Source organism: Neoarius graeffei, chromosome 3 (genome assembly GCF_027579695.1).
Source record: "Neoarius graeffei isolate fNeoGra1 chromosome 3, fNeoGra1.pri, whole genome shotgun sequence".
Taxonomy (NCBI): Eukaryota; Metazoa; Chordata; class Actinopteri; order Siluriformes; family Ariidae; genus Neoarius; species Neoarius graeffei.
In genome coordinates, this window is record NC_083571.1 from 4,727,025 (window position 1) to 4,799,113 (window position 72,089).

Sequence of the window (72,089 nt, forward strand, 5' to 3'; positions counted from 1 at the left end):
AGTAAATTTCTTAAACCACCTCCCGAGCAGGGTTAGATTTGCACCGGTTTAAGCAGCTTTCAGGGGCTACACCGGTATAACTTTGTAGCGTGTGAACGCTCTACCGGGGCAGCCCCGGTGCTATACCGGAGTAAAAGTTGCCGTGTGAACACCCCTATAAAGACATCATAAGAAATCGTAAACTGGATCAAACTGGACACACTGGAGCTGTGAGGCTACAACGCTACCTGCGACCTACTGGATCAATCCTATAGGTCATATGACTTCAGAGAACTGGATAAATAGAAAACATTTATTTTGCAATGAGAGAAAAAAATCCTAAAAATACTCTTTTCAGCTAAAGTAATGAATGAGACGAGACTAGAAATTAAACTTCAGCTCAGATGACGCATTATCATCAGTGCATTCAAGATTTATTAAATGGTAATGTGTACAGTAGAATGGAAATACTTCAACATTTAAATATTGCTAATCAAATAATTACTTTATAATACAGTATTTGGCCACTGTACTGAAATCCACTTCACTACCAAGTAGTGTTTCACTCCACTGTTGAAACTAATCTCAAGGGTTCTTTAAACATCTGAAAAGGTCATGAAAGGCTACGTGATTTTTCGTCTTTCACGATGGTCACGATGTCAGATTATGCAATCGCAGTGACATGAATTCTGGCTGTGTCTTGGTCAGGAACATGGCAACGCTTCAAGTTTGAACCTGACCAATCATCAGCATCATCGGTCACATCCTTTTGCATGTCATCAGAGAGGAGGGTCAAGAAACGTGTCGTGCTGGTGATGGAAATACAAAAATGTCTTGCTAGGAATGCGAGCCTTTTCGTCGTGGTGTTCTGAGGCATCCCAGACTACACATCGCTGGTCTTCGATTATGTCCCTGGGAATTTGTCAGCCATGACAAAATCGTCTGAATTTGCATAGCCTGATCCCGGCATTATATTCATTTCGGAAACACTACAGCTCACGATCCTTTGCGATAGGTTATCGAGGCGTTTGTTGGCGATGTTTCCCCGAGCTTCGGGAAGTATTCCCAAACCCGTCTGCGAGTATTCACTGCTTAGTTTGCAGATGAAAACATCACCACCGAATTTCAATGCATACATTTTTGGCAACCAGAGGTGGACAGTAATGAAGTACATGTACTTGAGTACTGTACTTAAGTACACTTTTTGAGTATCAGTACTTTACTTGAGTATTATTGCTTTTGGAAACTTTTGACTTTAACTTCACTACATTTGAAAGGCAAATATCGTACTTTTCACTCCACTACAGTTCTATCAAGCTCCTCATTATTCATTACTATGAAGCAGCTTTGAAAGTGGATGTTTTTTTTCTTTTCTTTTCTAAAACGTGATTGGTTTATTTTTTTCGCAGGTGACACTGAGACAGCCGATCAGCATGGGCGCCGCCGGGGGGGAAAGGTTAGAACAATTCTAGGGGCCCAGCACTGCCATGGGGCCCTTTAAGGGGCTGATAATATGCTTTTAATGATTTTAATAAGACTTTTGAAATAACAGCAATGCAATATTCCATCTGGTAAAATGAGCTAATTGAACAAGGTTGTCCATTTCTTGAGTTCTTCAACATATTGTCATTTAACCCTCCCCCTTTTGCGAAATGGTACGGTCCAGTTCTGGTAGAAGCGCGATGCGTTAAATCTGTGTGCTGATCAGTGCAACGCTACTTGCTGCTGTGTCGCGGTGCAGCAGCCAGCCAGCCAGCAGTGGAGTGCGGACAGTCTATGATCGCTAAATATGAAGAGTGGCTGTCAAAAACGTAAAGAAAGGCAGCTGAAAGCTGAGAGGGACCGGAGAGGCAGGCAACTGGTCACTCAGTTTTTCCCAAAGAAAGGTAGCTATCGCTCACATGTGTGTTCAAAATATTAGCGAATGGTAAATGAACAGTATGAACGTGGTTGGATTAGCCTATCAAGAGAACACTTTTACAGTTTGTACAGTGACATTTTTTCCATTTTAATAACTGAACTGACTTGTGTGATAAACAAGATGAAATATTACGTTATGCTGGTGCTAATAACTAGTGCTAATAACCAGTTTCATAATTAATGGGGCGCCCTAAATATGCACAGATTCAGCCTCAGGGGGACCTCCGCCCTACCAAACCACTGAACCCCCCTTTGGAGAAGGAGGTAAGCAGCAATACAACCCATAAATGCTTTAGGATTGAAGTTTTTAATGAGCGAGCGCCATATACAGTTTGCTAGATTAAAGTGTTGCTAATAACGGACACCAGTCAAGTGTTTGACATGGTTACGCGTGTGGAATGTTCACACGTTCTAAACCATTGGTTTCAAATTGAGGAGCTGGAGAAAGCGCAGCACACATAAAAGAGGGATAGAGGTTACAACATATGAAGAAATACGTACGTAATTGATCAAATTGAAATGTCACTCCGTGTCACTTTGAAATAAATTTATAATAAGATGTTTCCTGTCTTTTATGGGTAACATTTGTAAGGCTACTGAGTATGGAGTTCATTTAAATGCATCAAACTTGAATGCATCAAACTTTTTCCATAGGTATTTTGATGCTGGGTAGAAAACTTTTTCTATGATTTATTAGCAGTCACATCACACATTTCACTACCAATTGTCCTAGCACAAGAAGGCATGTGGCAAAATCTTGAATTTTCATTTGTGATTGTAAATGCACCAGAATTAGTCACTGACCAGTTTTCATCTAGTCCCTGGTAGGTTAATACATAAAATGTAATAACAAAGTCACAAACTCAAGGTCCATGGGCTATCAAAAGTCAAATAATGACAATAGTGCAATTGTGACGAGGGTGGGCAAAGTTGGAGGGCCCAAAATTCTAACCTTTCATGGGGCCCAAAATTTCTGGCGGCGCCCCTGCCGATCAGTAATCACTCGGGTCACGTCACGTCCATAGACTGGATAAAATCAAGTTCAATGATTCCTCAGCAGCGTTATTTGAACACGATCAGTTGATGACAGAATGGAAGGAGGCGGTTCTTCTGGAAAATGCACGCACCCGTGGCTTTACCTAGAACCCATGGTTCAGTTTTCTGAAAGGAATAAAGATTTGTTTCGTTTTAAATGTTTGCCGAAAACGAACCACATCACGGCCAACAAAAACTCACCGTCCAACCTGCGGAAGCATATTGAGGGATGTAAACATATTATTCCAAGAGAAAGCTTGTAACGAAGTTGTCTGTGCTTTTAGAGCTAGCGATAACATTGCAATAGCTGTGCAGTCTGGTTAGTCAAATGACTTTCTATGGATTTGCGTGCCAAGTCACCATCGCCTTGTCCACGGCTAACGATAACACATAGCTAGTTAACTTGGACACTGTTAGTTAGCATGTAAAAACGGAGTTATGCTAACATGAGTAATGTTAACTTATCTGAAGTCCTTTCAGAAATGTGTTTTTGCATAATCTTGCCAAATAAACAGAATGTAGAAATCTTTCTTTTCCAGTAGCGTTAGCTACGCAATATGATTTTGAGTGTGAAAAAAGTTTGCTAGCATGTCAGGTGGAGCTTCACTGACTAGCTAGCTTAACGTTAAACCACCATGATGGCACAGCATGCGTTCATTTTGTGAATTCACATTTCTGTCTTTGGTAACGGCGTTAGGTTTTGTAAGCATTGTGGCAATAATACAACAATGCGTTGACAGAAAATGTACTTTTAATACTTAAGTATTTTTTAAAAGCAAGTACTTCAGTACTTTACCTTAAGTAAAAATTTGACTGTACAACTTTCACTTGTATCGGAGCAACATTTGACCAGCAGGATCTGTACTTTGACTTAAGTAATGAAATTGGGTACTTTGTCCACCTCTGTTGGCTACTCATGAGGCGGAGACACATCAAAAAACAACTTGCGAAGCTCGGAGAATGTTCGCCATGCATCACACGATTGGTAGCGATGATACCAATTTTTCATCGCCACGTATTCATGAGCAAAGCCAAAGAGAAACCTTGTGAAGAGAAAGAAACTAAAGAACCCTTAAGAGTGCAAGATCGCGCCATTTTTATTCTAAAACTTTATTAAAACTAGGGCAGAAATTAATGTCTCATTATCTACTGTACATTTAAATGCAATTCAGTCCAATATTGCATCATAACTCTCTCAAACTACAATTAATTTAAAATCAACACACACACACATTGTACAGATAAAATGGTTTGAAGAATATATACACACAATCCATCTACAGTATTGTACTGACAAGTGACAAATTAAAGAAAGCACAGGGGCTCTCTTATGTTGGGGGGGGTGTCATTTATTTTTGCATTTCAGTTTGTTTATTTGTTTTCTTTAATTTGTCACAAATCTGTCTGTCTGATTGAGACAAATGCATTTCTAAAGATATTTACAATACAATACGATACAGCAGGCACTGTGCAGAAGTCATAATTTATATATGATGATTACTAATAATATGCTGCAACGCCTCTCTAACAAACTTTTTTTTTTACTACAAACTTTCACATATAATGTACTAAGTTCGTGTCTCCCGCCTTTAGTGACAAAGAAAGGTTTGAGTCTTCAAAAAAATATCCACACAACACCATTAGGATTAATTACTGTACTGTACCATGCACCTGTTCCTGATTAGAGAGCAATCACAGCGTGTTCTTATAAACACTTTCTAAACACACAGACTTGAAGTATACACGCTGTACCGAGTGTCTAACATTACCAAGCCTTTGTATCTGTGTATTGCCTTTCTGGGTTTGACTTTGTTTTGTGTTTTTGGACTCTGCCTTTCATCTTTGCCTCCACCATTCTGTTTGTGCCACCCGTGACCATTGCCCATTTCACAACCCTGCCTTTCTTTGTCTTACGTTTTTGTCCTGTTTGCCTGACTGTTTGTAAATAAACACTCTTCCTGCAATTACATCCGTCATTCGCCTGCTTACACGACACACTGAGCCATGCGTTCGTCTTCCCCCAGAGACAAACAATAAGTAATCAAGTCCTCAGTCAAGTTGTGTGTTAATACGTGTTAACGCCATAAAACAAAAGCTTAATGAACCTCGCTCATGTGTCGATCACTAACAATTATCAAGAAAGGATGGATAAAAGGATGAAATGACTGCTGATTCTGCTAAAATTAACACCTAATTAAAGCGCACCGGTGATGTTTGTTTTTATACCCCCCGCCCTGCCTCACCCAGCCCCACAGCATGACATAAATGACATCATAAATGATTCGTAACACAAGAATGAACTGAAGGGTGAAGATTTAGAAAACAGAGCGAGCCAGTGTTTGGACATCAACAATGAACAATACACCGGTCACCGCCGTCATTTCCATAACTGATGAAGAAACCATCGCCTCCGTTCGTGATCCTTTAACTCAGTCAGTGACCTGCGATAGTGACTTGGACGGAGAACTTTGTGATAAGGAGAACGTCCTAAAGTTTCACATATAACGTGAGTGTTTGGTGCGACGTGTGGCTTTGTTTCGGTATTACAAACTTTTCAGTATTGAGGTTTTTCACCTGACGTCACAGGGTCACATGACGCCCCAGTGTCCGCCATTTTGAAGGTCAAGCTAGCTAATGTCAACAACATAGTAGCTAGTATGTTACTGTAGCAATGTTTACGTTCAGTCATTTGGATGACTGTTAAAACCTTTCAGTCTCAAGTTTTTCCTTTACTGTATTTACTAGTTTACTGTAATTATGATCCGGCAGCTATTTACACCGGATCCAGTGTAAATAGCTGCCGGAGTGCGCTCCGGCTTGCTCCCCCTCAAATTAAACAGCACGCTCCGGCTTGCTCCCGGAGTGCTCCGGCCGAGGTTCCGGAGCGCGCTCCGGCTTGCTCCCCCTCAAATTAAACAGCACGCTCCGGCTTGCTCCCGGAGTGCTCCGGCTGAGGTTCCGGAGCATGCTCCGGCTTGCTCCCCCTCAAATTAAGCAGCACGCTCCGGCAGCTATTTACACTGGATCCGGTGTAAATAGCTGCCGGATCATAATTACAGTAAACTAGTAAATCCAGTAAAGGAAAAACTTGAGACTGAAAGGTTTTAACAGTCATCCAAATGACTGAACGTAAACATTGCTACAGTAACATACTAGCTATGTTGTTGACATTAGCTAGTGCTAACAGCTAGCTGCTAGTACACTGCTACAACACAGACACCGACCCTAATAATACAGTTCTTGGTCATTGCCTGGTAACAGCAAATTTATAACAGGCCATGTCTCAACAGACTAAGAAGTTATTTCAATGACATTTAATAACATTTTGTTTATCCTGAGGACCGAAAGTAAATGAAAATGTGAACAAACCTTAGCTGTAATAAGATGGTGACCACCGGCTCCAGGGACGACCCGCTGATGTAGGCATGTTACCCAGCCTGACACAAAATATTTGTAGGCATCCAAACTCTTATACGCTTTCAGATCAATACCTGTGTATGGCGATGGGTTTTTAACGACATAGGTATACAGATCATGTGGGCCGAAGTCAGGTAAAGACGAGGGCTTCGTGTACTTCCGTACGTCAGTGAACAATCCTGGTGGAAGCAGGTAAACGTCGTTCTCTAAGCCTGCTAACCTCAATTTTTGCAAATACCTCTCCCTCTGCTCGCCCTGTAAATGCCCTACGTCGCTGGATAGTGAAGGTGTTTTCTGCATCTCGCTCCTTTTTCTTTTATGTTTTTCGTTTGTCGCCTTCCTCGCATTCAAACCGATTCGAGCCGTGCCGTCCAAAATGGCAGCCTAATGATGCATCACATGACTTGGTCACGTGGGTGAAAAACCTCAATAACAAACTATTTGGATGTCACCCAAGGACTTCGTTATAGTGAGGCTGCAGTGTAATAATTATAATAAAAATCGAATAATATACATTTAGAAATAAATGATAACTTGAGTCTGAGACATTTTGATTGTTTTCTGCATCGTAATTTTTTTTCTTCCAGAAATGAAGTAAATCTTCAACAGAGAAGCGTGTATGTTGTTCAAGAATGCAATATATTCAGTCGTAAAAATGTTTTCTTTTGGACAAACACACACACACACACACACACACACACACACACACCAGAAGCTGTTCTGGATTTAGGTGCCGAAACAGAAGAACTTTCGAGAGTGTTCAAGATGCAGAATAAAACATGCAGCTTATTTCCTTATAGAACGGTACAAATTGAGAGAAACAATGCAGCTTTAAATGCGACAGCTCACACTGATTATTGATTTGATCTGATTTTGGAGTCATTACGAATCTTTTTTTATCTCATTGTCATTTCAATCTTCTCTTTACAGAATTTCTTGAAATTGCCCTCGGGCTTCTGCGCAGTACCGTATCGTGTAAATGTGTCGTTCCTTCTTTTTTAAAAATTATTTTTCATCTTTCCCTTTATCTGTTTTCTCTCACATCAAACGAGGCTCATAAATCTCGTGTGCGCTCCTCATGATTCAGAAACTTGATCAGTCGTCCAGGAAGGGGCAACTTTTTGATTTTGTTCAGTCTGTGGATTCCGATCAGCTGCCAGATCTTCAGCCTGCAGAGCTGCATCAGCGGCCGCGGAGGCACTGAAATCAAAACCAAAAGAAATGAACAAGAGCCAGGACTGAAAAGATATAAATACAGTGACGAAAAGTTCTCACAAGGAAAGTTCCTCGTATTCAGAGTCACATTACGCAGCTGCTTAAGGACATTTTCCTTGATGCAGCATTCAGATTATTAAAACCACCTGCATGAATTTCGCATCTCCAAGATTCCCCCCATTTTTCTGAAGTAGAAACGTCAGAGAGAGAGAGAGTGAGCTTTTAAATTTCATCTAGACCACTGCCTTTAAACACAATCACCTGCCTTTAACACCCCCCCAAAAAAAAAAAAAAAACGGGCTAGAAAATGCGGACTGATGAAAATCACATAACATAAAAGAATATGTGTATGTGAACATGAAGATGGCAAGGGTTGAAATAAATCTAAGAGAAGTCTCGTGTATCATCAGTACAGTGTCTTGCAAAAGTATTCATCCCCCTGGGTATTTGTCCTGTTTTGCCGCATTACAAGATGGAATTAAAATGGATTTTTGGAGGGTTAGCAGCATTTTATTTTTTACACAACATGCCGACCACTTTAAAGGTGAAAACTGTTGTTTTATTGTGACACAAACAATAATTAAGATGAAAAAAAACAGAAATCTGGAGTGTGCATAGGTATTATATTAGGGGTATGTCTCTATTAGCTTAACACAGGGCTTTTCAAAGTGTGGGGCGCGCCTCCCCTGGGGGGCGCCAGAGTTCTTCAGGGGGGGTGCAACATGAGGAAAAATAAACCAGGATAAGTTACTATTGCGGACATTTAGCGAACTTCAGCTAGCCTTTGCCAGAGACAAAATGGATCGATTTTTAGTACCTAAAGCTACAGTGAGTGAGGAGACAGAGTCTGGGCCAAGCAAAAAAACAGACCCTCCAGGATTTCGCGATGTTGCGATTTGCAACTTCAACGCAAATTCAACCAATCCCTGCGAATTCAGGGCGGTGTTGCAATTATATCCAATCACCGCAACTTTCCCACAAATTTGACCAATCGTTGGCGTCGTCTTGAGGTGACGTCGACAAACTACCTTCCGCCTTACTTCTGTGTATATGTTCAAGAGAAGCAGCATGTGCGCAGTGTTGCCAGATTGGGCGGTTTTAAGTGCATTTGGCGGGTTTTGAACATATTTTGGGCTGGAAAACGTCAGCAGTATCTGGCAACACTGCATGATGTGCGAGTCAGTGTTTATGTCGGCTTAAATTCTGTTACTGAAAGTGTGTTATGTTTACAGTGAAGCATTATTTTTTACTTAATACAAGAAATTAATGGATGCCAACATTTTTGCCAAAATGGTATTTTATTTTCCATTGTTTAGGCAGCTTCAGCATACAGTGCATAATAACTGTTATACAGCATACAGCATACATCACAGTGTAGCTTTAGCAGTATGTTTAGGGTCATTGTCCTGCTGGAACGTGAACCTTCGTCCCAGTCTCAAACCTCTGGCCGACTCAAACAGGTTTTCCTCCAGAATTGCCCTGTATGTAGTGCCATCCATCTTTCCTTCAGTCCTGACCAGCTTTCCTGTCCCTGCAGATGAAAAACATCCCCACAGCATGATGCTGCCACCACCATGCTTCACTGTAGGAATGGTGTTCTCAGGGTGTTGGGTTTGTGCCACACATGGCGTTTCCCATGATGGCCAAAAAGTTCAATTTTAGTCTCATTTGACCAGAGAATCTTCTTCCATGTGTTTGGGGAGTCTGCCACATGCTGTTGGGCAAACTCCAAATGTGTTTTCTTAAGCAATTACATTTTTCTGGACACTCTTCCATAAAACGCCGCCCAATCTATGGAGTGTACAGCTTAAAGTGGTCCTATGGACAGATACTCCCATCTCTGCTGTGGATATTTGCAGCTGCTTCAGTGTTCTCTTTGGTGTCTTTGTTGCATCTCTGATTAATGCCCTCCTTGCCCGGTCTGTGAGTTTTGCTGGGCGGGGCCTTCTCATCAGGTTTGTAAGGCAAGGCAAGGCAAGTTTATTTATATAGCACATTTCATACACAATGGCAGTTCAATGTGCTTTACAGAAGCAAAAACAAAAACAGTAAACAATCGAGAAATAAAATTACATAAAATAATTTTATTTTTAATCTAAAACAATTAATTAAAAGAATTAAAAGAATTAAAAGAAAATAATAAGAATTAAACAATAGTAGAAATAAAATAATAAAATGCCAAAAAGAAAAAAGGAGAAAAAGAAAAAGAAACCAGCGGAATAAAATAGAATAAAATTAAAGTAAATTAAAAACATACAGAGAAAGTAAAGATTATAAAAAATGTAAAAAATATTAATTATTTAACAGAAAGCATCTGAGAACAGCTTGGTCTTTAACCTAGATTTGAAGCTGCCAACAGCAGGAGCATTTTTAATGTCCTCTGGCAGTTGGTTCCATAGCTGTACTGCATAGTAGCTAAAAGCTGCTTCACCACACTTTGTTTTAACAACTGGTTTTAATAGTAAATTTTTCTGTTGCGATCTGGTAGATCTGATTGGGTTAGGCCGCTGCAACATATCAGAGAGGTAATTGGGCCCTGTACCATTTAGAGATTTATACACCAGCAGCAATGCTTTAAAGTCAATTCTGTAGCTTACTGGAAGCCAGTGTAGTGGTGCCATATTCTTTCCATTTTGTTCAAATGGATTTAATGGAGCTCCCTGGGATCGTCAAAGTTTGGGATATTTTTTATAACCCAACCCTGATCTATACTTCTCCACAACTTTGTCTCTGACCTGTTTGGAGGCTCCTTGGTTCTCATGTTGCTTGCTTAGTAGTGTTGCAGAGTCAGGGTCCTTCCAGAACAGGCTGATTTATACAGACATCATGTGACACACAGGTGGATTTTAATCAACTAATTATGTGACTTATGAAGTGAATGGGTTGGACCAGCTCTTATTTAGGGGTGAATACGAAAGGGGGTGAATACTTATGCACACTCCAGATTTCTGTTTATTTAATCTTAATTATTGTTTGTGTCACAATAAAACAGCAATTTTCATATGATGAATACTTTTGTATGTATTTAATTTTGATCTTTACAGCCAAAACATACATTTCAGCTTGACATTTCCTGGTTAGATCAAAGTGTCAGACAGCGGCACTGAAATTTCAAGCTCCTCCTTAAATAACTTCTAAATGGTGTTTAAGTTACATTATTACATTTGCAAACATTTGATTCAATGTTGTTTATGCTTATCATCTCATACACTAAACACCCTGAGGTTTGCATCATCCTTATTTCCTAAATTGATTGGTTAATCTGCGGGATTTTGTGCTTATTATTTTGAGAACTTGGTCTGCTGTCGTAATTCCGGACATTTCTATCTACGTTTGACCAAGCTGATGAGTAGCTCATTAGGTTTAAAGCCATAAAGGCTGAGGATTTATCCGTACTTGCTTTCTCCTTGATGTTGGCCCAGCCTGAGTAACTGTCCAAGTGTTCGATGAGTCGGGAACAGAGCTTCACATCACCGACGTAATCCAGCAACACGTCTATGATGGGTCCTGCCCAGGCGCTGTACGTGTCCGTGGAAACCATGTCACAAAACTGGAGGTACAGGAGACAAAGACACACGCAGGTCACACGGGATTAGCATCGGGTGGAATTTGAGCGCTAGTAGTTACAAGGGGAACTACAAAAACATTAGCATGATGAAGCTTTGCATACTCCTTGACTCTGCCTCCCAGGAAAAAGAAAAACCACACACACCTTTAAACATTTCAGCAGGTGAAAGTTTTTAGTAACTTGCTAACCATTTTTAAATTCCCCACCCCTTTGTGTCTTGCTCCACCCACTTCAGCACAGATTCTACACATAGAATCATTTCCACACCATTTAGAAAGTCTTGATATCAGGTGACAGGTGGACATACACCAATCAGCCATGACATTAAACCCACTGACAGGTGACGTGAATATTTAACAGTTATTCCACCAAATCGAGTCGTACATGAGCTGATAGCCGACGAGGTGGGTAGCACCGAGATTGAGTGGAACAACTGTTTTATTCTATCCACATTCACTGGATTTTGAGAAATTAAGCATTTTTTTTTCATTTCTGTTTAGAATGTAAACAAACCGGCGAAATGACAGGAGCAATTTGTGAAAAATGCTATCATAATAATAATTCTTGAAAAATAAAAGAGATACATTCTTACCATCAAATACTTTCATTCCATTTTTTAAAAACATTTTTTGTGGGTTTTTTTTTCAAATAGAGTTTTTACTTCATCCTTGGCTGGTTCAACAACATGCTCCACCATTTTGTTTTTCTCTACTCATGGTATATGAGCTGGTATCCTAGTAGTAGAGTAACCAATGACTCTCATTACAATGACATGGGTCAAGGCGTGGGATATATTTGGCAGCAAGAAAGAGAACAATCAGTTCTTGAAGTTGACGTGTTGGAAGCAGGAAAAATGGGCAACACCTTTACCTTTCTGTTTTCGCAAGCATTAACTTTTTCATCAGTTTGCGCTACAGTAGTGCTTCTGTTCTCCTGGATTGGATCATATGGGCTAGTCTTTGTGCCCCATGAGAATCAGTGACCCTTCGATACCCATGACCCTGTCACCGGTTCACCGGTTGTCCTTTGGATCCTTGGACCACTTTTGTTCAGTACTAACCACTGCATACCAGGAACACCCCACAAGATGTGCCATTTTGGAGATGCTCAGATGCAGTCATCTCGCCATCACAATTTGGCCCTTGGTGTCAAAGTCACTCAGATCCTCACACTCGCCCATTTTTCCAAGTTTCAGTAGTTCAAAGTTAAGTCGGGCACAGGACAAGGCGACATACAGGCCCCTCTGCTCTTCAACATTGTCCTCAACTGGGTTCTGGAGTATGCCCTGTCTGAGAGAACCTTCTTGCATGGATTTCTGCTCCAGAATCGCCGCAGCTCTCAACACCCAGCAGTATACATCAGCAATCTTGACTATGCAGATGACATTGCTGTCCTTGACATGATGGTCTTCAAGAAGCAACATCCAACATCTCTGACACTGGTAAAGAAGCTGGCATAAACATCAATGCCAAAAAGACCAACTGCACACTGATAGGCAAATTCCATAATCAATGTCCCTTTCAGCAAGACGAAGTCCTTGACCTCACAGTGGATAACAAACCTCTGGAGCAGGTGAACCATTTCAGATACCTTGGCTCTATTATTTCCAGTGACGGCTCCCTTGACAAGGAAATCAATGTTAGGACCGGCAAAGTGTCGGGCGCGTTCAACTCTCTAAATAACATCTGGAGAAACCGCAGGATTACACTTACCACAAAGGTAAAGATCCTTGAGAGTGGTGTACTTTTGCTCCTGTTGTATGGCTCCCCCACTTGGGCTCTGAAAATCTGACATGTACGTTGCTTTGAAAGCTTCCAGCATTCCTGTTTGCGGAGAATCCTAAAAGTACATTGGCAAGATCAAGAACTTTGTGCTCGGACTACCTGTTGTAAGCTTGGTACGCTTATCCAGGTGAACAGATTGCACTACTTCAGGCACGTCACTTGGATGGAGACTGCCCGACTCCCTAAATATCTACTGGGCTGGACTCCTTTCCATGGTCACCGCAGCATTGGCCGCCCACATCTTAGCATTCTGCAAATTATTGCTGCTGATGTCAGGCAACTGTTTGGTGACTACTGTGACATCTCCACAGCCATTCGTGCTGCTATGGACAGGAGTTCTTGGAGACACCTCCTAAGTTCATTAAAACTAGATTGCGAGCAGGCAGACTAAACGTGAAGACCTTACCAAGTACAAGTAAGCCCATTTTTCCTGCTTCCAACACATCAACTTCAAGAAGTGACTGTTCTCTTTCTTGCTGCCAAATATATCCCACCCCTTGGAACTGTAAAAAATAACAGAGTTATGACACTGATGTTATGTAAATTTTCTCTGGTTGTTCTGTAACACGTGTTTCTTGTGTTTGGTCAGAATCGAATGTGAAAACAGTGACATTGCAGGGAAAATAGTCTCAGAATGGATGACTGTATTACCTGTACACAGGTGATTTGCAATGTAGTTTGATCATCTCTGAAGGGCGTTCTCTCGCTTCTCCTGGTTTTCAGAGGCGGGTGAGGATCGGTGCCGTACTCACAGATAAAACATGACAGCGCGTCGCAGCCATTGTCCATGAGATACTTGAGCATGGTGAGGTACTTCATGCAGAACATGACGGTGGCAGGGAAGGTGGTGGGGTGTGTGGGGATGTAGGCGTTGACGTTAGCGCCGTGTTCCACCAGTAACTTCACGGTCCTCATGCAGCCCTGCCTCAGGGCTACAAGCAGAGGGTTGAAGGTGTCCAGGTTGGGGTCGGCGCCGGCCTGCAGGAGCATCTGGGTGGCATCGATGTTGTTATTGATGACGGAGAAGTACAGGGCAGTGCTGCGGCGGTCCTCATACATGGTGCTGCGGTCCTCAGACAGCATGGCATTGACGTCAAAGCCGGACTCGATGAGCAGCTCGAGGATCTCGTCTCGGTTTCGCTCAGCGGCGAGATGGAGAGGACTGATGCCACTACGCCTCACACGGGCCTTACTGGTAGCAGGGATGAGCATCGCTACAATTCTGAAGCACAGATTCAGCGTTACAAAGCTTTATGTCTGATTCACGCAGCTGACGTGCTGTGACAGTGCTGATAAACTGCTAATGGAGGCGGTTACATAAAAATGGTTTAGTAGCTGCATTTATCGAGTGAAATACACACAGTGGAAAGGCATGATGAATATTATTTATAGTCAAAAACATCACCTCACATGGGCTGTACTGACATAAGGGGTTTATAATCATTCACAAAGTCCAATTCATCAGTTCGGATGTCAAAGTGCTATGACACTTGAGTCATGTGACCTACTGTTTTGAAACATTAACATACGTACCATATTTCTGCTTATAAGATGTTTATGAATATCTGTGCCATACGTATGACAGAGTTGATATAAAGTGAGTTTCCTAAGTCTGCTGATAGACGAAAAAGAAGATGAAGAGAAGGAGTAGTAGTAGGAGAAGAAGAAGAAGGAGAATATAAAGTGAGTTCCCTAAGTCTGCTGATAGAAGAAGGAGTAGTAGCAGTAGAAGAAGAGGAAGAAGAAGAAGAAGATTATAAAATGAGTTACCCAAGTCTGCTGATGGAAGAAGAAGTCATAGAAGAAGAAGAAGAATATAAAGTAAGTTTCCTAAGTCTGCTGATAGAAGAAGAAGAAGAAGAAGAAGAAGAAGAGCATATAAAGTGAGTTCCTTAAGTCTGTTGATAGAAGAAGAAGAAGAAGAAGAAGAGGAAGAATATAAAGTAAGTTTCCTAAGTCTGCTGATAGAAGAAGAAGAAGAAGAAGAAGAATATTAAGTGAGTTCCTTAAGTCTTTTGATAGAAGAAGAAGAAGAAGAAGAAGAAGAAGAAGATGAATATAAAGTGAGTTCCTTAAGTCTGTTGATAGAAGAAGAAGAAGAAGAAGAAGAAGAATATAAAGTTAGTTCCCTAAGTCTGCTGATAGAAGAAGGAGTAGTAGCAGTACAGAAAAAGAAGAAGAAAAAGAGGCAGAAGGAGTCATAGAATAATAATAATAATAATAATAATAATAATATAAAGTGAGTTCCCTAAGTCTGCTGATAGAAGAAGAAGTAGTAGAAGAAGAATTAGAAGTAGAAGAAAAAGGAGAAGAAGAGAAGGAGTAGTAGTAGTAGTAGAAGAAGAAGAAGAATATAAAGTGAGTTCCTTAAATCTGCTGATAGAAGAAGAAAAAGAGAAAAACAAGGAGTAGTAGAAGAAGAAGAATATAAAGTGAGTTTCCTAAGTCTGCTGATAGAAGAAGAAGAAGAAGAAGAAGAAGAAGAAGAAGAATATAAAGTGAGTTCCCTAAGGCAGAACTGAGGAAGCCTTTCGGATGAGAGGCGAAACGTTTTCAAGAATCTTCAAGCAAGTCCAGTTGCTCTCTTCAACCAACCACAGATTATTAAGGCCCCATCACACTTATTCAGAATTAGCAGGAATTAAGCAGAACCAGCCGGAATGAAAAATTTTTCAAAATTCGTGCCACATTCGGGCGGGAATTTCAAACTGACCAACATTCTTACAGCTTTGTAAGAATGCCGTTCCAATACCTAGAATGTGCTTTGAACCCGCCTCGAATGATTCTTGCACATTCCGGGTGTATTAGCTTTCGAATGCAGTTCAAATGTAGTTGGAACACAGTAGGAATACCTAGAATGCTGTTAGAATGCAGTAAGAATATTAAGAATGCACTTCGAATGCTGTACGAGTGCGGTTCGATTGCTGCCCGAATACCACCCGAAGTCTGGTCGGACGGTGCCTCGAATGCTGTACGAATTCGCCTCAAATGCAATCAGAACGCTCCCGGAATAGCCGCCGAATATGTTTCGAATATCTAAGAATTCAAAGAGAATGCAGCTCAAAAACTTAGAATGTACTTCAAATATCCCGGAATACACGAAGAATTTTCATTCCGACAGCATTCCGGCTCATTCGAGGCCCATTCGGGACATTCTGGCAGGATTTGAAGTGGCTTGCCATTTTAATTTTTCCCTCGAACACGATCAGAATGTTTCGAATGCTGTTGGAACGCCATAAGAATATTTAGAATGCAGTCAGAATGCAGTTAGAATACACTTCGAATGCCGTTCAATATTTCTCCTCTTCGAATGCACCTTGAATGTTTTGAGCATGAGCAAAACATTCGGTGCCAGCCACAAGAATGGGCCCGAATGTTTGGAATGCACTCAGAATGCAGTCAGAATTTTTAGAATGCACTTCAAATATCCCAGAATATGTTAAGAATTTTCATTCTGACGGCATTCTGGCTCATTCCGCCTCTAGTGTGACTACCCTATACTGTAAGTCTGCTGATAGAAGAAGAAGGAGTAGTAGCAGTAGAAGAAGAAGAAGAAGAAGAGGCAGAAGGAGGCATAGAAGAAGAAGAAGAATATAAAGTGAGTTTCCTAAGTCTGCTGATAGAAGAAGAAAAGGAGAAAAACAAGGAGTAGTAGTAGTAGTAGAAGAAGAAGAAGAAGAGGAATATAAAGTGAGTAGTAGAAGAATAAGAATATAAAGTGTTTCCTAAGTCTGCTGATAGAAGAAGAAGAAGAAGTAGTAGAAGAAGAAGAAAAAGGAAAAAAGGAGAAGAAGAAGAAATAGTAGTAGTAGAAGAAGAAGAATATAAAGTGAGTTCCCTAAGTCTGCTGATAGAAGAAGAAGAAGAAGAAGAAATAGTAGAAGAAGAAGAAAAAGGAAAAAAGGGGAAGAAGAAGGAGTAGTAGTAATAGTAGTAGAAGAAGAAGAAGATAAAGTGAGTTCCTTAAATCTGCTGATAGAAGAAGAAGAAGTAGTACAGGAGAAAAATAAGTAGAAGAAGAAGGAGAAGAAGAAGAATATAAAGTGAGTTCCTTAAAGTGCCATTCCACCATTGGATGTATTTTTTTGGCATAAAATACAATATATTTTATGACAACATGACTAGACAGAGAAATCTTTTAGCTTCAAAATGATATATCAAACATAATTTTTTGACAACGACAAGTATATTAATTTTGCGACCAAAGTCACCTACCCTTTTAATTTCCGCGCGGTAGTGAAACGTGATGTCATCGGCAGGTTCCCCTTCTTGTGTACCACGTCACGTGTGATGTGGCACAGATTATCAGCAATGGCGGACAGAACGCGATTGTCAGCTTCGGAAAAGAAGTGAAGGAAAATAGCAAGTGATGCCCAAAGGAGACGGTCGATGGTGAATATCGGCACAGCAATCGACAAGTGGAAATCGCGTTCTATCCGCCATTGCTGATAATCTGTGCCACGTCACATGTGACGTGGTACACAAGAAGGGGAACCTGCCGATGACATCACGTTTTACTACCGCGCGGAAATTAAAAGGGTAGGTGACTTTGGTCGCAAAATTAATATACTTGTCGTTGTCAAAAAATTATGTTTGATATATCATTTTGAAGCTAAAAGATTTCTCTGTCTAGTCATGTTGTCATAAAATATATTGTATTTTATGCCAAAGAATACATCCAATGGTGGAATGGCACTTTAAGTCTACTGATAGAAGAAGAAGAATATAAAGTGAGTTCCCTATGTTGATAATCTGTGGAAGTATAATTTCTTCAGTGAACCCTCTGGTGGTATTTCAGGTTATAACTCCTATATGAACACCTGTGTCAGTGCTCTGACGCTGTAATGCCAGTTGTGTCTGTTTCTCATGGCTCTTTAGTGAACGTTCCTCTTTCTGCTGATGAGTTCAGTAACACCTACAGTACGTCAGTGTTATGGCACTGCTGTGAATATTTTCTACAGTCCTTTAATAAAATGTCATATCTGTGTTTATAACGTGTTTATGAATGACTGTGTCAGTGCGATGAGTTATGTAGCTCATAGATCTTTAATCCGGCCCCGGATTATTTCATGTCCATGTTAAATGGAAGCGATGAGTTCAGATGGAGATGCAGTCGGGGATGTGTTTGTATCTGTAGGTTTCTACAGAAGGGGTGATGTACGTGTCATTAATCATTAAATCCCCCTCACGCCCGTGTGTTCATCTGATCTCGTCTCGAATTCCCAAATGGGTTTAAAGTGACGTGAAACCCAGTGTGCACTCGGAGTCGTGAGTGAAGTGACAGCTGGCGTGAAAAAGCAGAACGACACACAGTAAAAGTAAAACTACATCAGTTAAAACCACACTGATTTTTACTCGACACATTAATGTTGTGTTAATAATGTTACGTGTTAATTCACCATTTCTGTTCCAGACCACGCTGGGGGACTTACTGAAGGGCCCGGTCAGTGTGGTGCGCTGACCCGAAAGTGAAGAGGTCGGTGCTGAAACAGCATGCAACAACATTTATATACACGTTCAGATATTCCAACTCACTTCAACAGAGTTATTAATAATAATAATAATAATAATAATAATAATAATAATAATAATAATAATAATAATAATAATGTTTCATCAACCAGTGGAGATGGGTGTAAAAATGTACCATTTCATTTAGCACTTTTTGTAAAATGTCTTCATGATAAACACATCTATCTATCTATCTATCTATCTATCTATCTATCTATCTATCTATCTATCTATCTATCTATCTATCTATCTATCTATCTATCTATCTATCTATCTATCTATCTATCTATCTATCTATCCTCTCATTTTGTCATTCCTGTGAACTAGAACTAATCAAGATACTGCATTTCCACGAAGCTCAGTAAATAGATAGATAGATAGATAGATAGATAGATAGATAGATAGATAGATAGATAGATAGATAGATAGATAGATAGATAAAGCTTGTTCTTTTTCATGGCTCTGGAGTTCAATTTTTTTTCATGCAAACTTTGCTATAGATTTCTATTTTATGACTTCTACATTATCGAGTCAGTAAAAAAAAAAACCATAAACCAAAAAAAAAAAAATCAAGTTCCAAATGTTCGTTTTCCAGCACAAAATTAAGTGCTACACAAAAAAGGTTTGTATCTCATATTAAAATAAATAAATAAATGAATAAATAAATGATTATCTGATATCTTAAAAAATTGTAAAGTGATATTAGAGGGTTTGCTGGAAAATAAATAAATAAATAAAGAAAGAAAGAAAGAAAGAAAGAAAGAAAGAAAGAAAGAAAGAATTAATTCATTAAAAAAATAAAAATAAAAATATTTGGTTTTCTGATATTTAAAAAAAATGTAGTGATATGCTTTAGAGAGGCTTTGCAGTAAAATAAATAAATAAAATTCAATAATAATAATAATAATAATAATAATTGATTGTAAAGTGATATTACAGAGGCTTTGCTGTAAAAAACAAACAAATAAACACATAAATAAACAAATAAATCAACAAATAAAATCATTAAAAATAATAAGTATAATAAATATTTGATTGTGATATTTTAAAAAAATGTAAAGTGATCAAACAAATAAGGCGGCACGGTGGTGTAGTGGTTAGCGCTGTCGCCTCACAGCAAGAAGGTCCTGGGTTCGAGCCCCGTGGCCGGCGAGGGCCTTTCTGTGCAGAGTTTGCATGTTCTCCCCGTGTCCGCGTGGGTTTCCTCCGGGTGCTCCGGTTTCCCCCACAGTCCAAAGACATGCAGGTTAGGTTAACTGGTGACTCTAAATTGAGCGTAGGTGTGAATGTGAGTGTGAATGGTTGTCTGTGTCTATGTGTCAGCCCTGTGATGACCTGGCGACTTGTCCAGGGTGTACCCCGCCTTTCGCCCGTAGTCAGCTGGGATAGGATCCAGCTTGCCTGCGACCCTGTAGAAGGATAAAGCGGCTAGAGATAATGAGATGAGATGAGATGAAAAAATAATAATAAATATCTGATTATCTGAAATTAAAAAAAATGTTAGTGATATGCTTTAGAGAGGCTTTGCTGGAATATAATTAATTAAATAAATTAATAATAATAATAATAATAAATATCTGACTATCTGATTTTTTTTTAAACTTAGTGATATGCTTTAGAGAGGCTTTGCTGGAAAGAAATTTAATAATATTATTTAATATTGATATTATTATTAATATTACTTCTATACTTATTTTCACCATTTAGTGTTTAAAAATATATATTAAAGGGGACATGTCTTATACTGTTTGACTATTTCATATCATTCCCTGAGCTGCTTTTGTAAAGTTTGTGATTTTTTTTAATGCATTGGTTCTTTTTTCTCATGCTGTTTTAGCATGCTATGAAAATCCTTCAGGATAAAAGAGGCTGATTTTGAAGCCGTGCTTTTCAATATTAAATATGCAATTATCTTTGCTCTGATTGGCTGACATCTTTAAACGAGAGCTCTGTCAGCCACACCCTGTGTGTGCTTTACACATCTGAACCCGAGTCAGAAGAAGAGAATGAAGTCACTAACACCGAACCAGCGCCGCACCCAGGACTACAGACACCGTTCACCTTAGAGACGTGCTGTGGGTGTGGGTATGACCCGTGAGAGATCCTGGAACAGCACACCTGCTCTTTCTCCATGAGATCTCCGCTTGTTCCTCCAGGTATCATTTGCTGAACAGGTAGATTGACAGGTCCATCGTCTTGATTCAGATTGCAATGGGCGATCATATGTTAATGAGGGGCGGTACCATAATAAATGAGAGGAGATTCTATGGAAGAAGCATGCACTTTTGTAACAGGCCAGTTCTCTCTGCTTATTTTCTTTCTGTAGTTGTTACAGATTGAGAAGGTAACAGCGCACTTGGAAAGGTCCGGTACGTCCCCAAGTCACGTCGACATTATTGTCTTTCAAAAACAACAAGAAAAAGCAGTTTTCCACTTTCCATGACCACTTTAAAAAAATTACAACCTTCTGGACAGTCCAACCTTGACATGTTTTTGTATTATTAATTTGCGCTAGCAAAATTAGCTGGTGCAAATTATTACTCTCACTCAGACTCTTTCTCTCTTCTTTTTCTTCTCATGCTTTATAGGAAGTTATTTCTCCCTCAGTTTTCAACCAATCATCACCAAATTTCTTTTTTTTTAAAGATTTTTTTTTTGGCTTTTTTCACCTTTATTGGATAGGACAGTGTAGAGACAGGAAATGAGCTGGAGAGAGAGACAGGGAGGGATTGGGAAATGACCTCGGGTCGGAATCGAACCCAGGTCCCTGGATTTATGGTATGGCGCATTAGTCGACTGAGCCACGGCGCCCCCACCAAATTTCACATGAAGAATCCCTCTGGGCTGAGTTAAGTTGCCGTGACTTTTGGTGCTGATCTGGATCACTGATCTGGAATGATCCATGAAAAATGGAATTTTTTTTCAATCACTTATAACTCTGTTGATTTTCATGATTTTTTCAATCATTTAAAAAAAAATTTTGTTCGGGGCGGCAGAGCGCAACTTTTCCTCACTAAGTGCCATTCTCTATCTCTTACCATTCCAGATCTATATGGTGCGGTGACCAGATATCCCGGTTTGTAACAGCTAGCGCAAATTACTGTGACTTTAGTCGCAGTCTCTATCCAGTTATTATTATTATTATTATTATTATTACTTCAGCACAGATGATGACTGTACACTAACCGATCGTTCCCCCTCTGAGCTGCTATGTGAATTGGCAGCAGTCCACTTTTGCCTGGTTTGTTGGCGTCAGCTTTTTGAGACAGCAGGAACTCCACAATCCCCACATGACCGTTCTTACAGGCTTCATAAAGCGCCGTGGCGCCATCTGCTGCCTGGCTGTTGATATCAGCACCTGATGGTAGAAAGAAGTCCATGATAAAGGTTTCTGTAAAAAACCAAAAAAACCCCAAAAACTACCTCATCATGTGTTGAAATAAAGGCCGAAGTTTCCGCCTTACCATTTTTCAGGAGGAACCGAAGCGCGTCTATGTTCCCACTTTGTGCCGCAACGAAGATGGGGGTGATGCCGTAAATGTTGGGTATGCTAATTTTTGCCCCTGCCTTCACTAGCATGTCACAGATCTCTACGTTGTTCCTGCACACGGCCTCGTGCAGCGCTGTCCAGCCTTGGATACAGATTTTGTTCACCGTCGCGCCATGATTCAGCAGCATGGCCACGATGGCTGGGTTTTCCTTCTCACACGCTGGAAACACACCACAAGCTCAGGAATGGAACTCACCTTGAAAATATTTACTCTGATTTACAAACAAGCTACAGAGCTTTTTTTCACATGAGCAAAATAACATGTCCGTTCTGGGAATTTTTATCCGAAAGGTTGAAAAAGTGGGCGGAGTTGATGCAAATAGATAAATAAAACGAATAATTTAATTATTTGATCAGATATTTGGTGCATTTTAGAGACACGTCCAGTACAACAGCATGAAAAAATGTCTGTGAAATGATGAACACGTCACGCACGCTGTCTTGGGAAAATAATCAACACTAAGAGAGTGTGATGGAGCAAAGTCACTGCTATCCCCTGAAGATTATTTACCGATAGCAAGTGTTTTATTTCTTGCATAATACGCTGATCTACGAGAGTGTATTACAGCCATTACAGGAGCTGATGGAGGGGAATATCCTGAGGGGAAAAAAATCAACACTTCTGAGATTAAAGTCATACATTTCTGAGAAAAATCTCAGATATTCTCTCAGATGACAAATTTGGAAATAAAACTCAGAAATTCTGAGATGAAAATTTCGAATCGCACGTTTATGAGGAAAAAAAATTAAAAACTCAGAAAAATAGTGTTTTTTTTTTTTGTCAAGGAATCTGATTGCTTCACTTTGCAAGTCTGGATAAACATCATCACAGCACAGACGCCACGGCTGAGCGGAGAGTTTCTCAGAAACGCGGTCTTTCCTCCTCGATCGCGTAATATAAAAAAGACTTACAGAACTCAGACTCAGTGAAAACATTCACGAGAAGTCTAAATGATATCAATTACTAAAGTTAAAAATTAATTAGGTCCTTATACCTACTAGTGCATCGATTTTAATCGAGTCATTATTGTATATTATAATAGTTTCATATCGTATCTCATTTTGTAAATAATTAATTATTTTGTCCACGTTCACTGGATATGAGCAATCGCATGCTCCAATTGGCTACTCTACGACTAGGATATCAGCTCATATACCTACCGTGAGTAGAGAAGAACAAAATGGCGGCACGTGTTGCTGAATCAACCGAGGATGAAATAAAAACTACTCGAAAACAAAACCCTAAAAAATGCAAAAGTGACAAAATATAATAAAAGAATAAAAGTATTTGATGATAAGAACATATCTTTTTTAAAAAAATTCAAGAATAATTTATTATTATTATTATTATTATTATCGCATTTTTCACAAATTGCTCTAGTCATTTCGCCGGTTTGTTTACATTCTGAGCAGAAATTATTTAGTCGTACGTTTTGTGTAAAGTTTTTATTGATCAAATTTGCAAAAAATAAAACATAAAAATGCTCCGTTTCTCAAAATCCAGTGAATGCAGATAGAATAAAACAGTTATTCCACTCAACCTCGGTGCTACGCGCCTCGTCAGCTATCAGCTCATGTACGACTCCATTTCGGGGAATAACTGTTATTTATTATAACTGATATTATTATTATTATAGCCTCGGTCACAACCAGCCGTACGTGCTCCTACGGCCGGTCTACGTGCAAAAAACACAAGAAACGCACGGAGGGCGCGCGTGTGACGTGCTGATTTTCGAGCCGTAGACTGGCTGCAGACCGGCCGCAGAGGTTCTTTGTCATGTCAAACAAACTCTACGGGCGCTTACATTTTTTTCAGGTTGCAAGACAAACTTACGGCCAACGTGCGTCTTTCTCCACGAACAAAAAAAACACAGCGATTTGGGAAACGCCAAAAATCGCACGGCCAAAAAATCGTACGTCCGGTTGTGACCTAGGCTTATTAAGGATAAAGCATGAAGAGATTTTTAACAACATTTCTCAGAATGCACTGCAGCCAGGAAGCATGCGATTGCCATCTTAGAGAATATCCGACATCTTTCTCGCAAATGTATGACTTTATTGTTGGAAATTCAGAGCTTTGTTCTTCCCGACAATGATGTGTCATAGAAACCTCCCACTGAATACACTGTTATTAGTTATATAACATCATATAAATGTTTTTATCAATTTATAGTCACATTTAATGCTCATGTTCCTATTCTCTCTTCCATTAACGCAGCTATACACAGCCACTCCCTCTTTTCTCTCAGCTTGTTATGGATGTAACCAAGAAACCACAACAATCGCAAACTCCTGAAGATGTCAGAAAACCTAAAGTTCCAGCTTCGCACAGTGCTGACACTGGAGACTCCTTCCAGAAATGTTACATAAGCATTTCTTTGCATATTAAGCTGGTTGAGGAAACTCCTTGTCGTACCTTTATACAGAGGCGTCTCCTTGTCCTTGTTGGCAATGTCGGGATCCGCACCTTTCTCCAGCAGACACGCCACACACTCCTTGTTCTCCTTCAACACGGCCAGCAGGAGAGCCGTCTGATCGTTCGGCGTGCGCTTGTTAATCATCCCAGGTTGGGCTTCATCACAGGATTCAAAAACGAGTGAGAAATGACAACAACAAGATGGTTCAATAGTCACAAGCAATCAATGTAAGCATCTCAAAATAAATAGTCAAGAGTAATACTTTTCAGCTTTCACATCTGCGCATGGTGGATATACAGTACTGTGCAAAAGTCTTAGCCCCCCACTGGGTTTTGGTGCAAAATGAAGAAGTGAGTATGACAGTCAAAGTGTCCAGAAGAACTGTGGCTGGTTCTGTAAGATGTTCAGGAAAACCTACAGATCATTTCCGCATAAAACCGCACTCACTGGACCTGAGACTACTATTTTTTTTATTTTTTAAAGCAAAGGGAATTTCGGCTCGCACCAAATATTGACTTTATTAGCTCATCTGTCTGTAAGGTCGATTCCTGTGGCATGGCGTGGCGTGGCGTGGCGGCCATCGTTGTCCACAATTCAGTTAAATCGTATCTCCTCCACCAGTTCTCACTAGATTTCAGTTCTGGTCTGAGTTTCCCAAAAGCACAAAGATCATCGTTTAACGGTAGAGCAAGCAGCACAACCCTGATTGTTTTGTTGGAAAGAACTAGTCATTCTGCACAAAACTTGCTCGTTGTTTTGTCAAATTTTTGCGAACAAACTGCTAATTAGGTCAACTTCACAAGTTTTCGGACTTCTCATTAGAATTGCATCTCCTCTCGCGGTTCTCATCTGATTCCAAATCTGATCAATGTTTTGGGTTGATCTTCCCTCAAAACTTGGTTATTTGTTTGTTGATTTTCCTATTTTAAACAATTTGTTTATTTTCAGTTAACTCGTGTCTCCTCCCTCAGTTCTCAATGGATTTCAGTTCTGATTGTTTTATTTGAAAGAACTCGAAGTTCTGCACAAAACTTGGTCATCCATCCGTTATCCTGTACAGGGTCGCGGCCAAGCTGGAGCCTATCCCAGCTGACTACGGGCGAAAGGCGGGGTACACCCTGGACAAGTCGCCAGGTCATCACAGGGCTGACACATAGACACAGACAACCATTCACACTCACATTCACACCTACGCTCAATTTAGAGTCACCAGTTAACCCAGGGGTGGGCAATTATTTTTTCCATGGGGCCACATGAGAAACAGAAAATTTTGTGGAGGGCCGGACCAAAAGGCTGAACTAAATTCTGCATAATATTAATTGCATTTCTTTATATAAAGCAGTAAATAACATTGTTTTTACAAGCTGCTAAGACTGGTAAGAGTATGGAAAAAATGAGGTTGCCTTACAAAAAAATGTCATTTATTCAATCAAATTTCCCAAAACAATGGTTAACAAAATGTGAACGTTTGTACCATTTTTTTTCAGTCACATTCACCCCAAAACACAATAAAGACATCACAATATTGTCTTTCTACTCCAAATATCAAGCAAGATACATCATATTATAATAATGATGCCCACATTTGTAGTCTAATCACCTCATTTGGTGTTTTTCAGTTTTTTATTTGTTCAGTGAGAGAAATCTAGTCTCCGTTGGTCTTTAACGAGTGCATCAGAGTCAGGCTGAATGTCTGAGGTGGAGATGCGAAGCACAGCTGACAGATGATCATCAGTCCATTCGGTGTAGGAATGAGATCTTTTTTTTATTAAATTCAAACAAAAACAGAATTATTTTATATTACAATATAAAATCACACCTCCTCTGAAAATATAATCTAAAAAGAAAACTTAACTTATATACAATATATGTAAAATGGAAAAAAACCCGAGGGGTTTATGAAAGGTTAACTTCTGCTATGAATGTGTGCAGTATATTTGCATGGGGATTGTTTATATATTTCAGACATTTCTGTAACAAGGACAGTTCATTCTTAAGAGCAGGCCATGGAGGGGGGGATTTGGCATATCGACACTTGTAATATTTTGTAAAAATAATGAGATTATTCACCAAAAAGTAGGAATCAGATCTACAGATCGGCTCGGGCTCCGGCGCCTGCTGGTGACGTCACACGATGTGATTGGCTGGACCGTTTGAAGGATGACGTACAAGTTTGTGGTTGGTCTGGACAAATTACGGAAGTAGTTATCGCGGGATTAGGTTTCGTGGGATTTCATGTCATGTTCATGTCGCGCGCATTGCATTTTTTTTGAACACAACTTCAAAATAAAAGCAATGCACATTCAGTCCATGCATGAGGTAAAATTAGAAAATACGTTTATTTTGTAATTTCTAATTAACCTTACGCGGGCCGGTCAGAATGAACCAAAGGGCCGGATGCGGCCCGCGGGCCGTAAAATGCCCAGGTCTGAGTTAACCTAACCTGCATGTCTTTGGACTGTGGGGGAAACCGGAGCACACCCACGCGGATGCGGGGAGAACATGCAAACTCCACACAGAAAGGCCCTCGCCAGCCACGGGGCTCGAACCCGGACCTTCTTGCTGTGAGGCAACAGCGCTAACCACTACACCACCATGCCGCCCCAAACACTTGGGCCCTGTCCACATGGCAAAGGATTCAGGTGAATCCCATAAAATTTTTTATCGTTTCGGCCTGGCGTCCACACGGCACCGGCGTTTTGGGTGCCCCAAAACGATATTTTTTGAGAACGGTTTCCAGAGTGGAAAAATCTGGCAACGGCGCCATTGCGAAGTCGTCTGGATGAGTAGAACGGATTTGTTTACGATGACGTCACAACCACATGACTAGAACAAGCAGCACTCACTCATTCACACCGGGTAGAAGAAGGGGTTTATGCGCATGCGTCCTACTTCTTCTATTGTTCTGGTGTCTCCGATGGGACCGTCTTACAGCGCACGTAGAGGTGTGGCATGTGCATTGCATCGTTTTCAGCAAGCGTTGCGTTGCCATATGTACCTGATATTTTACTGATCCGTTGCCCATGTGGACGCAATATTTTTTTTACCCACTAAAAAAAAAATCTCGTTGCCGTTGTCGTGTGGATGTAGCCTTGGTCTCATTGTATTGTCAATTTTTTCCTAACAAATTGTATCTCCTCTCTCATTTATCATGCGAATTCAGTTCTGATTGATGTTTTGGACAGATCTTTCCTCAGGGAACAATGTTTAGTCCTTTCATGTAAACAGTTTGACGTGGAGGTTGGTCCTCTCTCACATCATCACATTTCAGTTCTGTTTGATGGTTTGGTCATCATGGCTGTTTTGATGGCAGGCCAGATGAGCTCCTACGTCTTCGACATTCTGGTTTCATTTATTACAGCTTACATTTCATTATTTTTAAGCCATTTTTGGTCGACAGCTTGTCTTTACATGTGCTCCAGACTTTTGCACAGGACTCTGCGTATATTTTTGAATTGAACTTCATCCTGTAAAGTCTAACAAGGTTGTTGACCCTTGTAGAGAGTCTTACAATATATTCTAAGATTGGTGCACATGGATTTCTTCTCTAACTCAGAGTTCGGATACTGACAGGATCATCCCCCCCAAAAATTGATTGATGTGTGCCCAGAAATCATTTCTGTGATGATTTATTGTTTTTTTTTTGTTTGTTTGTTTTGTTTGGGTGGATCTTATAGTCAGGTCTTAACCTCCTGGCAGAGGTAACCATGTTTTGAGCACATTAATTTTTTACACTGAATTTAAAGGCTTTTTCTTTGTATTTACGCTACCTTGCATAAGTTTTCACCACCACCACTTTGAAAGGACTAAATTAGTTCTGGTGAACCAACCTCCTTTCCTCGGGCCTGGCAGAAAACCCAGCATGCACACTGTGCCATGGAAGAGGATCCTTGGAGCACATAATCAGTAGTTGCCCAAAAGCCCTGGGAGAGGGCCGTTACCGCTGGTGGCATGACTAAGTGCTTAGGGCAATAGCAGAGGTTATCAGCAAAGGGATCTCTTCGAGTAGACATCAAGAACCAGACAAGCACACTATTGCCTTTGTCAAGGCAATATAGAACCTCCAACAGCACAAGAATCCAGCAGGGGGCTCCTGGTGACAGCTGGTGACTGGCAATTCAAGGTCAACCTGGGGTTGACAGCTCAAGTTTCCCGACACCATTGTTGTGACCACACTCAGGCCAGATATTGTTCTTATGTCTGAAGCATCAAAGCAGGTGGTCCTGCTGGAACTGACTGTGCCCTGGGAAGACCAGATGGTAGAGGCCTTCAAGAGGAAGTGGGCCAAATACCAGGAGCTTGTAGCCGAATGCTGGAGCAAGGGATGGAGAACCTACTGCTACCCCATTGAGGTTGACTGACGTGGATTCACTGGCCAGTCACTCTCCAGAGCCTTGAAGCTGTTCAGGATCAGAGGACTGCAGAACAAGAAAGCCATCAAGGACATCACAGATGCTGTGGAGAAAGCATCCAGATAGCTGTGGATTAAACAGGGTGAGCCGTGGACCACATAAGCTTCCCAGACACAAATTGGGGATTGATCATCCCTGGCTAGGTCGCCTGGGCGAGGATGTATGATGTTGAAAGACCCGAAACACCCGATGACCCCAGGTTACATCACTGATGATGTATTGGGGTTGCACTGCAAGGTGTATATTAGAAAAAATGGTGTGATGAAGTCACACAACAAAGGGACTGTCGATTCCTTTTTTCACCAGACATCGTGATCATTTGCTCGCAACCAAATTTTTTACCCAAACTGACGAAGTTAAATTGCACAATTCTGAAAGCGTGTGATCTTTCAGGTCTTTTCCTCCCTCGGTGTGTGAAAGTATCATGTAATCTATTATACCGAGATCGGATGACATGATATTTTTGTCTCTCCTGATGGTCACAGTGTCAGATTAGACAATCACAGTGGCATACATTCTTGCCGTGTCCACTAAGTCAGGAGACTATCAACGCTACGTTTGACCTTGACCAATCATCGTTCCCTGCGCATGCCTGTTGCGTGCATATTGCGTAATGTTTTGGTCTCTGTTCTTCTGTTTAATTTCTTATTTGTTCGCAGTTTAATGTCACTTTACCCCCTTGTGTGGAGGAGACACATATAGAGGATATGACATGGTTGCATGAAGTTTATGTTCGAGTGGTGAATGGATATAGTTTTCAACACGAGAAGATAAACTTCATATCTTCACCCCATCGTGTAATGTTCTTTATATTATATGGACACATCCACAAACAAACAAAAATCTCATCTCATCTCATTATCTCTAGCCGCTTTATCCTGTTCTACAGGGTCGCAGGCGAGCTGGAGCCTATCCCAGCTGACTACGGGCGAAAGGCGGGGTACACCCTGGACAAGTCGCCAGGTCATCACAGGGCTGACACATAGACACAGACAACCATTCACACTCACATTCACACCTACGCTCAATTTAGAGTCACCAGTTAACCTAACCTGCATGTCTTTGGACTGTGGGGGAAACCGGAGCACCCGGAGGAAACCCACGCGGACACGGCGAGAACATGCAAACTCCACACAGAAAGGCCTTGAACCCAGGACCTTCTTGCTGTGAGGCGACAGCGCTAACCATTACAACACTGTGCCGCCCACAAACAAAAATATGCAAGTTAATTAAAAGTATTTTAATTTTGAACCGGTTCGTCATTTTGACAGTGCAGCGGGAAAACACTGGGAGTGATGTCATAGGAGTGAAATATCGGGAATGATTATCCACACAGGACACTTTTTCGACAGAATAAAAACGTGTTCTATTTCCTTCTAGCAGGTTTCATTCACTTGGTTCGATAGCATGCAATATTGTTAGCATATCGCTTATCCTACGTGTATTACGTCACTCTACCCAATGGAGAATGAGTATTGAATATGATTTATGATATTGCATGGCTGTCAAGACAACATGATGTCATACATCGGAGATGTAAAACTTCCGCGCTAGCGAGTGAGCGACTGGGACAATTTATAAATAAACAAACATGGCTGCCAGGTTTGCTTCATTAAATACGGAAGATTTTGAGGGAATTTTGAAAGAGAAAGACATGTTGAACACCTGAAAGGAATGTGTATGTAGTATTATAATAATAATAATAATAATAATAATAATAATAGGAGGCACAATGGCGTAGTGGTTAGCGCTGTTGCCTCACAGCAAGAAGGTCCGGGTTCGAGCCCCGTGGCCGGCGAAGGCCTTTCTGTGTGGAGTTTGCATGTTCTCCCCGTGTCCGCGTGGGTTTCCTCCGGGTGCTCCGGTTTCCCCCACAGTCCAAAGACATGCAGGTTAGGTTAACTGGTGACTCTAAATTGAGCGTAGGTGTGAATGTGAGTGTGAATGGTTGTCTGTGTCTATGTGTCAGCCCTGTGATGACCTGGCGACTTGTCCAGGGTGAACCCCGCCTTTCGCCCGTAGTCAGCTGGGATAGGCTCCAGCTCGCCTGCGACCCTGTAGAACAGGATAAAGCGGCTAGAGATAATGAGATGAGATAATAATAATAATAATAGCTTTTTTCGTGGTGTATCAGATATATTCCATTCAGCTACTCGCCTTCGACTCGTTCAGTATCATGCGAGCTGAATGGAATATATCTGATAGACCACTCAACGCCAACTCAGGTGTATTTCGTTTGAAAAATGCAACTTTTTCAACATAAGATAAACTACATATCTTCAAGCCAACACGTGATTTTCTTTTTTATTATATCGACACATTCACAAACAAAAAGTCGCCAAATTTTTCCAAACAAAATTTATCATCGATTTCCTCAAGAGTGACAGATAGAGATTTATATCACAGTTTTGGTTCTCCATGTCCTGGATGGAGCTTGGATGAAAAATAAAATACGGGTGGTGTATTTCCCAGTTAAACACTCGTGTCTGTATAATATTATGACATACTGTATGCTCCTGAATCCACTACTTCAGTACCCAGGAGAAGAAGTGACCCTTAATCCAGATATATGAATCCTTGTTTCAGTCATTTCTTGTTTTCAGACTTTCCGCCATGTTGGTGTTTTTCCACATTTCATCTTCCAATCAAATCACAACTCTTCACATTATTCCTCAGGTGTTTGACGTAACACTTTATGACGTACTGACTGTCCTGCTCTTCAAGTCATTTTTGTGTTTTCATTTGAACGGATATTTTTTGAAAATGAACTTTACGTGGGAAAATGTTTTCTCTTTTAAACAAAGGGATTAAAACTACATGTAATCCGATCCTCTTAGAGTGCGTGTGGACGTTGTGTGAATCGTACCTCTCAGGAGCGCTGTAATGCACTGGTCCTGGCCGTAGTGCGCGGCCTCGTGAAGCGGGATCCAGCCGAGTTCATTCGGCATCAGAAGGTTGCAGTCGACTTTTTTGATCAGTCCTCGCAAAGTTCCAACAGCTCCGTCCTTGATCGCCTTCACCACAGGATCCACTTCTCTATCAGAAACCCAAACCTCTGAGATGAGACTATTGTTCAGAAAATCCAACGAACAAACAGACTAAACACAACCCTGTGAATGATGAACGATGCTGAAATGTGGACAGAAAGTGGATTTACTCACTCTTCCGCCTCGGGTTTGACTTCGATAAGAGTTCCGTCGTATCTCCGGTACGCCACCATTCGCTTCCCATTCCCCGTTATGAAGTGGCTCACTGTCAGAGGTAGATGCTCATTTTTCTCCCTGTAAAGACAAACGTAAATTTCAGCCAAACCATAAAATACGATCTTGTCACATTTTTGTTGTTTTGATAATAAAGTTTTCCGTCATACAATGGACCGTCTTCAAATGAACTACAGTTTTTCTCAGTCACTTTGGTGCATTTCTCTGTTTACATCATCTCGTCAATCGTGCACATCATAAAAGCAATTCCTTGTTATCTTGAACAAACAGGAAATGCTTTGGTACAGTGTTTTGCAAAAGTATTCATCCCCCTTGGTGTTTGTCCTGTTTTGTCACATTCCAAGCTGGAATTAAAATGGATTTTTGGACGGTTAGCACCATTTGATTTTTTACACAACATGCCGACAACTTTAAAGGTGAAACTTGCTGTTTTATTGTGACACAAACAATAATTAAGATAAAAAAAAAAGAAATCTGATGTGTGCATAAGTATTCACCCCCTTTCATATGAAACCCATAATTAGTTGATTAAGATCCACCTCTGTGCAATCAGAGTGTCACATGATCTGTCACATGATGTCTGTATAAATCAGCCTGTTCTGGAAGGACCCTGACTCTGCAACACAACTAAGCAAACAGCATGAGAACCAAGGAGCCTCCAAACAGGTCAGAGACAAAGTTGTGGAGAAGTATAGATCAGAGTTGGGTTATAAAAAATATCCCAAACTTTGAATATCCCACAGAGCACCATTAAATCCATTATAGCAAAATGGAAAGAATATGGCACCACTACAAACCTGACAAGAGAAGGCCCCGCCCACCAAAAACTCACAAACCAGGCAAGGAGGGCATTAATCAGAGATGCAACAAAGACACCAAAGATAACACTGAAGGAGTTGCAAAGATCCACAGCGGAGATGGGAGTATCTGTCCATAGGACCGCTTTAAACCATACACACCACAGAGTGGGTGAGGCTTTATGGAAGAGTGGCCAGAAAAAAGTCATTGCTTAAGAAAACATGTTTGGAGTTTGCCCAACAGCATGTGGCAGACTCCCCAAACACATGGAAGATGATTCTCTGGTCAAATGAGACTAAAATTGATCTTTTTGGCCATCATGGGAAACGCCATGTGTGGCGCAAACCCAACACCCTGAGAACACCATTCCTACAGTGAAGCATGGTGGTGGCAGCATCATGCTGTGGAGATGTTTTTCATCTGCAGGGACAGGAAAGCTGGTCAGGACTGAAGGAAAGATGGATGGAATCCAGGGCAATTCTGGAGGAAAACCTGTTTGAGTCGGCCAGAGGTTTGAGACTGAGATGAAGGTTCATGTTCCAGCAGGACAATGACCCGAAACATACTGCTAAAGCTACACTTCATTTATTATGGCTTACTGTTTATAGTATTTTTTTCTGTTGAAACATTCCATTTAACTATATCTAAGCCATTTTTGTTCGGGGCGACACGGTGGTGTAGTGGTTAGCACTGTAGCCTCACAGCAAGTAGGTCCGGGTTCGAGCCCCATGGCCGGCGAGGGCCTTTCTGTGTGGAGTTTGCATGTTCTCCCCGTGTCCGCGTGGGTTTCCTCCGGGTGCTCCGGTTTCCCCCACAGTCCAAAGACATGCAGGTTAGGTTAACTGGTGACTCTAAATTGAGCGTAGGTGTGAATGTGAGTGTGAATGGTTGTCTGTGTCTATGTGTCAGCCCTGTGATGACCTGGCGACTTGTCCAGGGTGTACCCCGCCTTTCGCCCGTAGTCAGCTGGGATAGGCTCCAGCTCGCCTGCGACCCTGTAGAACAGGATAAAGCGGCTAGAGATAATGAGATGAGATTTTTGCTACAGCATTTCTTTACAAGACAGGACTGTATTTTTCTAGTAAACTGCTAAAAGTGGCTCCATGTTGAAGACAATACGACATCACGTCCATATTGATTATAGGAAACCTGTGACAGTTCAATCAGCTCGAATGTTTCTAATGAAGCACCGTTCAAGTGAAACCCATCTACAAACCACGACAGTCAACATCCAAGAGTCTCTTCAGTGTTACTCGAACTCGCTGTTAGACACAAAGAGTTGAAGGCTGTGCTTCTATTTTTCTCCAGGGTGGAATGTGAGCTTTGGGAATGTTTCAGCTGGACATCATCCTGGTCTCCATGATGTGCAGGGCCAGGTGTGGATATATCAGGTGTCTGTGAGCAGCAGGTCACTCAGCCTGTCAGTGTTTCAGTGATAAATCAGACAGAGCTGCGTTACATAAACACATGACACAGGCAAAGAAAGTGCAGCCTCACATCGGCTTAGAACACAAACTATTGTCACACGTTACTTTAAACTATTTAAACGTATTTGTTTTTTATTCAGCCGACATGAAAAATGTGACCAGAATAAATTGCGCCAGCAAGCAGTTTAACCTGTTGCATAAATTTTAAAGCAGACTAAAACGCACTGTATGTTTTCCCATAAGCGCTTTCTAACCCCATGCCTTCATGACAAAGGAAGATCAGAAGCCATTGGGACAATCAGCACTTGTTCCCAAGGAAATAAATTCAACTATTATCCATACAGGACACTTTTTCAATGGAATAAAAACATGTGCTCTATTCCCTTCTAGCAGGTTTCATTCATTTGGTTCGATAGCATGCAATATTGTCAGCATATGCTATGTGTATTACATCACTCTACCCAATAAAGAATGAGCATTGAATACGGTTTACGATATTGCACGGTTGTCAAGACAACATGACGTCACACGTCGGAGCTGATGTGAATATCCAATGACAAAACTTTTCTGCTGCGTGTGCACAGAATCATTTCTTTGTCCACCGGGAAAGAGAAAAGACGAGGCTAATCCAATGCTACTGCTAGGATGCTATATTTAAGCATGAAATAAATGAACTGGAGGGCGGCACGGTGGTGTAGTGGTTAGCGCTGTCGCCTCACAGCAAGAAGGTCCTGGGTTCGAGCCCCGGGGCCGGCGAGGGCCTTTCTGTGTGGAGTTTGCATGTTCTCCCCGTGTCCGCGTGGGTTTCCTCCGGGTGCTCCGGTTTCCCCCACAGTCCAAAGACATGCAGGTTAGGTTAACTGGTGACCCTAAATTGAGCGTAGGTGTGAATGTGAGTGTGAATGGTTGTCTGTGTCTATGTGTCAGCCCTGTGATGACCTGGCGACTTGTCCAGGGTGTACCCCGCCTTTCGCCCGTAGTCAGCTGGGATAGGCTCCAGCTTGCCTGCGACCCTGTATTATTATTATTATTATTATTATTATTATTATTGCATTTTTCACAAATTGTTCCTGCCATTTCCCCAATTTGTTTACATTCTAAGCGGAAATTATTTAGTCGTACGTTTTGTGTAAAGTTTTTATTGATCGAATTTGCAAAAAAATATGAATAAAAATGCTCCGTTTCTCAAAATCCAGTGAATGTGGATAGAATAAAACAGTTATTCCATTCAATCTCGGTGCTACGTGCCTCGTCACCGATCAGCTCATGTACGACTCAATTTCATGGAATAACTGTTAGTCAAAACATCAAAGTGTTCCTGAGATATTGCCTCACTTCCTGTTTTCAGTCCCCCTTCCAAGTTACAAGCTTTTCATCATGTTGTTAAACACGTGACAAGTTTGGTATCAGTGAGTAAAAGGGTTGCTTAGATATACCCTCACTTCCTGTTTGGACACAGAGCTGTCAAATTTGTTTCCGTGTCATGGATGGGACACGTTGTGTTTGCTTGGTCCACATTTTATGTGATGATTGGAAAAAAAATTGTCGGACAAGAAATCTCATCTCATTATCTGTAGCCGCTTTATCCTTCTACAGGGTCGCAGGCAAGCTGGAGCCTATCCCAGCTGACTACGGGCGAAAGGCAGGGTTCACCCTGGACAAGTCGCCAGGTCATCACAGGGCCGGACAAGAAATGAAAAAAAAATCAATTTCAAAAGGGCTGACTGTTCAGCAAATCACACATTCTTTACATCTCAAACTCTAAGGAATCAGAAGAAAGAAGACTCTTGATCTGATGTTGAGAGGTCCAAGTTATAAGCAGTTATAAGCACCAATTTGTGAATTATAGCACCACCTAGAGGGGATTTAGATAAAACTTCTTGGACTTTCTTCAGGGCAGCGGCACAGTGGTGTACTGGTTAGCGCTGTTAGCTCACAGCAAGAAGGTTCTGCGTTCGAGCCCAGTGGCCGACGAGGGCCTTTCTGTGTGGAGTTTGCATGTTCTCCCCGTGTCTGCATGGGTTTCCTCCGGGTGTTCTGTTTTCCCTCACAGTCTAAAGACATGCAGGTTAGGCTAATTAGTGGCTGTAAATTAACCATAGGTGCAAATAGTCGTTTCCCAAGCCCGGAAGTGGAAGGGTTGCAGCAGGAAGGGCATCCAACGTAAAACTATGCTCCAATTGATATGAACCCCAACCTGGCAACAGTGCTGGACAAAGGAGAAGCAAATGATGATTTTTGGAGTTTCTTCAGTTGAGGTTCTTCCGTCATCTCCATACGGTACATCAGAATACGGCACACTATTGCTGAGACAGAACCCCACTTCCTGTTTGAATTCGCTTGTGCATTATGGACGAACTGTCACATAAATAAAAAAAAAAAGTTTGTTCGGGTTGGTAGCAGTAGCATTGTTGTTGTTGTTGTTGATAAAACGTCACTGGCATTCATTTAAAAAAAGATCAATTATTCCAAATAAACATCTCAGAACAGACATTTGGATAAAGATATTGTGTCTGAAATGACGAACCGGTTATGAAAATTCTGATTTGGTCGTAAATTAAACAAAAATTTACAGTGTCCATGTAAGCTAATTTATGTCTTTGTGTGTATTCTTTTGTTTGAAATTTGGATGAATTTGAACAAATTGTTGTAGTTGGATTTGATCAAATGTATGTGCGAAGTTGTAGGAATTAACACTAACTCCACCAATAACCATGAGTCAGTGTTATTCTGTGCCTGTACCTGGGTGGGTTTGCAGGACAGGGGGGCGGAGCAGGCTGCGGTATCTGGCACTGACTCGGTCGGGGAACCTCTGCCCGGCGCTGAGGAATGGAGCTCTTCATGTTTTCAGCTGGAGACATCGTGGAGCTGTCGTGGGTCTCGGCGAGACTGCGTTCGATGGCCAGCTGCATCAGTTCATCATCAGACATGTAATTGTACATGCAGAAGTCGTCGTAGTTCAGCGTGGGACTGGTGGCACCCAGGACAGGCCCTCTGGCAGCTGCCATGATGGAGTCCGCAGTCCTGAATAAGAGAAACAGAAAAGATAAAAGAGCAGCCATGACAATGTGGATAAAGAAAGGGACCAGAAAGAAAAAACCCCAGAAATTTACCAAAAAAATAATCCCAAAACCCCTCAGTGTGTGAGATTTTTCTCCTCCCAGAAAGAAGACGGTGAGGCAGAACTTTGGTGTGGTGCTCCTTAATAATTAGCAGCTGTTTTTTTTTTTTTTTTTATACTGACCAAACACATCACAGCCCACCTTCTTCATTTTCTCTTGGCCAAGGCTCTTGAATTCAAAGGTCAAAGTTCACCCCGATAAATTTGTTGAGAGGTGGAAATAACTGTGAGCACATCTGAGCCTTTGGGTCTTGTGTCCTTTCCCCTTCAGTGAGCCCACTTCCAGTTGTGTTCTACTCTATTTATGTTTTCAGGCTTTCCTGATTTCAGAGGTCTATGCAATACAACCCCGATTCCCAAAAAGTTGGGACAAAGTACAAATTGTAAATAAAAACGGAATGCAATGATGTGGAAATTTAAAAATTCCATATTTTATTCAGAATAGAACATAGATGACATATCAAATGTTTAAACTGAGAAAATGTATCATTTAAAGAGAAAAATTAGGTGATTTTAAATTTCATGACAACAACACATCTCAAAAAAGTTGGGACAAGGCCATGTTTCCCACTGTGAGACATCCCCTTTTCTCTTTACAACAGTCTGTAAACGTCTGGGGACTGAGGAGACAAGTTGCTCAAGTTTAGGGATAGGAATGTTAACCCATTCTTGTCTAATGTAGGATTCTAGTTGCTCAACTGTCTTAGGTCTTTTTTGTCGTATCTTCCGTTTTATGATGCACCAAATGTTTTCTATGGGTGAAAGATCTGGACTGCAGGCTGGCCAGTTCAGTACCCGGACCCTTCTTCTACGCAGCCATGATGCTGTAATTGATGCAGTATGTGGTTTGGCATTGTCATGTTGGAAAATGCAAGGTCTTCCCTGAAAGAGACGTCGTCTGGATGGGAGCATATGTTGCTCTAGAACCTGGATATACCTTTCAGCATTGATGGTGTCTTTCCAGATGTGTAAGCTGCCCATGCCACACGCACTAATGCAACCCCATACCATCAGAGATGCAGGCTTCTGAACTGAGCGCTGATAACAACTTGGGTCGTCCTTCTCCTCTTTAGTCCGAATGACACGGCGTCCCTGATTTCCATAAAGAACTTCAAATTTTGATTTGTCTGACCACAGAACAGTTTTCCACTTTGCCACAGTCCATTTTAAATGAGCCTTGGCCCAGAGAAGACGTCTGCGCTTCTGGATCATGTTTAGATACGGCTTCTTCTTTGAACTATAGAGTTTTAGCTGGCAACGTCGGATGGCACGGTGAATTGTGTTCACAGATAATGTTCTCTGGAAATATTCCTGAGCCCATTTTGTGATTTCCAATACAGAAGCATGCCTGTATGTGATGCAGTGCCGTCTAAGGGCCTGAAGATCACGGGCACCCAGTATGGTTTTCCGGCCTTGACCCTTACGCACAGAGATTCTTCCAGATTCTCTGAATCTTTTGATGATATTATGCACTGTAGATGATGATATGTTCAAACTCTTTGCAATTTTACATTGTCGGACTCCTTTCTGATATTGCTCCACTATTTGTCGGCGCAGAATTAGGGGGATTGGTGATCCTCTTCCCATCTTTACTTCTGAGAACCGCTGCCACTCCAAGATGCTCTTTTTATACCCAGTCATATTAATGACCTATTACCAATTGACCTAATGAGTTGCAATTTGGTCCTCCAGCTGTTCCTTTTTTGTACCTTTAACTTTTCCAGCCTCTTATTGCCCCTGTCCCAACTTTTTTGAGATGTGTTGCTGTCATGAAATTTCAAATGAGCCAATATCTCATCTCATCTCATATCATTATCTGTAGCCACTTTATCCTGTTCTACAGGGTCGCAGGCAAGCTGGAGCCTATCCCAGCTGACTACGGGCGAAAGGCGGGGTACACCCTGGACAAGTCGCCAGGTCATCACAGGGCAAATGAACCAATATCTCTCTCTCTCATTATCTGTAGCCGCTTTATCCTTCTACAGGGTCGCAGGCAAGCTGGAGCCTATCCCAACTGACTACGGGCGAAAGGCGGGGTACACCCTGGACAAGTCGCCAGGTCATCACAGGGCAAATGAACCAATATTTGGCATGAAATTTCAAAATGTCTCACTTTCGACATTTGATATGTTGTCTATGTTCTATTGTGAATACAATATCAGTTTTTGAGATTTGTAAATTGTTGCATTGCATTTTTATTTACAATTTGTACTTTGTCCCAACTTTTTTGGAATCGGGGTTGTAGTTCAACAATCATGCAGTCCAGACCTGTAGCATAAGCACCTCTGTTAGAATAATAGAAATGAAGTAACAAAAAAAAGAATAAAAATGATTGGTGGAAATGTAGATGGATCATTAAGGGTTTTTTAGTTTGGAACCTTGTCTGAGAGGGAAACAGTCTGTTGAAGGGTTCTACACAGAACCTTTCAGGTTCCCCAAACCTGTTGTTGGAAAAAGTTCTGGATGTAGAATATAAAATCTGATGAATTGATCGTCTTCATTTGTCTTCGGTCTGCACTTTTTATCAGCAAATTTCTATCAATTTCATGGGTCGCAATTTTTAAAATTGAGCCACAGAATGTTGTAGAGACACAGAGCCCCTGTGGGAATGGGGGGCTGGGATGATAGCAACCATCTAGCAACACCCCTATGGGTCCATGTGGCTGTTGCTTATAAATAAAATAGTTTTCTGATCCCATGTCCATACAGTAAACATAACATATATATTTACTCTATGAGGCAGTAGCCACAAAAATGAAGCGTAATCCGAAAATGAACAATTTAAAAATCACAGAAGTAAAATACACCAAGTGTCTGTACTTTATATTATTCTACTCTTACCTCTTACAGTTTTCAAAACAAACCTCTGAACCGAGGCTGATATACACACGCTGTCGCCATGACCCAAACTCTTATTTCCCGGAAATGGCCCGGCGCTAGAGCTCACTGGTCTCGATACTCTTTTCGACAACTTCCCTGTAGCAGTTCGTAGGAGGGGTGCAGCACAGAAAGACGGCAGGCCAGAATAAAGTTCCATACTTGTTTTATTTTGCTCTTTTCAGATGCAAGCTACACACTCTCCCAGCCATGCATGCACACACACACAAGTCGTCTGGTTTGGGAGAGAGCTCACTTCCTCTGCTCTCTCTCTCCTTATATAGTGCGTGGTCGCTGGGAAGACACACAAACACAGGTTAATTGACATCAGGTATAGTGATTCTGCCACCTACCTTCCCTGACTCCGCCCTCTGGTCACAGACCGACGCTTGACCATGCCCCTGCTGCCACACCCCCCCACCACCCGACTGAGGCCGGGCAGTCGTCCGGCCTGCAGCTGACCCCCCCCCCCCTTGACGGGAGAGGAAGTCCGCCATGACCATCTGCGCCCCCGGCCTGTGGGCCACCTTGAAATTAAAGGGCTGGAGTGCCAGATACCAACGGGTGATCTGCGCGTTGGCATCCTTCATGCGGTGGAGCCACTGGAGGGGCATGTGGTCCGAACAGAGGGTGAACGAGCACCCCAGGAGGTAGTAGCGGAGGGTGAGGACTGTCCACTTGATCGCCAGGCACTCCTTTTCAATGGTGCTGTAGCGCCCCTCACGCACCGACAGCTTCCGACTTATGTACAGCACGGGGCGGTCCTCCCCCTCCACCTCCTGGGACAGAACGGCCCCCAGCCCTCTGTCCGATGCATCTGTCTGCAATGTAAAGGAGAGAGAAAAGTCAGGGGAGTGTAACAGTGGCCCCCCACACAGTGCAGCCTTCACCTCAGAAAAAGCCTGCTGGGATTGCTCCGTCCACTGGACTGGATCTGGTGCTCCCTTTTTAGTGAGATCAGTCAGCGGGCTGGTGACGTCCGAATAATTAGGTATAAACCTACGATAGTCGCCAGCCAGCCCCAGGAACTGTCTCACCCCCTTTTTGGTCTTGGGCCTCGGGCAGGCCGAAATCGCTGCTGTCTTGTTAATTTGGGGACACACCTGCCCATTGCCCAAGTGGAAGCCCAGATACCATACTTCCACCCGCCCAATCGCACACTTCTTCGGGTTGGCTGTGAGACCCGCCCACCTCAGCGACCTATGGACGACCCTCAGGTGTTGTAGGTGCTGCGGCCAGTCTCATCTCATCTCATCTCATCTCATTATCTCTAGCCGCTTTATCCTTCTACAGGGTCGCAGGCAAGCTGGAGCCTATCCCAGCTGACTACGGGCGAAAGGCGGGGTACACCCTGGACAAGTCGCCAGGTCATCACAGGGCTGACACATAGACACAGACAACCATTCACACTCACATTCACACCTACGCTCAATTTAGAGTCACCAGTTAACCTAACCTGCATGTCTTTGGACTGTGGGGGAAACCGGAGCACCCGGAGGAAACCCACGCGGACACGGGGAGAACATGCAAACTCCACACAGAAAGGCCCTCGCCGGACCCGGGGTTCGAACCCAGGACCTTCTTGCTGTGAGGCGACAGCGCTAACCACTACACCACCGTGCCGCCCCCTGCGGCCAGTCATTACTATAAATAATGATGTCGTCGAGGTACGCAGCCGCATAGGTGGCGTGGGGGCAGAGGACCCTATCCATAAGACGCTGAAATGTAGCGGGCACCCCAAACAGCCCAAAAGGAAGTGTGACAAACTGGTGTAAGCCAAACGGTGTGGAAAAGGCCGTTTTTTCTTGGGATAATGGAGTCAAGGGGATCTGCCAATAACCCTTTGTCAAATCCAGTATCGAGTAAAAGTGAGCCGTGCCTAGTCGATCGAGCAACTCATCAATACGAGGCATTGGGTATGAGTCGAATTTAGACACTGCGTTGAATTTTCTATAGTCCACACTGAACCGGACCGACCCGTCGGCCTTGGGTACCAAGACCACCGGGCTGCTCCAGTCGCTGTGGGACTCCTTGATGATGCCCATTTCAAGCATGGCCTTGAGTTCTTCCCGAACCACTTTTTTCTTGTGTTCGGGTAGCCTGTAAGGGCGGCTACGCACTACCACCCCTGGGGGCATCTCAATGTGGTGCTTTATGAGGTCGGTGCGGCCGGGCAGGGGCGAGAACATGTCTGAAAACTCGGTCTGCAACTGGGCAACCTCCGCGAGTTGGGTTGGGGAGAGGTGGTCTCCACAGGGGACCGGAGAGGTACACGATGCCAATGCTCCCTTTTGAACCTCCGGCCCCAGCTCTGCCTTCTCTGGAACCACCGACACCAATGCCATGGGGACTTCCTCGTTCCAGAGTTTGAGCAGATTGAGGTGGTAAATCTGTAGTGCCCCACCCCTGTCCGTTCGCCTCACCTCGTAGTCGACATCCCCGACTCGCCGTGTGACCTCAAAGGTCCTTGCCACTTGGCGATCAATTTGAAGCTCGATGTGGGCAACAGTACGAGTACTTTATCTCCCGGTGCGAACTCCCTAAGGCGCGTACCCCTGTCGTACAGGCGGGTTTGCCATTCCTGGGCCTGCCGCAAATTCTCCTGGGTTAGGTGTGTGAGTGTGTGGAGTTTTGCATGCAGGTCAATAATGTATTGAATTTCATTTTTACTTGGTGAAGGTCCCTCCTCCCAATGTTCTCGCAGCACATCTAGAATGCCACGCGGCTTACGCCCATATAACAATTCGAATGGGGAGAACCCCGTGGAGGCTTGGGGGACCTCTCACACTGCAAACAACAAGGGTTCAAGCCATTTATCCCAATTACATGCGTCCTCACTTACAAATTTTTTAATTATATTTTTGAGGGTGCAATTGAACCGTTCAACTAAACCGTCTGTTTTTGGGTGATAAACGCTGGTACGGATCGGCTTAATTCCTAATAACCCATACAGTTCATTCAGTGTACGTGACATAAACGAGGTGCCTAGGTCAGTCAGAATCTCTTTCGGGATTCCAACTCGGGAGATGACGCGGAAGAGCACTTCTGCAATACTGCGTGTGGAGATATTGCGAAGAGGCACTGCTTCCGGGTATCGCGTTGCATAGTCCACCAGAACTAAAATAAAGCAGTACCCTCGTGTTGACCAATCTAATGGCCCGACGAGATCCATCCCAATTCTTTCGAACAGGGTCTCAATTAATGGGAGAGGGCACAAAGGCGCTTTTGGAATGGCCGCTGGATTTACTAACTGGCATTTGCGGCACACCGTACACCACCTACGGACATCGCCACGAATCCCTGGCCAATAGAACCGGGCCATTATTCGGGCTAGTGTCTTATCCTGCCCTAAGTGTCCAGCCATGGGATTAAAGTGAGCCACCTGGAATACCAGTTCCCGGCAGCTCTTTGGAATCAAAAGCTGTGTGACTTGCTCTCTAGTCTGAGTGTCCTGCATCACGCGGTATAATCTATCCTTCATAATAGAAAAATAGGGGAAGGACGGGCTGGTGTTTGGCTGGAGCATTTGACCATCGATTACTCTCACTTGGTCAAACACATGCCACAGAGTCTCATCTCGCGATTGCTCTAACAGAAAATCCATGAGGGATTCCCCGAGAGAGGGAGGAGGAGCCGGCGGCTCCTCACTCTGACGCGGAGATGACGTAGATGGCTCTGTGACAGCTGCTCCCGCCAATGCGACACCGGGACCTCCCCCTGCTGAACTATGGCAGGACCCACTCTTCACTAAATGGGTGAGGCGAGGATTAACCGCCAACTTTACTCTAAATTTTTCCCCTCTGAAAAAAATGTGGACTGACACTAAAGGGTAGCTGTGAACATCCCCGTGCACACACAACACCTTCACCCCCTGTGCTCCCCCCAATGCCTCGTCTTGCACCAGGCTTTGGTGAATTGAAGTCTGATTACAGCCAGAGTCCACCAACGCCTGATATGTATCCCCTTGGATACTCACCGGTATGCGATACGCTCCGGCCTGATCAAGGGCGGCTCCTGGAGCATCGGGGATCCGAGCCACCACGCCCACTTCCATTGCCGAGCACTGCTGTTGGAGGTGGCCCGACTCCCCACAGCACCAGCAAACCGGCCCGGGCTTCCTCTCTACACTGGCGCTCTGGGGCTCACTCACCTGGGAGGGGGAAGAGACAGACACAGAAGGGAGAAACAGGAGGGCACCGCGGGTGCGATGGGCCGGCTGGGGTGGGGCCGGCCCCCCCCTCTGCGGTGGGGGAACGGGGCGAGGATGAGACACAGGAGGGGAGAGAGAGAGGAGGGGGAAGAAGAGGATGTCCGCTGTCCTGCCGTCGGAACAGCTGCCAAATGGTCCTCCGCCAACTCGATGGCCTGATCCAGTGACGCCAGGCAGTGGCACTGGACCCACTCCGTGATTCCCTCTGGTAGGCGGGCGATGAACTGCTCCAGTACCACCTGATCGATGATCCCCTCGGTGTCGCGGTTGTCGGCCCTCAACCACCACCAGCAGGCATCCCGGAGCTGCTGGCCAAATGCGAACAGCTGGCCGACTTCCTCCAGACGCAGAGCGTGGAAGCACTGTCACTGTTGTTCAGGGGTGCGCCCCACCCGCTGGAGGACGGCCCGGAGAAGGTCTGCGTAGACCAGCCGGCGATCGGCGGGGAGCTGTAGTGCAGCCAGCTGAGCCTCGCCCGTTAGCAGGGGGAGGAGGCGTGCCACGCACTGTTCCACTGGCCAGCCCGAGGCCTCTGCTGCCTGCTCAAAGAGCATGAGGAAGTCCTCGGGGTCGTCATGCAGGCCCATCTTAGTGAGGGTGAGGGGAGAAGGGCCCGCGGTGGTGGAGGTGGTGGACCCCGCCGATGCGAGGAGGTGCCGGAACGCCTGTCAGTCTTCCTGCTGCGCCAGCACCAGGGCCTCGAACCAGTGCTCCTGCTCCTTTCGGAGGGTGACTAGCACCTGGTGCTGGCTCTGCTGGGCCGTGGCGAGGGCGTGGACCAGGTCTGTGAAGGTGGAGGACACCATGGGGCTGTTCTTTTCCTGTGCTCAATCCCAGGTTTCAGCACCACTGTAGCAGTTCATAGGAGGGGGTGGAGCACAGAAAGACGGCAGGCCAGAATAAAGTTCCATACTTGTTTTATTTTGCTCTTTTCAGATGCAAACTACACACTCTCCCAGCCATGCACACACACACAAGTCGTCTGGTTGGGGAGAGAGCTCACTTCCTCTGCTCTCTCTCTCCTTATATAGGGCATGGTCACTGGGAAGACACACAAACAGAGGTTAATTGACATCAGGTGTAGTGATTCTGCCACTTACCTTCCCTGACTCTGCCCTCCGGTCACAGACCGACGCTTGACCACGCCCCCGCTGCCACATTCCCGTAACAATTCGGAAGTGTGTCACATCTCCATCACACATGTAGATCACACTCTATTATACACACAGCTCTAATTTTAACAAATGTCAATAATAATTTTCAATAAATATCAAAAGTCATTCAACAATAAGTGAAGTCAATTTAAAAACTGTCACTTCACTGAGCCACGAGTTTGTTCTTCATCACCTGGAACACTGTTATATTACACACAGCTGTGTTGCACATTGTGTTACAGTTTCAAACCAAATGACCCAAATCTCTGAGAACTCCTGAGTACCTCTGAGTAATCTGGAGTACCACTGAGTACTCCTGAGTACCCCTGAGTAATCGTGAACACCGCTGAGTACCTCTGAATACCATGAATACCTCTGAATACCCTGAGTACCTCTGAATATGCTGAGTACCCCTGAGTATCTCTGAATACCCTGAGTACCCATGAATACCTCTGAATACCCTGAGTACCCCGAATACCTCTGAATACCCTGAGTACCCCTGAGGATCTTTGAATACCCTGAATCCCTCAGAATACCCTGAGTACCCCTGAGTCCCTAGGAATACCCTGAGTACCCCTGAATACCTCTGAATACCCTGAGTACCCCTGAGTCCCTCTGAATACCCTGAGTACCCCTGAGTCCCTCAGAATACCCTGAGTACCTCTGAATAACCTGAGTACCCATGAATACCTCTGAATACCCTGAGTACCCCTGAATACCTCTGAATACCCTGAGTACCCCTCAGGATCTCTGAATACCCTGAGTACCCCTGAATACCTCTGAATACCCTGAGTACCCCTGAATACCTCTGAATACCCTGAGTACCCCTGAGTCCCTCAGAATACCCTGAGTACCTCTGAATAACCTGAGTACCCATGAATACCTCTGAATAACCTGAGTACCCCTGAATACCTCTGAATACCCTGAGTACCCCTCAGGATCTCTGAATACCCTGAGTACCCATGAATACCTCTGAATACCCTGAGTACCCCTGAATACCTCTGAATACCCTGAGTACCCCTGAGTCCCTTGGAATACCCTAAGTACCCATGAATACCTCTGAATACCCTGAGTACCCCTGAGGATCTTTGAATACCCTGAATCCCTCAGAATACCCTGAGTACCCCTGAGTCCCTCAGAATACCCTGAGTAACCCTGAATACCTCTGAATACCCTGAGTACCCCTGAGTCCCTCTGAATACCCTGAGTACCCCTGAGTCCCTCAGAATACCCTGAGTACCTCTGAATACCCTGAGTACCCATGAATACCTCTGAATACCCTGAGTACCCCTGAATACTTCTGAATACCCTGAGTACCCCTGAGTCCCTTGGAATACCCTAAGTACCCATGAATACCTCTGAATACCCTGAGTACCCCTGAGGATCTTTGAATACCCTGAATCCCTCAGAATACCCTGACTACCCCTGAGTCCCTCGGAATACCCTGCATACCCCTGAATACCTCTGAATATCCCAAGTACCCCTGAGTCCCTCTGAATACCCTGAGTACCTCTGAATACCCTGAGTACCCATGAATACCGCTGAATACCCTGAGTACCCCTGAATACCTCTGAATCCCCTGAGTACCCCTGAATACCTCTGAATCCCCTGAGTACCCCTCAGGATCTCTGAATACCCTGAGTACCCCTGAATACCTCTGAATCCCCTGAGTACCCCTCAGGATCTCTGAATACCCTGAGTACCCCCTGAATACCTCTGAATACCCTGAGTACCCCCTGAATACCTCTGAATACCCTGAGTACCCATGAATACTTCTGAATACCCTGAGTATCCCTGAATACCTTCAGAGCTCATGAAGCTCAGTGAACAGACCACGGGATTAAAGCAAATGTGTGTGAAACAGTCTGACCTTTTTCAACCCACTTGTTTTGTGTGTGTGTGTGTAAAGATGTATTGTGTCTGACCCACATGTCGGATAAAAATAGTTCCCTTGTGTACCATCTCTGTTCTTCAGGTTTATAAATAGAGAACCTGCTGCTCAACCCTCCAGATTTTAACGTCCCCTGTTTCTTTTCTCCCAGTTTGATCCTTTAGCTCTTAAAATATCAGAGAACACACCAGCAGCAGGCAGATATGCAAACGTAAACTGTAAATAAACCCGATAATCAAACAGTATCAATATAAAAGTCCTGCTTTGTGTCAGTCTTACATGAATAAACATCATGAATAATTAATGAGGTGGACTGTGCAGGCTGTGAGGGTGAGAGCTGCTTTCACAGCACAGGAGATCAAGCCATGCGTTTTTATATTAATGCAATCAAAGTGGAAATAAATATTAATATAATATCAAATAATGTCCGTAAACATGTACCAGGACACTCACCTTCTTCTGAAAGTTTAATTTTCCGTCTGATTTTTCAAGAATTCAAGTTAAAGTCACAGAAACGCTCTGTTTGGGTTTAGCTGCCCGAGTCCTCTTCCAAAAGTGTCCCTGTGTCCCCGCTCTGTTTACAGGACATTTCTACAGGGTGCACATGATCTCAGGAGCACTGCCTGCCAGCCTCAGGGCTCAGATTCCTCTCAGGAACCTCAGGAACCTCAGGAACCGAGAGAGAAGTTCTGATAGAAACACATGAAAGGAGTTTCAGGCTAAAGCAGGCTGTAGGCTGTTTGTTCATTTGTTTATTTTAAAGCTAACACACAAAATCCCAGAATGAAGCGATCCATATATATATATATATTTAGGGTTTATTCCATGCAAATACACCTGAGTGCAAAAGTTTGCATCCCCTTTCTATACTTACCCTAACACTAGAACACAGCATGTGTATCGAATGCACTTCACTTCTTTTAATGCCACTGTTTTGTAACAATATCCCAAAATAGCTTCTGTACATTTACTGATGTGTGTGTGTTGCGCACTCTAGTGGCCATTCCCTAACATAACACTGTGCATGAAGAAAAAAGTGCTCACAAGGCACAAGGTATCAAATTTAATACTGTAAGGTTTATTAATAGGCTGTGTTGCCAGTTATTGCATTTTGTCATTGAAAAATAAATAAACTAGTATGCAAGTAAGAACAAAGAGCATTAACAACAAAGAAAAGAAACCTGAGGCTACGTGCGTGCGCATTTCGATGACAAAGTCTTCATCAGGACGTGCCAAGCACCCACATGTAACAGGTGTGCACATTTAACAGGTAAAGAAAAAAGTAACAGATGTTACATGACTTGGTCCCTATTACTCAAGAAGGACAAAATAAAATCCATGTTCAAAAACACATGACCAACTCGACGTGAAGGGCGCTCGGTAGAGTAGAGTCCATCCCTCCACCAAGACTCATACTGTATTATCAATATCTAACTCACGTCACGAGAACCTGGGATAGTACTAAAGGTGTCCACCAAATTTCATCCAAATCTGTTCATGACTTTTAGAGTTACGTTGGGAAGAAATAAAACTAGAAGTTCACTCGGTAGAGTTCATCCCACCAAGCCATCCATCCATCCATTATCTGTAGCCGCTTATCCTGTTTTACAGGGTCGCAGGCAAGCTGGAGCCTATCCCAGCTGACTACGGGCAAAAGGCAGGGTACACCCTGGACAAGTCGCCAGGTCATCGCAGGGCTGACACAGAGACGAATAACCATTCACACTCACATTCACACCTACGCTCAATTTAGAACCATCAATTAACCTAACCTGCATGTCTTTGGACTGTGGGGGAAACCAGAGCACCCAGAGGAAACCCACGGAGAACATGCAAACTCCGCACAGAAAGGCCCTCGCCGACTGCTGGGCTTGAACCCAGAATCTTCTTGCTGTGAGGCGACAGTGCCTACCACTACACCAGTTAATTTATTTAATTTAATCATCCAGTCGGTCTCCCTTTGAAGAAAACATTTAATCTTCTCCCTCGTCTTCTATTCTTTGGGAAAACCTCAGTGTCCATCATCACAGATTTCAGGTGCATCACCATCACTGTTGCTCCTGATATGATTCTACAAGCACAAATGTTTTATCCGTGTATTAGTCTCGAGTGTTTGTTGAGTAAGAACGTGCACAAACGAGTAATTTTAGTACTAAAAATCTTTCCAGTTCTCTGTACAGTGTTTTGTAATTATTATCCTTGTACATATCATTAGGATAACTGTCCCTTTCTTCTTCTCTTCTTCTTCTTGTACTCTTTTATCGATTTCTCTATAATCGATTATTGGTGGAGTTCCCCAAACCCTCTTCACACTAAGAGCATCTTAACTAGGGAGAGAGAGAGAGAGAGAGAGAGAGAGTTCATTGCGCTGCTCGCTCGACCATTTAATGATGATCTTTGTGCTATGATGCTTTTGGGAAACTTGGCACATGTGTATTATGTGTTTTTGAACATGGGCTTTTATTTTGTACCTTTTATTTGGATGACTTTTATTTTGTAGTCATGTGATGGCACTCATCTTTTTTTTAGTGAGAGAGAGAGAGAGAGAGAGAGAGAGAGAGATTCTTCAAGGCCCGATCTGATAAACATCATAAATTTCAACAAGAATTTTAATTTAATTTAATTTAATTTAATTATTTATTTATTAGAATTTAGCTTTATACTTTCTACTTCTTTTGAAATGAAGAAAAATTTTGGGGGAAATGAAGAATATTTTTGTGCTGTACCAAAGGCTTTGCAATTATTATTATTATTATTATTATTATTATTATTATTATTATTATTATTATTATTTTGTTTGATTGCTTTTTTCATTTTTCAATGCCAAAAATGTACAGTTTCTATAATGTACGTGATTGTGAGATAAACAGAGAAATAAATCTAAGGATAAATTTAAGGATGGAAAATAATTAATTTATTATAGTTAAATGAATAAAGATAAACACTGATATGTAATATTTTGACCCTGAAAATGAGAAGAAAACTCTGGGGAGAAACTGTGCAGAGCAAAATAAATATTTCTAAAACCTAATTCTGGGGCGGCACGGTGGTGTAGTGGTTAGCATTGTTGCTAGAAGGTCTGGGTTCGAGCCCCGTGGCCGGCGAGGGCCTTTCTGTGTGGAGTTTGCATGTTCTCCCCGTGTCCGCGTGGGTTTCCTCCGGGTGCTCCGGTTTCCCCCACAGTCCAAAGACATGCAGGTTAGGTTAACTGGTGACTCTAAATTGACCGTAGGTGTGAATGGTTGTGTGTCTCTGTGTGTCGCCCTGTGATGACCTGGTGACTTGTCCAAGGTTTACCCCGCCTCTTACCTATAGTCAGCTGGGATAGGATCCAGTTTGCCTGCGACCCTGTAGGACAGGATAAGTGGCTACAGATACTGGATGGATGGATGGATGGATGGATGGATGGATAAAAGTTAATTCTAATTTTGGTATTTAATTTAATTATTTTTTTCATACAATGAACCCAATGAAAGGTTTTATTACGAATCATGAACATTGTTGAATAGGATATACACACACCCTTACTGGCCACCTTAATAGGAACTTCTTGTTGTTGTTGATTCTAAGCTCCCTGTTCTTGGCTGCAAGAGTGGAACCCAATGTGTTCTTCTGTTTTTTCTGTTGCGTCCTGAGATGCTTTTCTGCTCACGACGGCTGTAAAGAGTGATTATACGAGTTACTATCCTTCCTGGCAAAAAAGCTTGAACTGCTCAATCTGTCCATTTTCTGATCTCTGACCCTCTCTTATCAACAAGGCATTTGATTACTTTCCATCCACAGAACTGTCGCTCACTCACTCAGTGTTTTTTGTTTTTCGCACCATTCTGTCTGTGTAAACTCGAGAGACTGCTGTGTGTGAAAACCCCAGGAAGGAGATCAGCAGTTTTCGAAATACTCAAACCAAAAATACTCATCTGGCTCAAACCAGCACCCATGCCACCCACAGCGAAAGAAAGTCACACAAAAATTGAGAGCACAGTTTTTCCCCGTTCTGATGTTTGAACATTGTGAACATTAATTAGCCGAAGCTCTTGATTTGTATCTGTGTGATTTGATGCATCAAGGGATTCCATTCCATTCAAAGTTCCATTCAGAGACAAAATGGGAAAAACGAGCTCGTCACATGATTCCCAGGAACTGAATGAGGCAGCAGATCACAGAATCTCGCCTGACTTCCTGTTGCTGTGAATGACGACAGTGAACACTACCTGCATCAGCAGGGACAGGAAGCAGCAGGACGTCCAACCAGTCAACGCAGAGAAGAAATCCAGCTTCATCAGAAAGGTTCACTCGTGAAGTTTTCCTTTCTTTCCAACCATGTACACCTCAGATACGCTGACGAAATAAAAATGCTCCTCAAGGAATTACTTTTCAAAAGTCTTCCAGCTCCTTACAGAACGATCGACACTTTACTCCAAAGTACAGTACGTTCGCTGAACAAGAAATGTCATTATTGTGGATTAGTTCAGTTCATTATCCAGCTGCTCTGCGTTTTCATTCCTTCACAGTACAAATGATCCAAAATTAAATTTTATTATTTATTTATTTACAGTTGTGGTCAAAAGTTTACATACAGTGACATGAATGTCATCTTGGATATGAATGTCATGGCGATATTTGGGCTTTCAGTCATTTCTTTGAACTGTTCTTTTTCTCTGACAGAATGATTGTACAGCATACAGCTTTAATTAAAAAAAAAACAACACCACTAGAATTTGGTGCACACGTTTTAATTAGGGCCCGAGCGCCGTTCGGTGCGAAGACCCTATTGTTTTTCGAAGGATTAATCTTATTATTATTATTATTTTTCTGTCGCGCTAGGCTTTTTTTGAGGCATTTCCCATGCACGAAAACTCATGAAATTTGATACACACATCAGTCATTGTAACCGCTACTCAGCCACAGACGTTTGGCCCCGGGCGTGGCCCAGGGACTTCATAGAGCCCCTTTTTCCATTTCCCATTGAAATGAATGGGTAGAACTTTGGAGTTCTACCCAAAGTTCTACCCTTTGGATGATGTCATGCCCAACAGGAAGTGAGGTAATTGGTAGATCAAATACACACACAAACACAAGTACATACATCCATACAGAAGTACAAATATAAACCTAAGCAAAAAAGCTAGAAAGTTAAACCTTAAATATATTGTCAAATGGAAAATGTACACACAATAGCTTCATGTGTACTAAAGTACACTGGCATAACCTTTGCTTTCACACAGTACATGCTGTGTTACACTCAGTCATTGTAACCGCTTCTCAGCCACAGACGTTTGGCCCCGGGCATGGCCCAGGGACTTCATAGCGCCAAAGTTCTCAAAGTTCTACCCATTCATTTCAATGGAAAATTGAAAAACTCCTCTTTCCCAAACAGACATTGCTCTTTTGAAAGCAAGAGAAACAGGTGAGGAAAGTTCAGCATTGCACATATTTCCAACAAATAACCAAGTGCAAGAGCACAACAGTCAGCGATGTGTGCGTTAACGCACAAGATTATAAAAAAGACCACAGAACAGGAAAGATGGTACTCATGAGCAAAGTGCACAATTCAAACCTACCAAGCCACTTGTATCTGGGTGATGGCGCTCGTGTCATGCTAATTAAAAACATTGATGTGTCAGACGGATTAGTTAACGGGGTGTGTGGGAATATAATGCATATAGACAAACAAGAAGGCAAGCCTTTTCCAGTAAGATTATATGTACAGTTTGATGATGCTGAGGTAGGTAGACAGAGAAGAAAACAGTTCATTTGTGAACAGACACGTTTATAGAACTCCGTGCCAGTATTTCCCGCAGAAGAAAGGGTAGACAACAGGGGTAGTTTATGAAGACAGTATCCATTAACTTTGGCATGGGCAATTACTGTACATACGTAAGGTACATCGCTCACAATTGATGAAGCTGTTGTGTCCCTTAAAAAAATATTTGCTGCCGGCCAAGCATATGTAGCACTAAGTCGAGTAAAATCCATAGCAGGTGTAATTATACAGGATTTTAATTAGAAAGCCATTTACTGTAAAGATAGAATTCAGCAAACAGTTAACGAAATGCCACAATTTTTGCGTGACACTGATTTTGTAACGCCTTTGTCAGAAACTTTCTCAGTCTATTTATTAAATGTTCAGAGCTTACAAGCACACATAGAAGATCTGAGAACTTGTGTTAAAACCCTGCTTCCCAGCTGTGTTGCTCTGACAGAAACATGGCTCCTTTCTCGTTTCACTACTGACAGACTAAATTTAGCTGACTATGATTTTCACAGCACTCCACGGACTTCAGCATACTCTGAAGGCAACTGCCAGTTAAATGCTTTGCAAGGCAAGGCAAGGCAAGTTTATTTATATAGCACATTTCATACACAATGGCAGTTCAATGTGCTTTACAGAAGTAAAAACAAAAACAGTAAACAATAGAGAAATAAAATTACATAAAATAATTTTATTTTTATTCTAAAACAATTAATTAAAAGAATTAAAAGAAAATAATAAGAATTAAACAATAGTAGAAATAAAATAATAAAATGAAGTAGTAGTTCAAATAGGAGGAGAAAAAAGAAACCAGCAGAATAGAATAAAGAATAAAATAGAATAAAGTTAAAGTTAAAGTAAATTTAAAACATGCAGAGAAAGTAAAGATTATAAAAAATGTAAAGAAGACAATATTAATTATTTAGCAGAAAGCATCTGAGAACAGCTTGGTCTTTAGTCTAGATTTGAAGCTGCCAACAGCAGGAGCATTTTTAATGTCCTCTGGCAGTTGGTTCCATAGCTGCACTGCATAGTAGCTAAAAGCTGCTTCACCACACTTTGTTTTAACAACAGGTTTTACCAGTAAATTTTTCTGTTTTGATCTGGTAGATCTGATTGGGTTAGGCCGCTGCAACATATCAGAGAGGTAATTGGGCCCTGTACCATTTAGAGATTTGTACACCAGCAGCAATGCTTTAAAGTCAATTCTGTAGCTTACTGGAAGCCAGTGAAGGGACCTTAGAATTGGAGTAATGTGCTCTGTTCTTTTTGTTCGTGTGAGAACCCTCGCCGCTGCATTTTGAACCAGCTGAAGTCGTTTGATGGTCTTTTTTGGCAGGCCTGTGAAAAGGCCATTGCAGTAATCAACCCTACTAGAGATGAAGGCATGTATTAGTTTTTCCAGATCATTTTTTGACATAAGTCCTCTTAGTTTGGAAATGTTTTTTAGGTGATAAAATGCCGATTTAGTGATTGCTTTCATGTGACTGTCAAAGTTTAGCTCGCTGTCAATGAAAACACCAAGATTTTTAACCATATCTTTTGTTTTAATCCCTTTTGTGTCAAGAATAGTGGTAATCCTGAGTCTTTCATCTTTTTTCCAAATAGAATTACTTCTGTTTTATCTGTGTTCAGCTGAAGAAAATTTTGTGACATCCAGCTATTGATTTGATCGATACACTGGTAGAGACATTCAAGGGGGGCATAATCATTAGGTGATAGAGCAAAATAAATTTGGGTGTCATCTGCATAGCAGTGATACAAAATTGAATTTTATTGATAATTTGCCCAAGTGGGAGCATATAAAGGTTGAAAAGTAATGGTCCAAGAATCGACCCCTGGGGGACACCACAGGTCAAGGACATTGACGTTGAGGAACAATTTCCCAGGGTAACAAAGAAGCTTCTATCTTTTAAGTATGAATTTAACCAATTTATAACTTTACCAGTCAATCCAACCCAGTGTTCAAGTCGATATAGCAGTATGTTGTGATCAACAGTATCAAAAGCTGCACTGAGGTCCAGTAACACCAGGACCGATGTTTTGCCTGCATCAGTATTAAGACGTATGTCATTTATAACTTTAATCAGCGCTGTTTCAGTGCTATGATTGGCACGAAATCCTGACTGAAAATTATCAAAACGGCTGTTTGATATCAAGAAGGCAGTTAATTGATTGAAGACAAATTTTTCAAGGATTTTCCCGATGAATGGTAAATTTGATATTGGCCTGTAGTTATTTAATACTGAAGGATCCAGATTATTTTTTTTAAGAAGGGGCTTTACAATGGCTTTTTTTAGGGACACAGGAACTGTTAGGGTTTTGCTGGGATTCAAACCTGGTTCGTTGGTGTGATGATCCAGCAAACCCCCACTAGGCCACCAGGGGAATGACTCAAATGCAGAGGCGTGAGGCGGAAGTAGAAAAAGTAACAAAAGGTTTATTTATACTATGTACACTATATACAATCCAAGGCAAAACAAAAAAAAAAACAAAAACAAAGAGTATAATTCAAAAAGAAAAAGGCAAAAATGCAAAAGCTCAGAAGATCCACAAAACACAGTACAAAGGAAACTGGAGATAAACATAACAGCACAAAGACTCCGTGACAAGAGGACTGAACTCAGGGGTATAAATACACAAACTAATTAAGGACACAGGTGAAGATAATTAGGACTAACAGGCAATTAACAAAAAAAAAAAACACAAAACACAGGAACAGTGGCGGCCTCTAGAGGCCAAAATAAATATGACACGAAAAGGAAATAACAGCGGCCTCTAGAGGCCAAAACAGTCCAAGTCCTAACAGGACCCCCCCCTCTAGGAGCGTCTCCTGACTTTCCCAGGGCGATCCGGATGGGCCGAATGGAAGTCCCGACACAGTTCTTTATCCAGGACATCCCGAGCAGGAACCCAGCAGCGCTCCTCAGGACCATAGCCCTCCCAGTCCACCAGATATTGCAACCCGCCGCGGACCCGGCGGGAGTCAAGCAGGCGATGCACAGTGAACACAGTCTGCCCCTGGAAGATGCGGGGGGGTGGGGGGTTCCTAGGGGCAGGGGCATACGTAGACGTCAGTACAGGCCGCAACAGGGAAACATGGAAAGTGGGGTTGATCCTCAGAGTCCGGGGCAACTGGAGCCGGTAGGAGACAGGGTTCACCCTGCGCACCACCTTGAAGGGGCCAATGTAGCGAGGAGCAAGCTTGCGGTTCTCCACCCGCAGCGGAAGGTCCTTAGTGGACAGCCAAACCCGCTGCCCAGGGCGGAAAGTGTGTGCAGGTCTTCTATGGCGGTTGGCCTGAGTTTGGTTGGTTCTGGAGGTCTGTATGAGGGTCTTCCTGACCTTGCTCCAGGTCTTGCGACACCGTCTCACATATTGGTTGACCGAGGGCACCCCCGCGTCCTCCTCCTGGTCCGGGAACAGAGGTGGCTGGAACCCAAATTGGCACTGGAATGGCGACAGCTTGGTGGCCGATGACTGCAGGGTGTTGTGGGCATACTCTGCCCATGGCAGCCAGGTGCTCCACGATGTCGGGTTATCCATAGCCAGGCCTCGCAGGGTGGTTTCCAGCTCCTGGTTGAGCCTCTCCGTCTGACCATTGGACTGTGGGTGAAACCCAGAGGAGAGGCTGGCAGTGGCTCCGATGACCTTGCAGAACCCGTGCCACACTCGGGAGGAGAACTGGGGCCCTCGGTCTGAGACGATGTCCTGTGGAAGACCAAAGACTCGGAAGACATGATTAAATATAAGTTTTGCTGTTTCAAGAGCAGAGGGGAGTTTGCACAGAGGTATGAAGCGGCAGGCCTTGGAGAATCTGTCAACAATGACCAAAATGACCATGTTACCTTGTGACTCAGGGAGACCCGTGATGAAGTCGACTGCCACGTGGGACCAGGGACGCCAGGGAATGGTCAGAGGATGCAGGAGACCCTGGGGACGCTGTCGTGGGTTCTTGGTTCTGGTGCAAACCTCACAGGACAGGACAAATGACCTTACTTCCTGCTCCATGTTAGGCCACCAGAAGCGTCTTTTCAGGAAGTCCAGGGTCCTCCGAGCTCCCGGGTGGGCGGTGAGAGGGGAAGAGTGACCCCACTGGAGAACCTTGGCCCGGGCTTGATGTGGGACGTACAAGAGGCCCGGTGGCCCCGTCCCAGGACCGGGGTCCTGGCGTTGGGCTCGTCGAACAGCCTCCTCAATACCCCAGTGGACAGGGGCCACAATCCGGGACACCGGGATAATAGGCCCGACTTCATTCTCCCTGTTAGTGGCAGAGAACAGCCTGGACAGTGCGTCAGGTTTGGTGTTCTTGGAGCCGGGACGGTACGAGAGGGTGAAGTCAAACCGACTGAAAAACAGGGCCCACCTAGCCTGTCGAGGGTTCAGTCTCTTGGCTTGCTGGAGGTACTCCAGGTTCTTGTGGTCAGTCCAAACCAGGAATGGATGTTGCGCTCCCTCCAGCCAGTGCCTCCACTCCTCAAGGGCCAGTTTGACCGCTAGCAGTTCTCAATCCCCCACATCGTACCGGGACTCCGCAGGACTCAGGCGGTGGGAGAAGTAAGCGCAGGGGTGCAGCTTTCCTTCCGAATGTTGAGAGAGTACCGCGCCGACACCACTGTCCGAGGCGTCCACCTCCACGATGAATGGTTGGGAGGTGTCCGGGAGGACCAGAATGGGTGCCGTGCAGAAGCGGGCCTTGAGGTCTTTGAACGCCTTTTCTGCCTGAGGAGACCAGCCATAAGATCCACCTGTCCCTTTGGTGAGGTCTGACATGGGTGCTGCCACAGAACTGAAGTTCCTGATGAACTTGCGGTAGAAGTTAGCGAATCCTAAGAACCGCTGAACCTCCTTAACGGACTTGGGAGTAGGCCAGTCCCGGACGGCCAGGGTCTTGGCAGGGTCCATTTGGAGTTGGCCTGTCCGTACAATAAATCCCAGAAAGGAGACCTCGGGAACATGAAATTCGCATTTCTGGGCCTTGGCGAACAGATTGTTCTGTAGCAGCCTCTGGAGAACCTGGCGGACATGGTGGCGGTGCTCCTGCACGGTCTTGGAAAAGATAAGGATGTCATCGAGGTAGACAAAGACGTACAGGTTAATCATGTCCCTTAAGACGTCGTTGATTAGGGCCTGAAAAACAGCTGGTGCGTTGGTGAGTCCGAAGGGCATCACCTGGTATTCGTAGTGCCCAGACGGGGTGTTAAAGGCAGTCTTCCACTCGTCTCCCTGTCGGATACGGATGAGGTGGTATGCGTTCCGTAGGTCCAACTTGGTGAAGACGGTGGCGCCTTGGAGCAGGTCGAAAGCAGTGGACATCAGCGGAAGGGGATATCGGTTGCGCACAGTGATCTTGTTCAGGCCCCTGTAGTCAATACATGGTCGAAGCCCCCCATCCTTCTTGCCGACAAAGAAGAAGCCGGCACCAGCAGGTGAGGTGGAGGGTCGAATGAACCCAGAGATCAGGGCGTCTTTGAGGTATTCCTCCATAGCCTTGCGTTCTGGCTGAGAGAGGGAAAACAGTCTGCCACGAGGAGGGGTAGTCCCAGGGAGCAAGTCGATGGCACAGTCGTAGGCCCGGTGCGGAGGAAGAACGGCGGCCCTGCTCTTGCTGAATACCTCCTTGAGATCCCAGTACTCTGTGGGAACTTGAGATAACTCGGTGAGATCAGGGGGCTCGGCAGGAGACACAGGAGAGCTAGAGAGCAGACAAGAGGCATGGCATGCAGGGCCCCATTCCACAACCTGGCTTGTTACCCAGTCTATGCGAGGGTTGTGGTGAGTAAGCCAAGGAAGGCCTAGAATAACTGGGAACTCAGGTGAAGGAATCAGGTGCAGGGATATTTCTTCCTTGTGACCTTGAGACTGAAGGAAGACTGGAGAAGTAACTTGGGTGACTCTTCCATCACCTAACGCTTGGCCATCGAGGGCAGACACAGACAGTGGGACTTCAAGAGGTGCAGTAGGTATATTGATGCTTTGGGCGAAGTGAATATCCATAAAGTTCCCAGCCGCCCCTGAGTCTATCAAAGCTTGACAAGAGTGGACAGACTCACCCCAGGAGATGGAGACCGGGATGTAGATTCCTTGGCCAGGGAGTCCGGGAGAGAGGGTAGGCCCCGTCACAACCCTCCCTCGGCTGGACGGGGCGGTCCTTTTCCCAAGAGTTCGGGACATGATGCTCGGAAGTGACCAGGCTTGCCACAGTAGATGCAGCACTTGTCCCTCCTTCTGCGCTCCCTCTCAGATGCGGAGAGGCGAGTACGACCCACTTGCATGGGTTCTGGACAGTCACTGAAGGAGGTAGACAGTCTCCAGGTAGAGGTAGGGAGGCTGGGGGGGCTCAAGGCTTGGTGGCGTTCTCTCATCCTGTTGTCCAGACGAATAGCATGTGAGATGAGGGTTTCGAGGTCACTTGGGCATCCAATAGAGGCCAGACCGTCCTTGATGGGGTCAGACAGACCATGGTGGAAGGCTGACACCAGGGCAGTCTCATTCCATCCACTTACTGCTGCGAGTGTTCGGAACGAGATGGCGTAATCTGCGACGCTTCCTCCTTGCCGGATGGACATGAGCTTTCGGGCTGCGTCGGTACTGATGTCTGCCTGATCGAAGACCCGAAGCATCTCTTCAGAAAACAGCTGGAAATCAAAGCACTCAGGTCCCTGTCTTTGCCAGATAGCAGTAGCCCAGGCTTGCGCCTTACCAGCTAATAAGGTGATCACAAAGGCAATCTTGCGGCGATCCGTAGTGTAGGTGGTAGGCTGAAGCTCAAAGGTGAGTTGACACTGGGCAAGGAACTCTCGGCACTCACTGTGCTTGCCGTCATACCTCTGTGGTGCAGGAAGGCTGGGTTCGCGAGGTGAAGAAGGCAGCATGGCAGGAGGCACTGGAGCAGGAGTGGGAGCTGGATCAGGAGCAGGAACTGGATCAGGAGCAGGAGATGCAGGCAGAGATGTCAGCTGTGCCAGGGTTTTCCCAATTTGCTGAAGCAGTTCCTCGTGGCGAGCAAGGGCCTCACGTTGGCTGGTGAGCGTACGTCCATGAGCGTCCATGGTCGCTCCGAAGCGTGTCAAAGCTGCCATAATTCCCTGAAGGTTGGCCGGGTAGACAGTTGAAGCAGCCTCTGCTGAGTCGGTCATGACGGAGTCTTTCTGTTAGGGTTTTGCTGGGATTCAAACCTGGTTCGTTGGTGTGATGATCCAGCAAACCCCCACTAGGCCACCAGGGGAATGACTCAAATGCAGAGGCGTGAGGCGGAAGTAGAAAAAGTAACAAAAGGTTTATTTATACTATGTACACTATATACAATCCAAGGCAAAACAAAAAAAAACAAAAACAAAGAGTATAATTCAAAAAGAAAAAGGCAAAAATGCAAAAGCTCAGAAGATCCACAAAACACAGTACAAAGGAAACTGGAGATAAACATAACAGCACAAAGACTCCGTGACAAGAGGACTGAACTCAGGGGTATAAATACACAAACTAATTAAGGACACAGGTGAAGATAATTAGGACTAACAGGCAATTAACAAAAAAAAACACAAAACACAGGAACAGTGGCGGCCTCTAGAGGCCAAAATAAATATGACACGAAAAGGAAATAACAGCGGCCTCTAGAGGCCAAAACAGTCCAAGTCCTAACAGGAACAACACCAGTCTCCAGGGATGTATTTATAATTTGAAGCACATCTGTAATTATAAGATGAAGAACAGACTTAAAAAAGTTGGTGGGCAGAATGTCCAGTTCAGATGTTGAGGAACTGGGATTTTGTACAGTTTTTTCAAGAGTCTCATAATCAATTAAACAAAATTCTGACATTGTGTTGAAGTTATCTATCTGTGTCATTGGCGATTGCAGTTTTTCAATTTTTTGCAACTGAGATATATTATGAGGAATATTCTGCCGTATTTTATCAATTTTACCTTTGAAAAAGGATGCAAACTCATTGCATTTATTAACTGAGAGAAGTTCAGGTGCTAATTTGCGCAGTCAATAACATGGTGGAGTTGGCATGTACATCAAATCTGGCTTAACATACAGTAGGCAAAACATTCCAGATTTGATGTTCAGTGATACACTATACTGACTTGGATATTATATTAGTGGTAATTTACAGTACAGACTTCCATCATATCGCATTAAACTATTCAAACACTATTTGGGAAACCTGCTTGACCTATTATCCCTAGCAGGTAATAACATAGTCATTTTAGGAGATTTTAATGAAGATGCTTTAAAAACTCAGTGCCTTATTGACTTTATGGCAGCCAAAGACTTCACACAGATAGTTTCAGAACCTACCACTGAAGCACATTAATAAACCATGTACACTACCGTTCAAAAGTTTGGGGTCACTTTGAAATGTCCTTATTTTTGAAAGAAAAGCACTGTTCTTTTCAATGAAGATCACTTTAAACTAATCAGAAATCCACTCTATACATTGCTAATGTGGTAAATGACTATTCTAGCTGCAAATGTCTGGTTTTTGGTGCAATATCTCCATAGGTGTATAGAGGCCCATTTAATCGACCCCACAAATGTGATGCTCCAGAAACTCAATCTGCTCAAAGGAAGGTCAGTTTTATAGCTTCTCTAAAGAGCTCAACTGTTTTCAGCTGTGCTAACATGATTGTACAAGGGTTTTCTAATCATCCATTAGCCTTCTGAGGCAATGAGCAAACACATTGTACCATTAGAACACTGGAGTGAGAGTTGCTGGAAATGGGCCTCTATACACCTATGGAGATATTGCACCAAAAACCAGACATTTGCAGCTAGAATAGTCATTTACCACATTAGCAATGTATAGAGTGGATTTCTGATTAAAGTGATCTTCATTGAAAAGAACAGTGCTTTTCTTTCAAAAATAAGGACATTTCAAAGTGACCCCAAACTTTTGAACGGTAGTGTATATACGAAAGTTGTTCGTCTTGGGACGAACTACATATGTACCGAATTTGGTATGTTTTGTTGGGTGGCCGAATGTCCTGGGTTGCAGAACCACATGTGCGAGGGCCCATCAAGGCCGCTAGCAGCTTTAATTTTCTTTGGGTTTTCTGAGATCAACACAGGGTCAAAATTATACATACAGAGTCAAAAATTTACATACACTCACTTTGATTATAAATTCCGAGGTGCTGAAACTTTCAAAATGTCTCTTATCTTGCCAAGGCCGAGGTCTCTTAACTTCCTGTTAGTGATCATGATTGACTACAGCTGGTAGCTTCTCTGTACCTTCATAAAAAGGGTTTGTTTACAGCACTCACTGGATTGACCAACACACAGTAAAATGGGAAAGTCCAAGGAGCTCAGTGCAGATCTGAGAAAGAGGATCGCAGATGTACACAACTCCGGACTGTCTCTTGGAGCCATTTCTAAACAACTGCAAATTCCAATATCAGTTCAAACAATTGTATGTAAGTTATTGTGAGGTGTAATCACTTTGCCAAGCCACTTTGCTGCAAGAAAACCCAAACGGTCACCCTCAGCTGAAAGGAAATTGCTTTGGATGGTCAGGAACAACCTGGGAACCACCATGGCACAGCCCTGCCATGAACTGGAAGCTGATGGATCACTGCTATCCCAAGAAATAACCCCCTGTTCCAAAATTGACACTAATTCTACCATGAAGAGTTGTGAAATATCCAACCAGAATTCTGCCAGAAGCTTGTTCATGGCAAACAAAAATGTTTGGTCGAGGTGAATCTTACGAAGAGACATTTTACCCAAATATTAGGCATGCTGTATGTAAATTTTTGACCCTGTATGTATAATTTTGACTCTGTGTTGATTTCAGAAAACCCAAAGAAAATTAAAACTTGTGCACCAAATTCTAGTGGGTTTTTTAATTAAAGCTGTATGCTGTACAATCATTCTGCCACAGAAAAAGAACAGTTCAGAGAAATGACTGAAAGCCCAAATATTGCCATGACATTCAGATCCAAGATGACATTCATGTCACTGTATGTAAACTTCTGACCACTACTTACTTACTTTATTTATTTATTCTGATTCAGTTCTGTTAGCAGGCTGTTCATGTTTCACATGCTAAAGAAAAGCTTATTTACTTCACTCTCTAATTTATACAAATTAAACTAAAAATCTCACCGAATGTCATAAAGCTGTAGCCTGCTGGCACGCTTTTATTTGAATACACACCGTGCACTAAATTATAACTCGGTTAATTATAGCACATGAAGGTCGCGGCAGGAAGAGCTCGAACTTTGTGACCTCATCAGATCAGTTTTACAGGAACATGTTTGTTAAAAGATTAAATACAATCTCCATCGGATCATGAAGAGGGTTTTATAGCATGTACACACACACACACACACAGCTCCAGTTTCACCTGGGTCATGCCGAGAGCAGTGTAACCGATCTCGAACAGATTTTTCTCGAAGGATGTGTTTTGGTATTCATTTCTGAAACTTTAGAATGGTGTGTGTCTCTTACACAACAGTTTATAAATCACTTAACATTACGCAAACATGCCCTGATACACAACAAACCTCTTGCACAACTTCACATTCTTTGATATTTAAGGAAGGAGTCTCCAGTCTCAGCACTTTGTAAGCACATTTTCAGGACAGAGGAGTTTACAAGCTACGTTTTTTTTTAATTATTATTAACTAAAACCATATTATAATAATAAGCCCAGATACTTTCTCATTGCATTACTTTTAGGGGCGGGGCTTTTGTTAGACCTGACTTTGTGATGTCAGTAAATCTAACACTACGTTCACACTGCAGGCTGAAGTGACTCAAATCCGATTTTTTCGCCATTATGTGACCTGTATCCGATCTTTTATTGACAATATGAACGACACAGATCCAATTTTTTCAAATCTGACCCAGGCCGTTTGGATATGTGGTCCTAATTCCGATTCCTATCCGATCTTTTCATATGCGACTTCAGTCTGAACCGCCAGGTCGCATTCATCCGACTTACACGTCATCAACAAGCCACAAACGTCACTATTCTGCGCTGAAGTAGGCGGCGGGTCTCTCAAAAAAGTTACAACAACATGGCACATGACATCAATGCGACTCTGCACCCACACGTTCCTTTGAGGTTGCAGTCACTACCCCGCAGAACGCCTGAGCCAAAACCCTTGCCCTCTTCCTTCTCAACCTCCTCCTTAACATCAGGCTATTGTGCATGTTCTGGCTCCGTCGCAACAACAACTGCATCATCGCCAGGTACTCCATGCTGGCTACTGTCATACACAGGAAACTTTAGGTTACTTCCGTAAACACTGGCCATGCTCACTGCATGTGACGTCGTCGTATTCTGCAATGCGCATGCGGAACACTTTTAGGTCGCTTTTCGTTCATACTGAGGATCACATACAAGTCGCATATGTTTGTTAATGTGAACGACCTCACAAAAAAATCGGATTTCACAAAAAAATCGGAATTGAGCATTAAGCCTTGCAGTGTGAACGTAGTGTAATCTTCACAGATTTGGATGATGGCTAATTGCTGCCTGCTAATGTTTAGCCAACGTTTAAAACCTGCATGCTCCGTGAACTAGCTAATGTGGTGGTTGTCATGGTAATGTTGTATTTTAAGACAGTGAATCAGAAGAAGTGTCGTATGTGTCATATTCAGAACGCAAGACCAAAAACTGTCATAGTTTATTAGCATACAGTTAGCTGACTAGCGAAATGAGCTAATCTTAGTGATTTTAGGCTAGTAGGACACTCCTAATTGTTCCCATATTTGCATAATCATGCATATTCATACTATTCACTGTATTTTTAATGAGGGTACATTCACAGCTACGTTTATTCATTTCTTTGGCAGTTAAAAAAAACTACTAGACTATTAGATTAGAATAGATTTAAGTCAATGTAGATAAAATATACTAATAATTTACTCAAGGGAAATTTTATTTAGTTTATTTAAGCAACCACAAATGGATTGTAAAAACATGTTTATCATTTATCATACATCATATACAAATATTATACACATATCCACATCCTGTACACTATTACACAGAATATAAAACACAGTAAACCAGTTTCCATATGTCAGCCTTTCCTTATACTTAAAAAAAATAAATAATAATAATAATACGCTCAGCAGCCACTTTATTAGGAACACCCCTACCTTTCAGTTAATGTTCAAACATCAGAACGGGAAAAATTGTGATCTCAATGTTTGTGACTTTCTTTCAGTGTGGCATGGGTGTTGGTTTGAGCCAGATGAGTATTTTTGGTTTTAGGATTTCAGAAACTGCTGATCTCCTCCTGGGGTTTTCACACACAACAGTCACGAGAGTTTACACAGACAGAATGGTGCGAAAAACAAAAAACATCGAGTGAGTGAGCGACAGTTCTGTGGGTGGAAAGGAAACAAACGCCTTGTTGATAAGAGAGGGTCAGAGATCAAAAAATGGACAGATTTGAGGTGGTTCAAGCTTTTTGGCCAGGAAGGATATAGTAACTCATATAATCACTCTTTACAACCGTGGTGAGCAGAAAAGCATCTCAGCATGCAACAGAAAAACAGAAGAACACATTGGGTTCCACTCCTGCAGCCAAGAACAGGGATCTTAGAATTAACAATAACAAGTTCTTATAAAAATGGCCGGTGAGTGTATAATAAATGAAACATTTCATGAGGAATTGGCTTCCTGGTATTGGAATTAAATACTCGGACGGCGGAGGATGACACAAGCGATCACATGGTCAGATTTATTGCATTCCTGTGGTTCAAGCAATTATACACAAGTATAAATCTTTAATTGCTACACTTTACTTTGAAATTGTATCATCGCTCAAGTTGGATTATGTCAACTTTGGATTCCATAAACTCAATTTGTATTAAAACTGAATTTGATGCTTTTGGAAAATACCAAGTGAAAAAAAGAAACCTATGTGAAATTCCAATCCAAATTCTGAAAATTCTGCTCATCAAATTTAGTTATAAATGTACAGTATACCTTTGCTATTTCGGCCAATCAGAATTCAAGAAATCATCGGACACCCATAATTAATCAACTTACTCCAATCTAACTTTGTATTTCCTGTGCAATTTTGTCTGGGTGGTTTATTTTTAAATTTTATCTCATTGGATTGAATGGAGCGTAAAAAGTTTTAAACTCTAGCAGTATTTAATGTAAACATAAAATCAGTTTCTAAAAAACTTCTGAGGAGCGTTTTGGCTATTTCTGTATATTATCCTTTTTTTTTTAAGCCATGGCATGACCTATCTAGAAAAATAGAAGATTCTGAAAAACCAAAAGAAGACTCAAGACTATTTTTCACATTTAAAATCCAACGTTTTACAGGATATGAGTAAACGATTCTCTCTCGTGCCGTAAGAACTTGATAAGCCTCCCAGGCAGAGGAAGCTTGTTCATCTGTCTTAGTCTCTGGATTCCGAGCTGCTGGCGAATCTTTATTCTGCAGAGATGCATCAAGGGCCGAGGAGGCACTGTACAGACAATCAGAGTTATAATGTTTTACAGTCTGTTATTCACAAAACAATGCCTGCTATGGAGTAACCAGGTAAGTGTATGGATATAAAATGCATTTGTTCATGTTCAAGTACTTTATTCTTGTCAGTGCCATGGTAGGTACAGAACATATCCAGGGAACACTGGGTGTAAAGTGGGAATACAGCCTGGATGGGAGATCAGCCCATCACAGGGCACCCCACACACACATTTATGTCTGTGAAGCTTCTCGGTCATCCAGGTCATTGTAATCCATAGGTGCTAAAGAAGGCAACTGGACTTGCTTGAAATCCTTGAAGATGTTTTGCCTCTCAGGATGAGAGGCAAAATGTCTTCAAGGATTTCAAGCAAGTCCAGTTGCCTTCTTTAGCAGCTACGGATTCACACACATTCACACCTGGAAGCAATTCCAAGTCACTAATCCATCTACTGGCATGTTTTTCCAAGGTGACAAGAAGCCAGAGTGTGGTGTTATGGTGCAGTAGGTATCCTCACAGCTCCAGGGTCCACAGTTCAATCCTGAGCCCAGGTTACTGTCTGTGTTGAGTTCCGAGCCCGTTCCTCCTGTGTCCGGTTTCCTCTGGTTTCCTCCTACCTCCCAAACACATGCAAGTCAATGTGAATGTGTGTGCATGGAGCCCTGTGATGGACTGGTTACCAAAAACCAGGAAGTATTCCTACCTCTTGCCAAGTTTAACCAGGATAGACTCTGGATCCACTACCATCCTGTATAGCACAGGATGTATAGCACCTATATACCACACATATTTGGATCTTAGGAGTTTATGAAGAGAAATGTTTGCAAATTAAGTGGAATTTTATATACCTGCTTTGTCTTTGATTGGAGCCCATTCACTATAGCTGTCCAGGTGTTCAATAAGTCTGGAACAGAGCTTCACGTGACCCACATAGTCTAGCAGAATGTCTATGATGGGTCCAGCCCAGCTGGTGACTGATGGTCTGGAGATCATCTTGCAGAACTGTTGGAGTCACATGTTTAAACAATAAAATAAATATACAGGTAGGTTCTAAATTGTACTATTGGTGGTCACTGGGGTACCTAGTATGCGCCTGGTATGTATTGTTGTATCTTTGACCTGGGGAAGTAAATTTTCATTGCAAGGGCCTTGTTTGGCTAAGACTGTCCATTACAGACTGTACCTGTTGCCTGGCATTGCACCTGACCCCCACTCTTCATGCAGGTGGTGAGCCTGCAGGTTAGGTGGGTGGCCCAGTCACCAGATGCTTGTCTGTGAACATGACCCCCAGGCCTGGCTCCAGAGGTGGGTAACCCTCATCCAAGCAAGGTACCTTTTTATTAATCTTTCATGAGGGTCATTAGGATCACTCTTTGTTTGACCTCTATCCTCAAACCTCTTCACTAATTGTGATGCTACTGGGAGCATTAAGCTCCCAAGAACATAACCCTTAAGTTCACTGAAGTATACAAGCCAAGTCACTATGGCAAAGGTCTTGATGCACAAAGAAGGGAATGTAAATTGCTCTGGAAATCACTGAGGTATAAACCACTTTGTGTACATCCTTTGGACCTTTAGTTCTTTTTATGTTCTACCTGGGAAAGTGAATGTCAAAGTCAAAGTCCCTCCCACACCTCCCTACTCGCATCTGTATTGCAGCATGCCTTGCCAGATGGCAGTGGGTACCATTTTTATGATGGTCTTTGGTATGGTCTTTTGGTACTTTAAAGCCAATGTAATGTAGATGAATAGCCATTGAGGACCACTACTGTCTAAGGTTAGTCTCAGATGTATCTTTCATTCAGGTACAAGATACAAATTCACAATACCAAGGATGTACCCTTAGGGATCCCCAACATTTTTTCCCCTGAGATTTACCTGTACACAGCTTTCTGAAATTTCATTGCTGATGTAATATAGCCTGTCCCTTCCATCATTGCTGGATTTCATGGGTGGGTGAGAATTGCTGCCATAGTCACACTTAAAACATGATAGGGCATCGCATCCATTATCCATGAGGTGCTTGAACATTGGCAAGTAATTCATGCAAAATATCAAAGCAGCTGGGAAGTTGGTGGGATGAGTTGGGAGCATGGAGTTAACATTCGCACCATAGTTGACCAGAAGCTTGACCATTTCTATGCAGCCCTTCCTCACAGCAACAAGCAGGGGATTGAAGGTGTCCAGGTTTGGGTTGGCCCCAGCCTCTAGGAGCATCGTGGCCGCGTCAATATTACTATTGCACACGGTGAAGTAAAGTGCAGTGCTGCGACGATCCTCATACATTTTGGACCAATCCTCTGACAGCATGGAGTTGACATCAAACTCGGCGTCTATCAACCTCTCAAGAACGTCATCTCTGTTGCGTTCTGCAGCCATATGAAGAGGACTGATACCACAGTGCTTGATTTTGGCTCTGCTAGTTCTTGGTATTAGCATGGCTACAATTCTGAAGAAGAAAACATGTTATGCAGTTAAGATTTTGCCTGATCAAATTAATTCAGTACCAAGTTATCAAAGGATAAACCTTGTTTCACGAACCCATCATGTCCATTTTTAGCAGCAACATGAATAGGGAGTAGTCCAGCTTTATTAGATTTGTTAACGTTAGCCCTTTTAGACAGGAGAATCTCCACGACTTTACTGTGACCATTTTTAGAGGCTTCAAACAAGGCCGAGGCACCATCATTAGCCTGAGAGTTGACATCTGCACCTAGAGGACGATAAACCGAAGAAACATTAAGAACCTAGGAAGGACCAACTTTAACAGGACACATCCACTTGCAAATTTGTTGCCATATATCATGTTTAATATTTATTATCCCTTTCATCACTGCATAACCGGGAAGGGGTTTCCCGACAATAATGAGACTGGAATAGCGGTCTGCAGTGGTGAAAGGGTTAAGTGTTTCCCAGGATAAAACCTTCGCCTGATTGACGTGGTTGGCAACCTTGCAAGTGGATACGTAGTGGATCAAATGAACTTAGTGAACTTTTTTGATTTGATGCCTACCTTTCATGATCAGGAAGCTAAGAACTTCTGTAGCGCCACACTGAGCTGCCGTAAACAGCGGATCTATGCCGTAAATGTTTTTAGCCATCAGGTTTGCCCTTGCTTGCAGTAGCATCTTGCAGATCTCCACATTTTTGTTTGCCACTGCTTCATGCAGCGGCGTTGCACCTTGCACAGATGCTTTGGTTGTCAGTGCTCCGAATCGTATCAGAAGACCGACAGCTTCTTCAGTTCCCCTTTCACAAGCTGTACAAAACAATGTTATATATACAGAACTTTATTTACCTCAACAGCAGTCTTAATTACTGTAATTGCTTTGATATAGACATTAAACCAAGCTTAAAATGTTTATTTCAATTTGTTTACATGTTATGGATACTACTTGATGAACCTGCATATGCTGAGTCCCGCAAAACGTGATCAAACACCTCAAAAGGTCATACAAACCAGACCAAATATGAATATAAATACAAAGTGCTGATACTGGAGACTCCTTCCATATTAGATAGCATATTAGAATGAGTCCATTAATATGAACCTGCACCATTATCAGAGCAGAGCTTATAGAAAGTGAACCATTCAACACCTTCTGACCAATCAGAATCCAGAATTCAACAGTGCTGTGGTATAATAGTTTAATATTTTATCGTAGCTGCATTAATCGCACAGCTAGTGAAAATTCGACAAGTTTTTCAGACTGCCAATGAATTTATATACACTCACTGGCCACTTTAACAGGAACTTGTTGTTGATTCTAAGATCACCATTCTTGGCTGTAGGAGTGGAACCTAATGTGTTCTTCTATCTTTCTGTTGCATGCTGAGATGCTTTTCTGCTCACCATGGTTGTAAAGAGTGATTATATGAGTTAGTATATCCTTCCTGGCCAAAAAGCTTGAACCACCTCAAATCTGTCCATTTTCTGATCTCTGACCCTCTCTTATCAACAAGGTGTTTGTTTCCACCCACAGAACTGTCACTCCTTCCCTCCCTCCCTCAAATTTGCAAAGCATGAGGAGTATTATTACTTCGCAGTATTGTGTTAGTACCATCCCCCATGTCAGACAATATAATCCCAATTTTATTGCTAACATACTTGATTCATATTAAAACATATTTGCCTTTGTATAGCGGAGTCTCCCACTGGTGGTTTGCCAGATTGGGATCAGCACCCTTCTCCAACAGGTAACAGACACAAGCTGAATGTCGGCGACTCACGGCCAGAAGAAGCGGAGTTTGGTTCTTCAGGGTGCGTCTGTTAATTGTCTCTGGTTCAGCTAAAAGCATCACACAATCAAATACTGCCACAGATCGACATCCACATAGGAAATGCAGGACTGTTCAGGACGCGATGGTCTATAAATGACTCCTTACCGTTTAGCAAAACCTTTAGACAGTCAACATGGCCGTAGTAAGCACACTCGTGCAGGGGGAGCCAACCTTCCTGATTAGCTTTCAGAAGGTTTCTGGATTTGGTTTGTATTAGCTCACTTAGAGCTTTAGCATCACCTTTCCAAATCGCTGAGAGAAAAGGGTCTAAATCACTGTAAATAAAACGCCAAACTTGCACCAATCAATCAATACGGTAACTTCAGCCACATTTGTGATCATTTTGGTTTTGCATTTCAAAGAAAGACAGACAAACAGACAGACACTCACTTGACCGACTCAACAGTAACCCGGAGAAATCCATTGTGTCTTGTCCAAGCAATCACTTCCTTCTTGTCCTTGGTGAAGATATGGTTTTGAGTGTCTTGGTTGATTCTTGGGCATTGTTTCTGACTGTAAGGATGATAACAATGTCTCGTTAGAAGGGGCTGGACTTCACAAATCACTTCAGCAATATTACATGACTAAAATTGGACTTTCCCACTTTCCCAACGGAGTCAGAATCTGGGAGTATCAGTATTTGATGATCAAGTAAGTGCGTATTAGATTTTAATGATGTGTAGTAACTCTACCCAGGAAAGTATAAGTTTCTCTAGAGGTTGTGGTTTGAGGACTACTGATGGACGTTATTCATAAATGGTAGTTGAAATGAAATCAGGCAGCTCAGCTCAGCTCAGCGAAAACCATTAAAGACAAAGCACAGCAAGTTCGATTTAGTAGCCCAAATAAAGACCAGGGTGCCAATACTTTTATTCTTCATGGAACTCGAGGGACGTTTCAGTGTCACGTTTATCAGTGTTGCTCCACTGGATGAATATGAAGTGGTGCACTAGGTAGGGTACACTATCCTGTGTAGTGAGCATGAGTAGTGAATAGAAAGGCACTTGGGATTCGAAAGACACTGAAACATGACTGTGGGTAAAAAAAAAAAAGAAAAAAAAATTATTTAAAATTATTAGAAAAGAGAAAGACATTCTCGACTTCA

General features: G+C 42.9%; 2 protein-coding genes across 7 annotated transcripts in view; both read right to left on the reverse strand.

Moving 5' to 3' along the window:
• Positions 1-6,544: 6,544 nt before the first annotated feature.
• Positions 6,545-48,418, reverse strand: asb2a.1 (ankyrin repeat and SOCS box containing 2a, tandem duplicate 1). Of its 5 annotated transcripts, none has more exons than XM_060916292.1 (13): positions 48,382-48,418; positions 47,961-48,196; positions 45,563-45,676; positions 36,997-37,278; positions 31,970-32,089; positions 31,675-31,844; positions 24,396-24,551; positions 21,894-22,139; positions 21,616-21,787; positions 18,351-18,401; positions 13,570-14,140; positions 10,963-11,116; positions 6,546-7,551 (listed from the first exon to the last, which is right to left on the reverse strand). In XM_060916292.1, exons 4-13 carry the CDS (start codon positions 37,260-37,262, stop codon positions 7,406-7,408), a joined length of 2,052 nt encoding a protein of 683 aa, XP_060772275.1. In that variant the 5' UTR covers positions 37,263-37,278; positions 45,563-45,676; positions 47,961-48,196; positions 48,382-48,418; the 3' UTR covers positions 6,546-7,405. The 5 variants fall into 5 exon arrangements, with proteins under 5 accessions (XP_060772277.1, XP_060772275.1, XP_060772276.1 ...); XM_060916295.1 differs by lacking the exon at positions 6,546-7,551 and adding an exon at positions 9,252-9,510; XM_060916294.1 differs by lacking the exon at positions 18,351-18,401 and having other exon boundaries at positions 6,545-7,551.
• A 16,821-nt stretch (positions 48,419-65,239) lies between these two features.
• asb2a.2 (ankyrin repeat and SOCS box containing 2a, tandem duplicate 2) overlaps positions 65,240-72,089 on the reverse strand; it is a 15,283-nt gene continuing 8,433 nt past the window's right edge. The window contains exons 4-12 of one of the 2 annotated variants that reach the window (XM_060915769.1): positions 71,375-71,497; positions 71,090-71,259; positions 70,837-70,992; positions 69,717-69,962; positions 69,245-69,416; positions 68,582-69,152; positions 67,552-67,705; positions 67,407-67,476; positions 67,188-67,316 (exon numbers count right to left, since the gene is read on the reverse strand). In XM_060915769.1, the coding sequence (XP_060771752.1) occupies positions 67,256-67,316; positions 67,407-67,476; positions 67,552-67,705; positions 68,582-69,152; positions 69,245-69,416; positions 69,717-69,962; positions 70,837-70,992; positions 71,090-71,259; positions 71,375-71,497 (1,723 nt within the window). In that variant the 3' untranslated portion in view covers positions 67,188-67,255. Of the gene's footprint in view, positions 66,704-67,187; positions 67,317-67,406; positions 67,477-67,551; positions 67,706-68,581; positions 69,153-69,244; positions 69,417-69,716; positions 69,963-70,836; positions 70,993-71,089; positions 71,260-71,374; positions 71,498-72,089 lie in introns of those variants that run through there. The other variant, XM_060915768.1, reaches the window with a different exon arrangement.

What these genes read in the sequence shown, in the direction of transcription:
- asb2a.1 (XM_060916293.1), bottom strand. Translation starts at nt 37,262, where the DNA reads ATGGCAGCTGCCAGAGGGCCTGTCCTGGGTGCCACCAGTCCCACGCTG. An exon ending in GTCAAACCCGAGGCGGAAGA is followed by an intron (nt 31,845 to 31,969) that starts GTGAGTAAATCC and finishes GGTTTCTGATAG; the next exon opens with AGAAGTGGATCCTGTGGTGA. An exon ending in TGCAAATCACCTGTGTACAG is followed by an intron (nt 11,117 to 13,569) that starts GTAATACAGTCA and finishes CTGTACCTCCAG; the next exon opens with TTTTGTGACATGGTTTCCAC.